Raw genomic sequence first — 72,089 nt, 5'->3', positions numbered from 1 at the left:
CTAGTTGTCTTTTGTTTCTCTTTTAGTTGTTAATTGTTCTTGCATAAGTGTTTAAGTAATTGCTTAAGTTTCTAGTCTTGCAAAACTAGAGAAAACCCCCTTTGTAATAATTGTTTTATTTAGATAATATTAGTAATATTTTAATTGTTTACCGTTCCCTGAGTTCGATACCTTACTTGCCTACACTAAACTGCTAATCGATAGGTACATTCCACACGTATCACTGGGTCCACTAAAAGCTTGCTACCCATCACCAAGAAGGTGCTAGCCAACTGTTGGGAGGTTTCCTGAACTCCCAACTCGCACATTCCTCGATCCAAACGACCACTTGGGCCGCATTCCTCCCCGACGGGGATGCGAAACTCATCCTAGTTTCACGTCTGCTTCAGATCCCGAATACCTAAACGGTTCCCCTCCCCCCACTTTGATTTGACTAAGCTCTTACAGCACACACAAGATTTGAAGGATTCCTAATCCCTCTTACCCTCCAATGATCGAATTGTTGACAATCTGTGCTTACCAATGCTAGTGATCCACCACTGGCTACACCCAAAAGACCGCACTACCCGTGGAGACTAGACGAACACTTCCTGGAATCCCAGAAAACTGATAACCCCCGACGGGGATGCGAAACTCATCCTAGTTTCACGTCTGCTTCAGATCCCGAATACCTAAACGGTTCCCCCCCCCCCACTTTGATTTGACTAAGCTCTTACATCACACACAAGATTTGAAGGATTCCTAATCCCTCTTACCCTCCAATGATCGAATTGTTGACAGTCTGTGCTTACCAATGTTAGTGATCCACCACTAGCTACACCCAAAACACCGCACTACCCGTGGAGACCAGACGAACACTTCCTGGAATCCTAGAAAACAGATAACCCCATAACTTTTAATGATATGAAACTTAAATCTTGAAGCCCAATGAACAAATGCTCATACCAAAACCTCAGCAATAGCCCACCTCCCTTGGCACCCCTAGGAGCCAACCAAGCACAATTACTACATCCATTGAATCCTGACCATAGACCTTCCACACAATACCCCTGAACCGATCTCGATCAAAAACCGAAATGAGGACTGAGCACTTAGGAATCCACTATACGAGATACAACCCCAGACTAACCCTCTAATGATTCACGTCATGCAAATGGCATATAACAATTCTTGAAGATATAACCCAAACATAAATAGAGAATTAAACCAGAGATAATGCCTACCCAAACCGATGTAAGATTCCAAACAACATAAATACTGATAAAAACCGAAAAGAAAGCAAAAGATAACATACCCGCAATGTCGTCTGCTGGAGTCCTGACCTCCCCTGTCTGACACTGCAATGCCCGACTCCTTTCTGATGGGGGTCCTGCCCTACTTTCTCGTCCATCGGTGATCCTCAAAGTAGCCGGAGCAGGCGCACTCACTGCTCCTCCCCTCAACACTGGACAATCGGCCTTCTTGTGGCCCACCTGGTTGCAATGAAAACATAACGGGCTTGCCCCCTGAGGACAATCCCTGCTGACGTGACCAACCCTGTCACACTTGTAGCAGCCCATACCCCTGGAACGACAAACTCCATCCTGCAGTTTCCCGCACGTGTTGTACTGACCCCGGCCCTGCTGGCCTCTTAAACGCTGATCAGAAGTCTTGGGTCTCTTCCTGGGACCCTCCACCACTTGCACCTGATCTGGCCCCCTTTTCCCCAGGTGCTCCAAATCGATATCCCACTCTCGAGTTCTAGAAATCATATCATTCAGGGTTTCGCACCCCGATATACTCACAAACTCCCTGATATCATCCCGCAGCATATCATGAGACCTTACTTTCTTCATCTCCTCATCCGCTGCATACTGCGGAACCAACAGGGCCCTCTCCCGGGACTTGGCAGTGATCTCTGTCACAGTCTCAGTAGTCTTGCGGAGATCCAGAAGCTCTCGCGCCAACTGTTGCACCTCAATCACTAGTGCAAACTCTGCTCGGAACCTGGTCGAAAAATCATCCCAAGACATCGCATCAACTGCATCATCACCGACCTCACGGCCTACCTCCTCCCACCAATCCCGTGCCTGATTATTCAAAAGGCAGGAAGCAAATCTAACATTCCATCCCTCGGGGCAGGAACTCGTCCTGAACGCGTTAGCCATATCCGCTAACCACCTCCTACCGACAATGGGGTCCCTCTCCCCACAGAACGCAGGAGCTCCACAAGCACGAAACTCCCAGAAAGAAAGAGTGCAAGCTCCAACGATAGCCATAACCTCAGCACGGAACACGCCCAAGCGCTTATCCAAAATCTCCGAAATACTGCGATAAATATCCGATGAGATGAACTTCCGCATCTGCTCGCTAATTGGCTCAGTACCTACACCTGAGCCGGAACCAGAACCAGAACATCCTCCCTAAGTGCTCACTGATCATATCCAAACTGAAATACAACATGCCAAAGATCATATCATACCCAAGAATCCTCCTCCCATAAGCTCCTTAGATTCTCCAAAACTCTCACTGATTCAAGTATGGATCTTGTGCTTTCAGTAGTACGGGCCCAATACTATCTTCCACACCTATCCATACTTTCCTCAAGGATCATCTTGAATCCTCTAAGTCACCTTCTCGAACTAATGCACCCAAAAACTCACTAAATCGCACCACTAAACCTACTGAAGTATATCCTAGGCTCTCATAGGTTACCGACCTCACCCAAACCTCAACAGTTGAAGGACTCTCACCAATGTCAACTAGCTTCCTCATAAATATAGTCACATGCAACAGAGATCAAATAATCCTTCGAGTAAAAGACTCAACCCTGGAACGGTTGGACTCAAACAAGAGTTGCGCAATAGGGTCAAATCCATCACTCTAAGATTATTTAACATGTGTCACATTTGACTTAGCATATTCACTTAGCAGTCAATTAACACCACTAAGAGTCCCACAAAGCACAAAGCATGCAACATTCAGGCAACGGAAAATCTAACCAACACACACTAATCAGACCATTCTATCCACTTATCATAAATTCATACTAGTATGCGATTCTAACGCTCATACTAGTATGAAATCCTGAGCAGATCTTTAGCCCTAATCTAGCATGCAATTCACATAATCATATCATATATCATAATAAACATGTATTAGTATTTTGGGAACCACTTACTTGAGCTCGACCGATTACACGCATCACACCCCTTTCTTTGATTAGAAATTTCTTTTTAATTAAATGTTTATTTTATAAAAAATTTCACCAACCCTCAGTTTGAGTTCAGGCACACCTGATAGTATGCCCCAATCCCTCAAACCAAGGCTCTGATACCAACTTGTAACATCCCTGATACCAACTTGTAACATCCCGAAAATCAAGGGTAAAAAATTCATTTTTATTATAATCAAAACACTAATGTAACTTCATCCAAACATTTAAAAGCATTTCAAAATAAAACAATTATCAGAGTTCATTCCCAAAATCATGTATTGCAGAAAACACGGGTGTATGCGCTGCGATCAAGTCGGGCTCTTCCCTTTCGAACCGGAAGTACCTGAAACAATAAACCACAAAATGTAAGCACAAAGCTTGGTGAGTTCCCAAAATACCACATACCATACATATCGTACGATCCATACATGTCATACATATTCAATCAATCAATAAAAGTGTTATGTGCCAACCATAGTCTTGCCATTATGCCACGAGCCGCCTCGTGGTCTTCATTGCTAGGCCGGGGCCAAGACCATGTGTCTTACAAATAAGTGCCAGGAGCTACCTCCTGGTATTCCATGCAAACATCACAAAGACAACTATCATACAATCTCCAACTACTTAATTAATTAACTGTCAGAGTTCAGACTCTGGTCTTGCATATAGTTTGCCAGGAGCCGCCTCCTAGCCTTTCATACAAAATGTCAGGGGCTACCCCCGGGTCTTCCTACAATACATAAACCAAATGGGCCGGCATTGGTGCCTTCGACCCATAGAACAGTGAAGAGACTCACCTCGAATGCAGAAGCTCACTGAAAGAAATCCCTAGCTGCTGCCCTGACGACTCTCCGAGCTATCATTACCAAAATAACACCCAATTAGCAATTGGTTTCCATTCTAAGGCCTACAATCCATACTTGGGGTAAAATGACCGTCATTTTACCCATGTCCCAACATGAACCAAAAATGAGGCCTAAGCCCAAGACTAAAAAAGGCCAAAAACCAAAAGATCCATAAAGGCCCACTAATGGCCCAATTTTCCAAATTGGACCCAACCCCATATGGGCCTTATCCTAAATCCCAATAATTTCCTTAGTCCAAAGTTCATCTCAGATGGCCCAAAGCAACAAGGTGGCCCAAAGATGCGAAGCCTAAAACACAACAAGCCCAAACCTAGTTGAACGTCGTACGTTGGGCGTACACGGAGAATCCAGATCGCGACCAAAACAAGGTACGTTGGGCATACTATCAGTTATGCGGGGCGTAACTTGACTCATTCCAAAACTGATTTTCTGACTTAACCACATAATCCCTTTGCACTCACACTTCAGAAAACCTTCAATATAAGCTCTTAATGCATAAAGTCGGCACCTTTATGCATTTGCATGACTCAAAGGGACCCAACAACCATCTTAATCCATTAAGACCCATTCTAATCCAACTAGAACATGCATGGACTATTCTTAAGCATCAAGCAAACATTTTTATGGACTAGCAACATCAGAAGAGGCAAGATCCATCACTCCAAGCTCCTGGAGTGGCTCAAACTCACAAGGAGAACTTAATACACCATAAAAACCCTTAATCTTGCCCTAAACTCAAACTAGCATAAGAAGAAGTCAAGATAAGAACTTTTTACCTCCTGAAGCTGTTGGATTAGTGTCTAATTCTATAACTATATTTGGTATGTACTTGACCAGATTGGCATGGTCCATTTGGGTTGCATGGCATCATGCATTTGGATAGACTAAAATGAGAGAAATAACACTTAAGGTTTACTAATATGTTATAAGTTCTAATATATTAATAAGATTATTTAATTAGTATTGATCAAGAATTAATTTGGAATTAATTAAGTGATCAAAAGGAGACTAAATAAATATATGGGTTGATTGTGTAAATCATCCATACTTGTATAGTGGGTTAATGCTCCATGGATTATCAAGTTGGGCTAAAACCCATAGGATGCTCCATGGTGTTTTTGTACCCATGGATCATGGAAATGAAATGCCATGACAATTAGGGTTTACATGGTGTAACCCTAATTGTGACAAACTATATAATCATCTTATTCTTGTCAAAATCGGCCACCATGAGATAACTATGTGTGTGTGGTGAGGGCTAGCCGATTTCATGAAGTGGTTCATTTCTCTCTAAGTTATTCCAAGTGTATTTTGATGTTGTGTGAACCATTTGAGGTGTCACACTTGGGGCACTCGGCTCTTAAGCATCAAGGAATCAAGCTACATAAAAAGGTATGTCTTCTAACTTGTTTTTATTACCCAAGTATCAAAGATTGTATGCTAGATAGGGTAATACCTTGGAATATTCATATTTGCATGTATAATAGAGAAAACATAGATCCAAGGTATTTAGGGTTGCATGTACACTTAGGAGTGTTAGAATGCTCAAAATCCAACAGTGGTATAAGAGCCTAGGCTTGTTTTCAATTATACTTGATGCAAAGTGCTGAAAAATGCTGAAAAAGTCGATTTTCGGGCTGTCTGGGCACTGGACTCGCCGAGTCCACTGATGGACTCGCCGAGTCCACTGATGGACTCGCCGAGACCATGAGGAAACTCATCCTACTCGTCGAGTAGGTTCATACACTCGACGAGTAGGACCCCCTGGCAGCATATTTTCGACTTTTAAGGCTGGAATTGGACTAGAATCATTACCCTAAGCTGTTTTTGAACCTATAAACCTGTTTTGATGTGGTAATGTTCATTCTAATCCAATTTCAAAGATAATTGTCAATAGATTCATGTTTTGTATTAGTTTAATGGTTAGTCTAATTACATGAAAAAGTTTGATTGAATTATCTTGTTCTTATAAGTTGCTTAGATTAATAGAAAAGTTATGTGAAATTGTTGTTTTCAATCCATTTTAATCTAAGAGTTGATTCTAAAATGTGTTTTTGTAACTTGTCCTCAAGCTACATGAAAAGTCACATTTAAGAATCATAAAACTCATAAATATTTCATAAGTTATGAATAAAGGAAAAGTTACATTCTTTTAATAGTTTAAAGTCTTCCATAACTTGTCCTCAAGTTATGGAACTTGAAGAGTTTTTTGTATTAAAACTACTTTAAACACATAAGTTATGGAATTGAATAGTTTTGAATAGTTTCAAAACTTGCCCTCAAGTTTTGGAATTTGAAAAGTTTTCCCTTATGAATACTTTAATTCCAAGTTAAACCCTTAGAATTTTAAAAGTTAAAATTCAACCCTTATACTTTATAATATTATAAGTTAATAATATATATATATATATATATATATATATATATATATATATATATATATATATATATATATATATATAAGAGCAAGTCAGTCTTATCGTTAGTAGGTCTCATTCACGAAGCCGGTCTATAAGGGGGATATAAGGTTACTGCCTATAAAATGGCAGTTTAATGGGTGTCCACTCTCACCCACCGCTTCCTTGACTGGTGGAGGGTCGTTAGCCGAACGGGTAGGACAAGGACTAGAATTCTCCCTTCATTAAAAGTATTAATGATAAATACTAAGTAACTAAACTTTTATAAATTCCCAATCTTAGTTACTTAGGAAAAATGTGAATTTGGTGCTAACCCATGAAATTACACTTTGCACTTTGCTTAAGTCGGTTAGTGGAGCGCGTGTGGTTAACCGGCACACTAGCTTGACTTAACAAGGTAGGCAAAGGGTAACTTAATGTTTATCATAGTATCGGTGGAGCGTGTGTGGTTAACCGGCACATCGATTAAGGGGTAAATATTAAGGGTACCAAGTATATTTGCATAGTTATTCACACCTTGTTTTGTGATCCTCGGCATCCCAGTCACAAAACTTGAGAGGGCACAATCGAGATTGAAACATGCCATTGAAAAGTTCAATGAATCTCAAAAGATCTAGGAGTTTCAAATCCAATTAAAACCTGATATTTCTATTTCGTTTTTCATGGTGGAAATTGGTGAATCGTCATTCGCCTACCTTCAAATATTCTATAGCTTGGATTACAGCATCCCTCTTCCAAGTTATAAAGTATTGTGTTGGGTCCTAGCCTTAATATTTCATATTGGGTGTTATATTAAGGACTTTAAATCAACTATCTTGAATATCTCCCAAAAGATGTTTAGTTCAGACATCTATGATCTTCCCAAATCTCTTGGAACTTCACTTCCTCCACATCCTCCAATTATTCTCCCTAACCCACAAGTTCAAGGTCACTCAAGCCCTATTGGCAAGCAAAGTCTATATGTGCTCACATTTTGGAGATGAAGTCACATATTGACAAGCCGAGAGAGTTGGGTTTCATAGTCTTAAGAAAGTTGGATGTTCAATCACTTTCTAAGTCACATGGTGAGTTCCTTTGGGACTACTATGAAACAGACTATGACATGACCCTTAAATGATCTTATCTATTTGCTTGGTGCTGCTGAATCAGCAATGATTTGGAGGACTAGTAAAGCAAGTTTGATTAAGAAGATCAACTTCCCAAACCTTAAATGGACATTGACAATGGTGACATTGGATATCCAGAAAAAGCTTTCTCTTTCCAATGGAAAGGGATCGGTCATAGTCAACTCGGTTGACCAAATGGTAAACAGAAAGTCTAAGTCTGTGATAGTCTCGTGTACCATTTCCATAGAGTCCATATGTTTATATTGCCAAAGGAAAGGGCATTGGTTACAAAACTGCCTATTTACCTGAAGGATCATAGGGTTGATCAAGTCAAGATGTTTGATTCTACTTCAGGTGAAGTCTACTATCTAACTCTGTTAAGTTTCTATTATGAGATTCTCATTACATGATGTGACTGTGTCACATGTTGTTGTTTTAAGAATCAAAGAAAAGTGAAGAAACTTAAAGGAAGTATATGTTGATTCTGATCGCGAAGATGGATTTCGATCGCATGGTTCGGTGATCAGAAATTTTGAGCTGTTGCTTAGGAGTTATGATATATTGCTTAGGAATAGATAACAACAAGTTTTTCATATGCATTTGCACTGTAAGGATAAGTTTTTTCCGCAAAGTTTTGAAATAAAATAAAAAGGTTTTAATTTTATATTTATTTTAAATATCCTTACAGTGGCATTTGTGAAAAATGGTTGTTTATATGATTCCATTGATAGCAATATTGGAAAAATAGACTTGATTCCTTCATTTGTGGTAGTGTCATAATTTACCAAATAAGGAAAGATTCTCATCACCCAAGGTTTCAGTTGGATAGAAACTTGGAAATCATGCAAGTTGTATAGTATGATGAATTAGAATTTTCATCTTTGGAAAATTAAGATTAATTCCTTGTTCACATGTATATGTGAGTCAAGTGAAGGACTAAGGGATCGAGTACACTTTCTGGTGCACTGGTCAAGTCCACCACAAAAGATCGATAAGACTATTCGTCATGATTTACTAAAGTTTAGTAAATATGATTATACTTACCAGTTTAAGTATAATTCTGAAACATTGGAAAAAATTTCGATGTATGGCAGAACGAATGAGAAGAATCAAATTAGGCAGAAAGATAAAAGTTTCTCAAATCTGAAAAGATGGGAGAGTACTTTCGTATCATGTTTTGTGATCATCTTAATGATTAAAGAACCATGTCACAATTGGTCTTCTAAGGACATCTTAGTGCATTCTTATGGCTAAGAAGAGGAGTCATGAATTGTTGAAATGGTTAAATCAAGAAGACGAGTCATACTTCGTTCCAAAACAAGTCTTAGAGTCATACTCCAAGATTGTAACTTGAGTGACATATCTTAAAGAAGGTTTATAACACATGTCAAATGTAAGAGTAAAATGTGTTCTACTCTTGTACATTTAAAATTGGTAAGTTGTGATGTTTTGGATAAAACAGAGACCAACTTAGGCCAATTGTGTGAAGTGTTTGTCTTGATAAAGAATCTGCACTATCTCTTGAATATTTGGCAAGTGAGTCTTATTTGTCAAGAGGATAGTGGGAGTCTAAAAGATCTTGAAAGAGTCTAATCAAGAATAAAAATCTGTAGTTTATCACTAGCACACGACTTGAGGTTTATAACCTATCGTGTTGACATATTCCTATTTCTGTGCCCATTCTAGTTAAAGTTGGCTTTGCATATGAGTTCTGAGAGTTCTCAATTGGTTGCATAACAACTTGGAAGCAATGGCAGACCCTGTGCTTCCAGGTGGCAAGAAGTTAAGATTGCACAAGTTCGATCCATATGAGTTTGGATTTGTCACTAACATAGTCCTGTGATTATGGTTTTGACAAATTCACGTGGATAAGAACACATACACCATAAAATCTAAGGGTCATAAGGTTTCTCTCCGATTCATGAAAATGATGGTGAGGAAACACTTTCACTAAGTAGATTTTAGGTAGATAGAAAGTGTGATATTTGCATTCTCAAAGTCGTTAGTGGAGCGTGTGTGGTTAACCGACACACTAACATGGACTTGTGAGGATTGGCAAAGGTCTGAACAATTGAGACTATGATTACGACATCCCTTTTCATAGTTCTAAAATTGTTTAGACACACATGTGTGCTATCTAAGGAAAGGTGTATGATCCTGATAAAGTTTTATCAAAGCATCTCGTATCAGAAATTTGAACTTTGGTAAGAAAGTCAATACAATATTGATTTCTACAAGTCCAGCTGATTTCTGAGTACATGTCAAAGCTAGTGGGAGCATAAGTGTTATGCTAATAATTCTCATGTTAGTGGGAGCATGATAATTATGATTAGTATTGCAAGACAGCAATGTTAATTATAGAAAACAAAAGTTTCAATTCATGAAGTTGCAGGGGTTGACAAGTTGTTTTGCTATAATTAAGGGAGAGGAAATTATACTTCATTTCAATTCTAAAAGCTTAGATTGAGGTTTTAATCATATTTAGTCAAGGATATATATGAATTTTGTGTTGGAATGGCTCAACATAAAGAAATTCTATATATGGGTCCATTATTTGCGTTCTAAAATTCGATTATAATTACGACATCCCTTTTCATAATCTGAATTATGAGAACTTGGCAAATAGATACATAAATATAATAGCAAAAAACTGGTCTAGTATCATGTTTTTATGTGAGACATCATGAATCGTATCCCATATGCTTCGGATATATGATCGATTGCATGTGCTATAATATTCATCCGTTCTAAATTTTCCAAATGCTCAAGGCATTAAGAAGGGAAAATTCTAGAATTGGAAATGACTAAAATGACTAAGCAATTGTCGAGGACAATCTAAGGTTTACCAAAGATTGGTTGTTCAGGGACAGTTGGAAGTATAATGTTAATTTTGGTAGGACCATATTGACATATTCTGAAAAGAGGCAACTCTTGTTCAGAAGTGATAGTCAAAATGGGAATATGGAAATGTTTCCACAGGTGGAAATTGTTCAATTTGTGTAAGATTAGAAAAACTTAATGCAAGAAGGATATTTCCATGGAGTTGATCTCCATTGGAATACTCTGTAATGTTTGTTGACAAGTCTTTGTGACTTTGTGCATAATCATTACAAGAGGATCAATGCATATAAGTTTATAATTTAACAGATTTTGGTAAATGACAGGATTTGGAATTCTTGCATTTGTGGTAATGAATTGGGATTGTGAAATGAGAATCATTGGAATTATGTTCAATCGATCTATTTCACAGAGTAAAGATCATAGACAAACTTAGTGTGCATACTTGATGTATGGCATAACTAATGTTTAGACAAACATAGTGTGCATACTTGGTGTATGGCATGACTAGTGTTTAGAAAACATAGTGTACATGCTTGGAGCATGGGACAACTATTGTTTTAATGCAAGTATAACGTTGATAGTTGAAACATTATACAATGAATAATGGGTAATCAATATGATGATAAATAAAAGGTGTTTTATTTATATTCATAAGTTCTGAGACCATATTGGATTCGATTATTCTTGTGTTTCACTTTGCATGTTTTGACTTCCAGAATAACTAGGTCGTTCTTCCTGAATGACTAAGTTATTCAAACCATCCACAGTCGGTCATATGTTGGAAGTAGATATGAATCAAGACTGTCATGGGTTGGCTTGTAGAGGTCTAAGATGTTGGACAAAGCGGTGCTACAACACTCATGAGTGCTCATAAGTTTTGAGTATTGGATTCAACCCACGCTCATTTGACTCACTTCATGGATTTTATCACGAGTGATCATGAGACGATAATATCTTATATTCTTCAAACCTAGATATATGAGTTGTTACTATGAGTTGGTTATATATTGATTGCACGAAAACGCATTGGTAACTCGATGTTATAAAACGTGCCTTTGTGTATGATTCAACAAGTAGTAGAACAAGCCATATGAGTCGAAGTTTATCCATTCCTTTTACCTTCGGGATAAAAGCGATATCTGTGGGCCCCTCGATGATTTAGTGATGACACATGTGAGTGCTTGGCCAAGCCAGGACTGATTTGATCTGTTCAATCAGTCAGTCGTCATGAATCGGGAACCGGGAAACAACAAAGGGACTGAGAGAATGATTGATAATCCATGTCTCAGTTCATATGATATCTAGAATGGAGGAATATATGATCCCTTATCTAATGGACAAGTCATTGACGAGATCAGAGTTCAGTTACAACGTCAGAGTTCGACAGCGGCTTAAAGAGCTACGATTGCCAGTCGGTTTTTGAAGTCATACTCAATAATAGTTTTAGACTTATCCAAGTGGGAGACTGTTGGATTAGTGTCTAAGTTCATAACTATATTTGGTATGTACTTGACCCGATTGGCATGGTCCATTGGGGTTACATAGCATCATGCATTTGGATAGACTAAAATGAGAGAAATAACACTTAAGGTTTACTAATATATTATAAGTTCTAATATATTAATAAGATTATTTAATTAGTATTGATCAAGAATTGATTTGGAATTAATTAAGTGATCAAAAGGAGACTAATTAAATATATGGGTTGATTGTGTAAATCATCAATACTTGTATAGTGGGTTAATGCTCCATGGATTATCAAGTTGGGCTAAAACCCATAGGATGCTCCATGGATGCTCCATGGTGTTTTTGTACCCATGGATCATGGAAATGAAAGGCCATGACAATTAGGGTTTACATGGTGTAACCCTAATTGTGATAAACTATATAAGCATCTTATTCTTATCAAAATCGGCCACCATGAGAGAACTATGTGTGTATGGTGAGGGCTAGCCGATTTCATGAAGTGGTTCATTTCTCTCTAAGTTATTCCAAGTGTATTTTGATGTTGTGTGAACCATTTGAGGTGTCACACTTGGGGCACTCGGCTCTTAAGCATCAAGGAATCAAGCTACATAAAAAGGTATGTCTTCTAACTTGTTTTTATTACCCAAGTATCAAAGATTGTATGCTAGATAGGGTAATACCTTGGAATATTCATATTTGCATGTATAATAGAGAAAACATAGATCCAAGGTATTTAGGGTTGCATGTACACTTAGGAGTGTTAGAATGCTCAAAACCCAACAGAAGCTTCCCAAGAGATTGAAGATTCTGGATATATAACCCCAAGGCTACACCAAGCTTGATCACTAAGATCCACTTCCTTGAAATAACACTAAGGACCCTTCAAAATCACCTCCAAGCTCAAGAATGCACCACCAAGGGGATGGGGGGTTCGAAATGAGGCTTTAAGACAATGGAGGCTGAGAAATGAAAGAGCCTTGAGCTCATAAAGATGTTTAAATAGTGCCCAAACCCTAAAAATTAGGGTTTGGTAGTATACTCATTACGTTGGGCGTACCCACCCAGGCACGTGCCTTCCTTACCATGCACACATGGGACTTAACTTGCAAGCCTTTTCCATTAAGGGCCAAATCTGCCAAATATTTCAAATTGCCATAACTTCCTCATCTTAGGTCCGTTTCCAATGAACCTTATATCCACGGAAAGGTGGCGAGAAGCCCTACGCTTCTAACAACACACCATAGCCTTAAAACTTCCCGAACAAAACCCAAAATCCATAAAAGATCGAGTAATCAAATTACAATTATACCTTTGGCCTCCTAAGACACCATCGAACACTTGGATCACTCAAACCATGCCAACCACATCCAAAAAGAGCAAAACCTTTCTTCCCCAAGGCCCTAAGCCTCATGACAACTGAAGATTGGGCCACAACCCCGAATAATGAAGCAAATCTGAAACCGAGTGTTACAACCATGGGTGACGACTGTGGAAAAATCGGAAGTGTTGTAAGATTGCGGGGGTGACCCATAGCATTCACTAGTGGTCAGTTAGTGTGGGAGTGTTGTAAGACAGTGGGGTGACATGTAGCATTCACTAGTGGTCAGTTAGTGTGGGAGTGTTGTAAGACTGGGGGTGGCCCGTAACAGTCACCGGTTCATGTGCAGCGGTGAGAGTGTAACAAATCTATGATTTGGTCACAGATTTCTTCAAATGGTTAGGACCAGGGTGGGTCAGCCCGTAAGACTGTGGGAGGGCCACAACATGTCGGAATTAGGAAATGGTAGGTCGTGGGAGACCGGGTATGATGTAATGCTACAGTTGGTATTGTAGCGTTCAGTTTAGCATTGGGTTTGGTGTCGAGATGGTTCGGGTAATTATTGTCAGTTAAGGCTTTCTTTCAGAAGTCGCGTGGGGAGGCTGTGTGGGTGTCTTTTGGCTCCGCAACTGGGTAGGAATCCGGTATTTCAGATAGTTGGAGAACAAGTTGGGACCAGGGAGCTCTCGGCTATTTTTGGAAAGCAGTTAAGAGGCAGCGTGATGTTATGGGCAATATTAGTGATTTGGGATTCGTGTGTGTGAAGTAGCTTGTTGTTTGGGAAATGCTAAGTCACTTGCAGTTTGGATTAAATAATCTCAGAGTAATTGATTTGACCCTGTTGCGCAGCTCTCGTTTGAGTCTAACCGTTGTAGGGATGAATTTTCTACTCGAAGGATTATCTGAGCCTTTTGTCAAGTATAAGTGTTCTGCAGTTGTTTATGGTCAGCGACTTTGCTTCCATTGGTATGATCAAGATAATCAGGTTTGAAAGTGTTTTGTTTGGTCTGTTATTCGATGAGGGATTGTCATGGTAATGATTCAGCGTGGGCGGTATGTCGAGGATTCAGACCAATGTAGATTTCAGGTTTCGGAAAGGCAGAAGTGGTTTTCTGCAGGGGCTAAGGATTTATTCTTTTTCGGGTTGGAAGTTTCTGTTTGGGTTCGGTTGTCTTGGGAAGGTCGTTTATGCTCAGAATTTCCGGTTACGTTCCTCGGGTTGTTTGTGTTAGATTAGGTGTCTAAGCCCATAACTATAATTGGTATGTACTTGATTTGATTGTAGCATGGTCCTTTTGGGTTGCCTTCACCAGAGCAACTGGACAGGATGAGTTTTGGAGAAAGAGGTTAATAAACCGTTTATTAATATATTATAAGAATAATATATTAATTGATAAATCATATTATTTAATTAGTATTAATTAGAAATTAATTTGGAATTAATTATGGGATTAAAGGAACTGATTAAAAGAACGAGGACTGATTATATAAATCAGTGATAGTTGCAGTTTTGGGCTGATGGACTCTATTGATAGGGAGTGGACGAAAATCTATGGCAAGCCCCATAGAGTTTTCGTCCAAGGCCTTTCATATGGGGGTCCATGGATTGCTTAGGGCCTAAGCAAAGAAATTAGGGTTTCCAGCTGAAAACCCTAGCAACCTCAACTATAAAAGGAACCCCCAGCCTCTAGAAATCGGCCTACCTGCTTCCTAAGAGAAGCCCTAGCCGATTTCTGCCTCCTTCTCCCTCATTCTTTGCTTGTGGTGTTTGTGACTCCATTAGAGGTGCAACGCTTGGGGCACTAGGCTTTCGAAGGTCAAGGAATTGAAGAAGGATCACTTGTTATTACAAGATAACAAGAAAGGTAACATCTAAACCTTATTAATTTCGATTTATATATATATACATATATATATATATATATATATATATATATATATATATATATATATATATATATACACACACACACACACTAGAATTAGGGTTCTTGCTTTGGAATTTCTATTTGCATGTATAACTTGAGAAAAACTTAGAAAGCAATTAGGGTTGCATGTGCACATAGGAATGTTGTAGTGCTCAAAACCTAACAGTTTGGTCCCATTAAGACATGCAAATTCATAAAGGTGCCAACTTTATGCATTAAGAGCTTTATTTTAAGGTTCTCTGAAGTTTGGGTGCAAAGTGCTTAAGTGGTTAAGCCATAAAATCAGTTTTGGAATAATTTAGTTTACGCCCCACGTAACTGACCATACGCCTAACGTACCGAGTTGTAGTCGCGATCTGGATTCGTCGAGTACGCCTAGCGTAACTGAGCGTACGCCCCGTGTACAACGCTCAATTAGGCTTTGGACTTGTTGTGTTTTTGGGCTTCGCATCTTGGACCACTTCTTTGGATTTGTTGCTTTGGGCCTTTTGAGCCATCTGAGATCAACTTTTTTAGGCTAAGGAAATTATTGGGCTTTATGATAAGGCCCATATGGGGGTTGGGCCTAATTTGGAAATTGGGCCATTAGTGGGCCTTTGTGGATATATTGGTTTTGGCCTTTTTGGTTTATGGATTTGGGCCTCAGTTTTGGTTCAAGTTGGGCCAGAGTAAAATGATCATTTTACCCCAAGTATGAATTACGGGCCATAGATTGGAACCCAATTGCTAATTGGGTGTTATTTTGTACTAATAGCTCGGGGAGTCGTCAGGGCAGCAACTAGGGATTTCTTTCAGCGAGCTTCAATATTCGAGGTGAGTCTCCTCGTTGTTCTATGGGTCGAAGGCACCAATGCCGACCCATGTGGTTTATGTTTTATATGAATACCCGGGGTGACCCTTGGTATTTGTATGAAAGACCGGGAGGTGGCTCCTGGCAATCTGTATGCAAGACCAGAGTCTGAACTCTGCAGTTAATTAGTTGTAGATTATATGCTAGTTGTCTTTGTGATGCTTGCATGGAAGACCAGGAGGTGGCTCCTAGCACTTGTCTGTAAGACCCAGGTTTTTGGCCCCCGACCTGACAAGGAAGACCATGATACGGTTCGTGACATAATGACAAGATTATGGATGACACATAACACTTTTATTGATTGTTGGATATGTATGTTATGTATGGTTCGTTTGATATGTATGGTATGTGGTATTTTGGGGAATTCACTAAGTTTTGTGCTTACAGTTTGTGGTTTATGGTTTCAGGTACTTCCGGTTCGAAAGGGAAGGGTCCGACTTGATCGTAGCGCAGACACTCGTGTTTTCCGCTATTCGTGATTTTGGGAATGAACTCTGATAATTATTTTATTTTGAAATACTTCTAAATATTTGAATAAAGGTTAAATGAATGTTTTGATTATAATAAAAATGAAAATATTACCCTATGATTTTCGGGATGTTACAACCATCATAAAAATAACTTATTCGTAATATTATGCTTATTAAAAAAAGTCCAAGCATCATTTCTCGTTATAAAGATTCCATAATGACAAACAATACCAAGAATTAACAAGTTATCTCTCATGAGTAAATTCTTCGTAAAATAATTTATTCATAATATTATGCTTATTAACAAAAAATAATAAAAGCATCATTTCTCATTATAAAGATTCCACAGTAACAAACAATATATATCATCAAACTTATTGTTTGTGTTCAACAAGGGTGAACAAGTTATTTCTCATGAGTAATGATTAATCGTGAGTAACCTAATGACCACATCATAACTAAGAACAAATAGTATTGACACCAAGACAAATAGAAGTTTTGATTTTGTTCATATTTTGGTCTTTTTCATTTTCTGTATGCAATATACCATTGAACTTGTTGTTTGTGTTCGTTATAATCCTTTTGACCGGCTATCACAAACGATCAAAATGTTATAATGAATACAAACAACAAGTTCGATAACGTAAAAAATAATAATAATAATAATAATAAAAATTAAAAAAAAACTTATTAGTCTCCTTAGTTATTTTGCCAGGGAGCGGTAACTAGTATCTAACAGACAGGTTACAGACTTACAGTTGTCACCAAAAAGGAGGGTAATTTTAGCAGCTGTGGAATCCATTAGGCTAAGAGGAGTGGGGGTCGCCACCAACCTCGCTAACCTTGCTATCAATGTTAAACACGGTCCCTAAAAGCTCGCCAAAGGATTCGTTATTTTCAATTCGTTATTGGCGGGTGGAGAGAGAAAGAAAAGTCTTCATCCCATTGGTTCTCAACATGTGTATGTCAGCAACCCATTTCCCATTTCAAAACTTCATTTCCAAATAAATGATTCCTACCCTCACTACAAATTTGTTTACAAATATAGTCCCATTTTCAAAACTTTGATTTCAATTAAATTGTTTTAACCCTCATTTGATAATTCCCTACAAATTTGGTCCCAAACATCAAACATTGATTTAAAAGAATCAAAAGGATCCCACACTTAAATATTATATTTATTTTCATGTAATTGATTTATATTATATTAAAATTAAATTTGATTAATATTTGTGCATAAAATATGTTTGTGTAGTAAAATAAAATAATTAAATTAAATTAGAGAAAAGAAAAAAAAATGGAGTGCTAGGAGTATTACCAATCCTTAACAAATGTATTAAGTGTTAAACGAAGAAAAATGACTTGACATAAAAAAAAAGCTGATGTATCGAGATGAGAGTGTTACACTCCCTTACCCTTACTTTCCTCGTTTCTTGACATCCTCCGAGCAAAACCCTAACACAGGTAAACACTTCATCATCTACTTCGTACGCCTACAATCGGCCTACAATCGACTATTGTTATCATCATTCCTACTTAATTTGTACCATAATCGATCCATTATGCCTCATTTTCATCATTTTTTTTTTCAATACGAGATAACAGTCAGTAGCTCGGTATTAATTGCATGTACCTTTTTCTACCTTTAGGTGTCAATGTATGTCCGGGAATTGCTTTGTATCGAAATTACATCGTTGTGATGGCAAGCGATATACCTGATCTCACTGCGTAGATGAATACCAAACCGTAAGATTGGGTTCGTCATTGTGCTATTTGCATCAATAGCTGACTGGAGAAAGGGATTGATAAAACTTTCTGACGAAAATTTCACTTAATTTGAAGCACAGTAGGACTGATCTGAGTAATGAGCTTGGTTCTTATAATGGTCTTAGCAGCAAGGAGTTAGCATTTTTTCATGATATCTTCTCTGTGTTCATTGATTTCAAATTTCACATAAATCCAGTCTTGTCTCTTCTCTGATTGCTTAGCTAATCATGTATAACTTAATGTCGGTATATTTGATTTTTGCTTATCCAACTTTGCTTATAGGAACATAACATTTAACAATGAAGCGAAAACGTGCATATTTAAGTGCCAAAAATAAAACGCCAGTGGTGAAGAAGACACTCCAAAATACTGCTGCTCTAGTAGCAGAAAGTCATGTGATGAATAATGAATCAGAAGAACCCGAATATGCTACACCACTGTGTATGGTAACTGTAAATCCAAGTACTAGTACTACCATCAAGAGGGGAAGACAAGAAGATTCAGAGATAGAAAAAACTGGTAATGGGGAGATGCTAAGTCATCCAAATGCATTGAGTCAAATCATTGCAGGTGTTATTAAAGAGATTACCAAAGATGCTGGTGGCCTAGCTAACCTTTCAAGGAGCTTGGTTGGTAACTCAATCAGCAATGGACAGATGAAGCAACCTCATGCTGACATGGATCATGAGGAAAACCAAAGCCAACATCATCAAAATCCAGGGTACAAACAGGAAGAATTGAATGCTGCCTTAAAAGTATGGTTTGTTATATCATATAGTTTACGTTAATCGTATTTGTACAAATTATGGATCCTCACTTTACTCATATAGATGTTATTTTTTCTATACTAGGTGATCAAAAGGACCATGAAATTGAATGCAGCTGAACCATTTGACAAACCTGTAGATCCCATTGCACTTGGAATTCCTGTAAGCATAAATTCTTTCTGTAAATACATGCTTTTGTTACAGTGTCTAGTGATATTTTCTTCTTTTGTATTTATAGAGTCATTGTTTTTGTTGTGCATTCTTTTATCATATAATGATTTGGGTGGATGTTGAATCAGGAGTACTTTGATATTATCAAGACACCTATGGATTTTGGTACAATATGCAACAACCTTGAGAATGGCGTAAAGTACATGAATTCAGGAGATGTGTTTAAGGATGTAGAATATATTTGGTCTAATTGTGTCAAGTATAATAAGAAGGGTGATGTTATATTGGAGCTCATGAAGAGGGTGAAGACATACTTTATGAAGTACTGGAAAGCAGCCAAATTACAAATTGAACAAACAGCGCCTGTTGTTGGTAAGGCCCAGGCCCAATTTGTTATCCTTTTTATTCCATATAATTATACTACTTTGCTAGATTTAGCCTATTCTTTCATGAGTAAAATAAGTTTTTTATATTCCTAAGAAAGGATCTTTAAGCCTCGTTTTGTAATACTTTCATATTATGTTTCCGATCGACATTTTCTTAGATTTTGTTTCACAACACAACTGATCATGTTTGACAAGACTTTCATTTTCCAAAGATAAATTGAAAAATAGATTCAAACTTAAAACTTGTGTTTTATTGGCCTCAATAGATTTTGTTTCATTAACTGTAAGTTGTTGCCACATACCACATGTTTATTCTTTTTCTTTATTACTTTTGGAAAACTAGTTGTTTAGGCCATGAGAAGTTCAAAACCATGTTTACCTTATATAACCAATTACAAATTTGTAAACTTTTTGGTTTTTTGAGATCATATAAACATTTGCAAGACACCATTTTTCATCAAAGATTAGATTTTATGATGAACAGAGTCTTGGGTCTTGAGGCACAAAGAAGAAGAAAAAGACAACCCACAAACTTCAGTTGCCAATAATTCTGTTCATTTGCAGCAAAAGGAGGCTGGTCAACCTGGTCAACCCCAGCAGAGCTCGAACCTCCCACAATCTTCATCTTCTACAGAACAAGATGAACCTAACCCTGGTACCAACTCCTTGTTACCTATCTACAAACTTCATCATTATTTTTAATAAATAAAGCATATTTGTAACTTGGTTAGTTATAATTGGCTGAAAATCAGATTCTGTAATTACTCCAAAGAAGCATCGTGGGCCTACCCGTTGCCTTGCACTATTCAACACAATGGAACGGATAAAAATTACCACAAATGAACTCGGGCAGCCCGTGGGTCCCGGGGCAGCCCAATTAACCACCTTTGTGGGTGTGATAGCACGTGATGTGAACTTCGCTCCCCTTACTTATAACTGGAAGAAAATCCCACCAGAGAACAAAGAGAACATGTGGCAGAAAGTTCTGGTAGGGTATAATTTTAAAGAAAAGAAACCTTTTCACATTTTTCTTAATTCTTTTGGTAATTTCAAATAATAATAATAATAATAATAATAATAATAATAATAATAATAATAATAATATTATCATTATATGTTATAGAGCAAGTTTGATATTGACCCCGGTTGTCGGAGATGGGTGCTGTTGTCCATTAGAAATAAATGGAGGACATTCAAGTCTCGCCTTAAGGCTAATCATTATGATGTTCATGAGACCGATGAAGATCGCCTTGCAGATCGTGATCAGCGGGTCCCACCTGATCAGTGGTCAGCCCTTGTTTCCCAGTGGAGCTCTGAGAAATCGCAGGTTTGTGTCATATTCCATGACTTTAAAGATCGGGTTAATTGCAAGAAATAACAAGGTACTTTCATTGTTTTGTTTCTTATAGCATCCCACTTTCATTTATTCCTATTACAACATTGTACTCTGAGAAATCAACCTACTTACTTATAGCAATGTTATCCAGATACAAAGCAACATGTAGATTTTTCAAAGTATGATGTCCTCATAAGAAAAAAGTACAATGCTATAATTTGGTAGTTTTCTTTTTTGTGAGAGAAAAATGTTGTAATAGAAAGAAATGAAAGTCGAGTGTGCTACAATAAACAAATAAATGAAAGTAAAAGTATGTGAGTGATGTATATTTTATCTCCAATTTTCCAGAGTATTTCTGCCAAATTGAAAGCCACTTGTGCAAGGATAAAATTCAGGCACACTGCAGGACCAAAAAGCTATGCCAGAATACGTGAGGAGGAGGTAGCATTAATACATTATGCTTGTTTTTTACTTTTTAAGGTTATTTCTTGTAGAAAATACCATCATAATGACCGATATGCCCTTTTCAACCATGACAGAGGGCAAAAAGGCCTGATGGGCAGGAACCCTCACAAGCAGAACTATTTATATTGACTCGTACACGCAAAAATGGGAAACCTGTGAATGAAGCCACAGCTGCTGTAATTGTATGAATTCATCTATTGTGTTGACTGTTGACTATTATTATTATTTTGGGTTAACACTTAACACCAAATTTGGCCAACAAACTATTTCAGATGTCTCTAAATACCAATTTACACACTTTCTAGAGCAAGAGGTAACCAAACATGAAAGTTTGTCCCAAATTGGTCCCTGTAACTTTGTTTTTTACAGTCTTGACCCAAGTTTTAATTTTTCTTACAATTTTGGTCCAAACACTTTTTTACAAATTTACCCCCAATTTTTTCTTTATAAAATAATTTTTTGACAACTTTTTGCCTCGACCATTTTCACAATTTTCTTTACAAAGTTTCTTTTTTACAAATTTGTAAACACATATATGTTAAAAAAATTTAGAGAAAGAATGTGTGAAAAAACACTAATATGTAAAAACATAAAAAAAATCCTTAAAAAACTGCATATGTAAGAGGACATTGGCAAAAAGTTGTAAAAAAAAATTCAGACGAGTTTGCGTATAGGTTTTGGGCCAAATTTGTAAGAAAAATGAAAACTTGGGTCAAAATTGTAAAAAATAAAGTTGGTAACATGGGGACCAATTCGGGACAAACTTTCATGGTTGTTTACTTGTTGATATAATAAAGTGTTTAAATTGGTTTTTAGAGTGAAATAGTTGGTGTTTTAAATTTGAAATTTCAAAGCAGAATGCGTTAATAAGAAAGAAAGAAAGAAAGTGTTTTTATTTTATGATCTTTAATGCAATGCAGTCTCAACTTTGTGAAGAGACATCTTGCAACAAGGATATAGCTGAAGATGATGCGTATAATCGGGTAATGAAACTGTATAAAAACGGTGGGTTGTCTCTATACGGATTAGGCGGGACCCCCTCCTCTCGTTCCTGCACTGCGGGTCCCACTCCCACTCCCACTCCCACTCCCACTCCCACTCCCACTCCCACTCCCACTCCCACACGTGGTGAGGCTTTAAAGTTGGTTGAAGAGAAGGATGCAGAGATTGTTGATTTGAAGAAAAGGCTTTCATCAGTCGAACAAACATGCTCACAGATGGCTGCTCAGGTTGCTGAATTGGTGTCAATGATTAATCACAACAACCCTCCTCCCCGTGAATATGTAAGCTCTTTTTTTTTTTAATAAGAAAAGAAAAAGAAATCAAAGTACAATGCTAATATAGTTTCGTCATTCATTCCATTCTGTTAGGTTGATGGCGATTCGGTTCCAGTGGATGATGATGATGATGATGAACTACCACCACATCAGTTGGAACCTACCCATGAAGTTCCTAAAAAACAGGTGGATTTTTTTTTTTTTTTTTTTTTTTTTAGTTTTCACACAAGTAAAGTAGATGATTTTTGCAGACTCGTGGAAGGAAAAAGAGGTCAGAACTTAATTCTCAAGTTCCTGCAAAAAAGGTGGATTTATTTATTGTTATATTTTGTAATTTAGATCTAATGCTTTATTTAATAAAAAAAGAAATAGGAATGAAAGTACAATGCTAATATAGTTTCGTCATGTGTGTGTGTGTGTGTCCATTCCATTAGGTTGATGGCGATTCGGTTCCATTGGATTATGATGATGATGAAAAACAGGTGGATTTATAAAAAAAAAATAGTAATTTAATTTTGAAAGGTTTTCATACAAGTAAAGTAGATGATTAATGAGAAATGAATTTGTGTTTGCAGACTCAGACTTGTGGAAGGAGAAAGAGGTCAGAACTTAATCAAGTATCTGCAAAACAGTCTGAACCGCCTACCTCTACGTCTAATTCTCAACTTCCTGCAAAAAAGGTGGATTTTTGTTTTTATTTTTATTATATTTTTGTAATTTGTTAGATGTGGTTAAAAGCTTAAAATGGTTTGGTTTGGTTTTTATGATTTATAAATTTATTATGTTGCAGACTCGTGGAAGGCCAAAGGAAAGGTAGAGAAATCAAATCAGCAAAAAGCCAAGGGTTCTTCTCTCACGATAGTTGAGTAGCTAACTTGTTAAAAAACCTGAAACTATATTATATTATTTATTAAACCTGTTCAATTATGAATTTCCTTTTCTTTTTTGTGTCATTGTAATCAGTTGGTTATATTTTGAGTTTGATGGGCAGATCTCATCTCAAGCTTTCTGAAAAGCCAATCTCCCTCTTTGTTTATATCTTATTATGTAATCATCAACCAGACAACAAATTTTGGATAGGGCAACAAAATATCTTCTTTTAACTTTTTTTCTTTGTGTATCCTTCTGTATAAATAATTGACAAAACTAACTAAGAAGAAATATAAAAGGCAAGTTAATAACAACAGTTAAAAAAAAACATTACAATTTAACACAAAATTAGTTAACAACCAAACCAATAAAATCATGGAACATATTGCATTTTTCTATATTTTATTACATCAATTAATATGTAATTATCCATTAATAAAAGGTGCTGTTATTTGTTTTTCTTTTTGGAACAAACGAGATTTATAAAAGACATTAGCAAGAAAATAAACGAAGACAACTACATCAAAATGTTTAAGGTTGGGTTTTGAAGTCATAAATTTCAATTTATGCTTGAAACAAAACAATGTCATCATTTCTAGATCTAATACTATCAAAGACACATTTGTTTTTGAAGTCTGTACTCTTAATTTCTTGTTGCATCTCCTGTAAATCAATTAATTTTTTTATTATCTTATAATCAATCAAATCAAAATTTTTTATTTTTTATTTATTATTATTTACAAAATGCACCCCTCTACTTATCAATCACTCGATACAATACAAGTATGCAACCTTACATAGTGTTAAAGGTATATCATTTTTTTATTCAAAATATCAATCAATTTTGAATATTTTTATAAATGATCCCGTTACAAAAATCATTTTTGAACACGTAGTCAAATATCATAAACTAGTTTATATCCCGTGGAAATCGTGGTTATAAAATTAATTCATTTTGATAGCAAAAATTCATAATTATTAATCAATTATTTTAAATAAATAATTTTAAATAAATTATTAATTAAAAGATATACCAAAATTTTTAAGTTTGTCATAACTTCAAATTTAATATATAATAAAAAAAGTAAATGTTTCTATAAAAAGTTTAAAATCTATTATTTAAAACCTTACCTCATTAATTATGATAGTGATTTGCCTAATATATCTCATTGACACATGTCATAATATTAATGTGAAGTTGTATTAAAATGACACATGACAAAAGGAAATTAAAACTATTCTTTTATTAGTATGAGGATAAGCTCTGCAATTCTTTTATTTAAATAAAATCATCAACAACGAAAGGGCTTCTAACCCAACGGTATCCAATGTTGCCCTCCTTCTTTGAGGTCGTGGGTTCAAGTCCCACTGTGAAAATAGGTGAAATGATTTAGGAGTAGTTTAGTATATTTGTCGTTTTAAAAAGCAAGAAGACATTTGGTCTAAGAGTATTAACAGTGTTGGAAAAGTGTTCATCTTCAAGAGATTGAGATGCAGAGTTAACCGTGGTGGACAAAAAATAGAATGTGGTTAGATAGGTGTTTAAGTTAACCGTTAAGAAAAATAATAGTCATCAATAAAAATACATTCAAACAAAAACATAACCCCTGGAAAAAGAGATGTAGAGTTAACCGTGGTGTACAAAAAATAGTATGTGGTTAGATAGGTGTTTAAGTTAACCGTTAAGAAAAATAATAATCATCAATAAAAATACGTTCGAACAAAAACATAACTCCGATATTTGTAACACTTTTCTATTATTCAAGTATAAAGATCTATGACAAAAATTCAATTTAAAGGACTAAGATTATATAATGTCTCTTTGATGATTACACTTGGATAGACTAAAATTTTATATATATTACTCGACTCATTCTTAGACCAGGAACAAATGACTCATAACTCATACTTCAACAAGATGAAATTTCATAGCTCATATTTCAACAAAGAACATCCAATGTATAATTCAAATTCACTTATAAACGAAATTTCAAATGAATTTCATTCATACATCACACAAATAGAAAATGTCATTAGAGATGAAAATTGTGGATTTCGGGTAATATTCTCTACTATAACCGATAAAAAAAATTATTAACTAGGTTCGCCGACGTGCTACCCACTAAGGCTTGGTCCACAATACGTTCCAAATCATGTAGTTATTGCTACCGTCGTGTTCAAGATGCCCAATATGTAAATGTTGATTTACAAGGAGCACATCAAATGCCTATTGTTTAGCCATTACGGCGCAATCACATATCACAACATTCTACTGGGTGGGTAACCATATATAGTGCTCGAAAAAATGTCTACATTCCATCAAATGCACCACACAATAATTGTAATATTCAAAGAGTTGTTGTACATAATGGTTAATAAAAATAAATTTATACTTTAGTATTATTATCTATTTTAATAATAATAATAATAATAATAATAATAATAATAATAATAAGTTAATAACAATAGACAACTGAAAGACAAATAACAAATAAAAAACAAGAATAAAAATTATTGACCATTAAATAGAAATGCATAATTCATATAAATTAACCCATGGTTCTTAAGTTCTCAATCTTGATTTTAAGATCTTAAGATCATAATAACAAAAAAAAATGTCAATCACACTAAGATCTAGTGGTGGATACAGACAGAGGTTAGAAATTTTTTTTCTAGGATTGCACCTTAAAAAAACTTTATTTTTCGACGATAGTTCTCGTCATAAAATCCGTCGCAACAAGGATTACACCGACATATTTACGTTTAATTTACACTTAGTTGGACTTTGTGACGGATTTTCAACGGATTCATGACAGATTTGTGATGAATTTCTCACAGATTTTGACGAATTTACACTAAATTATGCACTTGATGATACAATTTGAGAAGTTGTCTGTGACACCCTGGAACATCAAGTAGGTCAACCCCTACTAAGATCTATCTGAAACAAGATGTCTTTATTATCCGATTGTATTTTAAAATTTCGCTCATTTAACTTAAATTTAAATATCCCGGGTTGCAAGAAGTCTTATACAATATCATCCTTTCTCCCATTCATCTCGAATTAGATGACAACAACATTATCTCGATCACATACAAATAGGATAAGACGGAGGTAGGATGGTCGGCAACCCCAAAATATAGTCAAGAGACTGCTTCCATAAAAGACCTCCAACAAAAAAGAAAAATTGTTCATCTCGAATTATGGAGAGTGTAACGACTTTCATATTATTTCTTTTGCAACATGTCTTTTATAAATGTATAAGGTGATAATAATCTTGTTTCTTTTTTACTTAAAATGTTTTTTTTCCAAGGTTTTAAATGTTTTTTTTTTAACAAGTATTAAATTGATTAACCCCTTCGAAAGGCTTGCAAATAATATATGGGACGGAGGTAAACAGCATGAACAGGTGTCACCAAAAGGGCTAATTTTATCAGCTGTGAATCCGTACTTACTTTTTCCATTTCTTGTCATCCTCCCAAGTCGCCGAGAAAACCCTAGTACAGGTAAATACTTCATCTACTCTTTATGCTTATATTCAACTAGGGTTTATCACTATCCCTACTCAATTCATACCCTTATCGATTGTTTAAGTCGCTGTTCCATCAATTTGTTAAGTTTCCAACGCAAGATAAAAATCAGTTGATTTTGCACTAGATATTAACTTCATGTACTTTTTTTTTTTTTTTTTTTACCTTTATGGTCTGGTCGTGAATCACCTCGAGGAAATTAAGTGTGAATTTATGTTTGGAAATTGCTTTGTATTGAAGTTTCATGGTTGTGACGGTTAGCGATATAGCTATCTTTCTGCTTAGAGATTTACCCCAAACCCTAAGTGTGGGTTAGTCGTTTTGTTGTTTGCATCAGTATGTGAATAGAAAAATGGATTGATAAAACTGCATGACAAAAATGTCACTCATTTTAGTAATGAGCTTGTTTCTTTTAATGTTCTTGGCAACAAAGATTGTGAATTTCTTCTATCATTTCTCTGCTAATGTAATACTCGTTAAATTTCCTGTGAAAAGTTATCATGTGAAGAGGATAAAATGAACTAATGCAAAACCCAGATCTTGTTTATGTCATGAAAGTTTTCATTTATTTAACATTGCTTCTAGGTACATTACAATGAAGCGGAAACGTGCACCTAAGAAGGACAAACTTGAAATGCCATTAGCAAAGAAGAGACTTCAAAATATTGATGCTCAAATGGCAGAAAAACATGTGATGAATGATGAACCTGAAAAGATTACCTCAGTGCACATGGAAACTGAAAATCCAAGAACTAGTACTAGCACCACCATTAGGGGTAGACAAACAGATTTAGAGATAGGAAAAAATGGTTATGGGGGGATGACAGGTTATCCAAAAGCATTGGGTGACATAATTGTAACTGTTTTAAAAGAGATTTCCAAGGAAGCTGGTGGCTTAGCTAACCTTACAAAGAGCTTAGTTGATAACTCAATCAGCAATGGACAGATGGAGCAACCTCATGCTGACATGGATCTTGAGGAAAAAGAAAGCCAACATCATCAAAATCCAGAATACAACCAGGAAGAATTAAATGCTGCTTTAACAGTATGGTTTATTATATATTTTTATAATTAACATTATTCATCTTTGCTTTAGTGCCTTACTCATATGCTATAGATGTCAATTTTTCTACTGTAGGTGATCAAAAAGACCATGAAGTTGGATGCAGCTGATCCGTTTAACAGACCCGTGGATCCTGTTGAACTTGGAATTCCTGTAAGCATTCCTTTTTATTTCTTTCTACAAATATGTGCTTCTGTTGTGCATTGTTGCATCTTATATTCTTATAGTGATTTGGGTTGATTTTGAACCAGGATTACTTAGATGTGATCGATACACCAATGGATTTTGGTACAATATGCAACAATCTTGAAAATGGCCTAAAGTACATGAATTCAGCAGATGTGTTTAAAGATGTACAATATATTTGGTATAATTGTGTCAAATATAATAAAAAAGGTAATTATATTTTAGAGCTCATGAAGCGCGTGAAGGCTCCCTTCATGAAGTACTGGAAAGCAGCCGGATTACAAACCGCACAATCACCCCCTATTATTGGTAAGGGCCCCACATTGTTATCATAAACTTTTTGCTTTTCTGAAATCATGACACCATTTTCAATTCAAGATTTCACTTTTCTGATAAACAGAGTCATCTATCTTGAAAGAAAAAGACAACCCATTGTCCCCACCTGCCAATAATGTCACCCTCCCACCTCAAAACAAGGCTGGCCCTATCCAAGTAGCAGAAATTGATCCCATTCCGATCAACATACAAACCGGTCAAAGTCAAAGTCAAAGTCAAAGTCAAAGTCAAAGTCAAAGTCAAGGTCAAGGTCAAGGTCAAATCCAAAATCAAACCCCACAGAGCTCTATTCCACAATCTTTATCAGAACAGGATGATGATCCCCAATATTGTATTCCTGGTTAGCTATCTACAAAATTCATTATCTTTTATAAGAAGTAAAGCATATATGATAATATATGTGACTTGTTTAGCTATAATTGGCTGAAAACAGATTCTAGAAGTATTCAAAAGAAGCGCCAATTTCATAATGAATTATCAAATACAGCAAAAAGGATAAAAATCATGACCAATGAACTGGGCCAGCCTGTGGGGCCCGAGGCATGCAAATTAACAAGCTTTCTTGGTTTCATAGCACGTGATGGAAATTTGGCCCCTTTAACTTATGCCACTTGGATTAAAATGCCAGAAGACTACAAAGAGAACATGTGGCAGAAAGTTCTGGTATTTACCTGGATAAACATTTTTTTTTTTTTTTTTTGTAATTCTTTTGGTGATGTGAATTAATTTGTATATATTTTTATAGACAAGGTATGATATGGAGCCCAGTTGTCGAGGATGGGTGCTGATGTCACTTAGAACTAAATGGAGAAACTTTAAGTCTCGCCTTAAGGCTACTCATTATGATGTTCATGAGACTGATGAAGAGAGAATTGCAGATTGCGATGAGAGGGTCCTTCCTGACCAATGGTCAGCCCTTGTTTCACTCTGGAGCTCTGAAAAATGGCAGGTTTGTGTTTGTATAATTGTATCACACTCACACTCCATGAAATAGCAATCTACTTTCCGTTATTTGTTTATCATAGCATCCTACTTTCATTTCTTTCTATTAAGAGTTAAATTTCTTTGTAATTGAATGACATTGCTAAATGAGAGTCTGTTGCTATTTTTTGCATTTCACCCTTTAAAAGTACACTTCAAATGATATATATATATATATATATATATATATATATATATATATATATATATATATATATATATATATATATATATATATATTTATGTCCAAATTTTCAGAATATTTGTGCCACAAATAAGGCCAATCGTGCAAAGCTAAAATTCAGCCACACCACAGGCAAAAAAAGCTTTGCCAGATTACGTGAAGAGGAGGTAAACATTATACTCATTTTCAAATTTCACTTCTCTTCCTTCTGTAAATATTAAATATCCACCATAATGACTGATTTACCCTTTTCTACCATAACAGAAGGCAAAAAGGCCCGATGGCCAGGAACCCTCACAAGCAGAACTATTTATATTAACTCGTACACGTAAAAATGGGAAACCTGTCAATGAAGCAACAGCTGCTGTAATTGTATGATCTTTTTTTTTTTAATTAATTTTGTCGAGTTTTCATTTATGGTGTCTTAATGAGAAACTCTTTATCATCTTGATTGCAGACACAACTTTGTGAATCTACAACACAAAATGAAGAGAATAAAGTTGAAGATGATGTATATAATCGAATAATGGGAGTGGATACAAAAAGTGGTGGGTCCCTTATTGGATTATATGGGACCCCTCCTCCTCTTCCCTCACATGTTGAGGCTTTGAAAATGGTTGAAGAGAAGAATGCAGAGGTTGTTGAAATGAAGGAGAGACTGTCATCAGTGGAACAAACATGCTCACAGATGGCTGCTCAAATGTCTCAAATGGTCTCAATGATGGCTTCCATGCAGAAAGCTTCTCTAGGAGGAAATGTTCCTAATGCTGTAAGTTTCTCAGTGTTTTATGCAAGAAATAGCAATGTATACTTTTGTTGATTTGTTTGTTATAGCATCATACTTTCATTACTTATTACAACAGTTGTAGTTTGAAAAACCTCTCTCTCTCTCTCTCTCTCTCTCTCTATATATATATATATATATATATATATATATATATATATATATATATATAATGTGATATTAGGAAACAAATGAAAGTAATGAAGTCGATGATGAACTTTTTTTTTAATGGTGTAAGTTTTGTGTGTGTTGATTAGGTTGATGTCAATTTGGTTCCAGTGGATAATAATACTCCATGTGAGTTGGAATCTCCAAACACTACATCTAATCATGAAGTTCCTGTAAAAAAGGTGGATTTTTTTTTTTTTTTTGTAATTTAGATGTTAAAAGGTTAAAATTGGTTTTTACATAACCACATGATTTATGTTGCAGAGTCGTGGAAGGCCAAAGAAAAGGTAGAGAAATCAAATCAGCAAGGTATGTCTCTCGTATGAATCTATAAGGACTTAATGGGGACATGATTTAGAGGCTATTTCTTTATATGTAAAGTCTGTTTCTTTTTTGAACTGAATCTATAAGGACTTAATGGGGACATGAGATACTAAATGACCATTTTACCCTTACATTCCAAAATGAAATTTCACAATATTCATCAATTTTAAAATGGGAGCAAAAAAAGGGCAAACAGACAAATAGTTAGAGGGTTAGTGTCTTGATACATTAAGCCATGTTTTTTTTTGGCTCAACACATTAAGTCATTTTGTCCATATGAAGTGAAAGAACACAACCATGTATAGTAAAGTTGTCCAAATTAAGTGCTTAAAATTTGGTATGCTATAACATTTTAGCAGAGAAAATTGCAGTGTATTTTGGATGGCATTTTTATACTTGGTAGATTTATCATTTATGTTATGGTAACAGAAAGAAATGAAAGTAGAATAACAAATCAATGCTGTTTCTTGCATTAAACCCTTGTTTGAATTTTCTTTTGTATATTTTGATGGGCAGATGATTCAAGGTTGGTGGAGAGGCGAGATCAATCCCAATCACATTGTGTCATAATCATGAGTTAATGGTACTATGATTTGATATCTTGTTACAAGATATCCTAGATTAACTAACTAACTTGTTAAGGAACATGAATTTGTGTTGATCATTGTATGTAGTAGGATTTTTTAAGATAAAACTGTTGCTTTTAAGAGGCGAGGAGGCAATAGGCTGTTTTTTTTCAGCAATTTTGTTATAAAAGAGTTTGGATATATAACTTATGAAAATAAATCTAACAAACATCGGTTACCCTAAATGTAGATTAATAAAACTAATAAAAGAAGGGAGAAGGGGTACAATTTCAATAGATATGAGAGAAGAATTTACTAGGGTTAAACTAAACCTTATATTTATAAGCTAATAAATATAAGGTTTAGTTTAATCATTCTAACCCTCACAAATTCTTCTCTCATATCTATTGAAATTGTACCCCTTCTCCCTTCTTTTATTTATAATACCACTTATTGTAATAATGCCTTGTGGTTTAGTTTATAAATACCACTTATTAGGTGGAAACCCTTAATGTAATAATGAAGACACCACTTATTGTAATCTTGGCTCTAATACCACTTATTGATGAAACAAGAAGCAAGCATAACAAACCAAGAACACAAATTAGGTGGAAACCCTTGTAGGAAAAAACCACAAGGCATTTAACTTATTTTGTTATGAAATGGATAAAAGGAAGAAGTAAAATAGGTACAATTTCAATGGAGACGAGATCAGAATGATTAAACTAAAGCTAGACTTATACGCCAAAAATCTAGAATCCTAACAAGATGATTAATTCTCTAACAACCAAACATATGGAACTATTGCTTAATCCTAATAACTTGGAAATGAAGTAACAAAATCACTCCCAAAGAGGGTGAATTCCACCAATCCAAGAACAAAAAAGAATAATCTATCAACTCTCCTTCCCTAAACTCATTTAAATAAAACACCAAAACAACATTCTTTTTGGTATGCTACACTTGGCTATACCATTACAAATTATTAATAATGTCAAAACATCACACCCCCTTTCTAACATTACTTATGGTGTACGAATTTGATGTTAGATTGAGAGGGAGTCCTTGTTGTCCTATTGACAGAGTATATCAGTCTCAGTCCAATGCAGACCAAAGACAATAATTGTCATGTGTAACAAACAAGACCTTTTGCCACCTGTCATAAACAGATCATGGGAGATCGTATTTGACATGAGCAAGGTAAAGACCACAAGCAGGAGCCATAGGACCATTGGCCGTTACTGTCTTTGCTTCCAAGATTCTTTCAACTAAAAAAAACACATCAAATTGGATAAATAATTAATAAATTAATCTCCTAATAACATATAATATTACTAAATTTTACCATCAGACACCGTGAAATCTCCAGTACCCACAGATTTTATAGCACCAACAAGAAGCCTAACCTGTATCAGGTAACTTATAAAATCAAATAAAATAATTGATCAATAGTCAAATGTCTAAAATACCCTTTAATAATTAATACCAACCTGATGGTAAAGAAAAGAACGCGCTCGTGCAGTAACCACAAAGCATCGGTGCCTTCTCCTCATTCCAAACCCTAGACTCGCCTCACCAACAGACCATTCAACTTTATTTTTATTAAAATTACAAGATTGCCCTTCTGACTCAGAACATGCAGAATTTTGTATTTCCCTTTCCTTTGCTGATGGGAAATATGGAGATGGGAAAACCTCGATAACATTAAGTTCATCTAAGTTTCTGATTGGTGATTTTGCCTGTGAATTGTGAAGAATCATTGAAGAAAATGAAGCGAGGGAATTACATAAAATTATGGGTCTGTTTGGTTGGATGGAATGGAATGACAATGGTAATGGAATGAGTAATTACGTTCCATGATCATGTTTAGTTGGTTTGTAGGAATGGAATGAATATTCATATGAAATTTTATATTATATTTAATTAATTATAGCTGTTGAGTTTAATTTTTACAAAACTAAAAATAAAATTGAACACAAACAAAAAGTTCATTAAAACCCAAATAAGACTACGATTAAAAAATATTTTCTAGTTATCATAAGAAAAAATATATATATAATTTAAATAAAATCATGAAACTCTTAAATATATATATTCATCACCAAAAATTTTATGAATAGAAATGGGTTATGTTACAATTTTTCATTCCATTTCCATGATTGAATGTAAAAACACCCCTGCCAAAGAAATGAAAACTAACAAAAAAGTAAACTACAAGAATGGTCATTCTACTTTCTGATTTTTACCATGTTCAGTCCAAAATTGAAACCTTTTTCAATTTTGGTCCATATTTCAAGGTTCGAGGGACCAAAATCGATATGAAACCTTGAAATAAGGACAAATTTTGAAAAAAGTTCAATTCAAGTAAACATTATAAAAAAAAACACAGGGACTGTTTTGTAATTTACTCTTAACAAAATGAAAGGAATCAGATTCTTTCAGAACTGATCCATTCCATCAAGCAAAACAAAATTTTCTTTTTCATTCAAATGGAATGGCCCATTTCATTTAATCAAGACCAAATATGATCACCATAATCACTAGCTAACATACTACCTTATAACTATCATACAACAAAAAAAGAAAACTACAATGAAATTAATGTATTTCATTTAGGACAAGATGAGAACCTGGCAACCAGAAGCTCGAAAAGAAGTGAAATCATGAAGTCCCACAAGAACTTTGCAAGCTTTCTTTATCAACAAATTATAGATTGAATTAATAATCACTAAAACTAATGTAAACATAAATTTATACTTCATGGACACAATATTAATCAAACCTGCATTGCAGGCAGATCTAGTTCCTCAGCCACATGCCATGCCCGACCTTTCTCAAAAGTCGATAAATGTTCCGGACCTGATAGAATCCGGTAGAAGTAACTGCAGGAACATGTACACATTATGATTAAAAGACTTAAATACCCCCACATCCTCATCATCGAAAGAATACAACTTTATTGATGTTAAGATGATAAATCTTGATAGTGTAATTATTGATACCTACGTTCGCTCTTGAGCTTTATATCTAGCATGAAAATCAGCAGCAACACATCGAACATCAATAATCGTTATATCACCTTCATGCTTCTGTAAGAAATGGTTGACAGCTTTCTTGACCACAGAAGGTTCATAAGGTGGCAACTGCAAATTTTGATAAATTCAAGCTTAATTGAACGCCAACTGGAGAGAAAAACATAGAAAAAAAATCTAATTTTATATGGAAGTTACCACTTCACTTGGTTTTCTTTTGCTTATTCGTTCTACATCTACATGACAAACATTTGATAAAGCATGTACTCCTGCATCCTGCACATGTAAAGTATATAGATTTGAAACAGCATATGAAAATGTAAGAGGGGATGAGGAAAAAAAGAAATTTAGCTAAGTTTTTTGATAGAGAGAATCAATACAGTTGCCAATGTAAAACAATAGAAATTAAATCCCCATTGTTAGCTTACTGTACGACTCGAGCAGAAAATGGAAACTGGTTGACCGATGAACTTGTGAAATGCGTTCTACATGAAACAACGAAAACGTAAATTTTGTTGACATTATCAATCAATGAATCGTTTAAAGCTTGACGTAATGATAAAAAAAAAAAAGGAACTACCTGGAGAACACCGACAACGGTCCTGCAATTAGGTGCTTGTTGTTGAGCACCAGAAAAGCGAGTTCCAATGTATTCGATTGCAACCAAGTATCTCTGAATCGTATTAGGGTTTTGCCCCATTGTTCTATTTTCCCCTGCTTCTGATTCTGCTTCGGCGTCTTCTTCGGAGATTTTTGCGATTTTCAATGGCCGATGGGGAGATTCAGAGCGTTTATGCGGCGAGTGATTAGTTCCCAACGGCTGCGATTGATCGTCGTCTGTCATTGTTTACTTTCCCCCGCTTTCTTCAAAGGGTTTCCATGGGTTTATGTCTCAACGAGAATAAGAGTACGTTTGGGATTGCTAACAACTTTTCCCTTTTAACCTTTCAAAAAGTTAAAAAATAGCTAAAAAGATATTTGGATAATCCAAAATACCTTTTAAAATATATAAGGAAAAATTAGTATTTTAAAAGTCACAAAATCTTTTTTTTTTTTTTTTTTGACTTTTGGGACTTTTTAACATGAAAAGATGACTTTTACCTTAAAAGCAAATACAAATACATTTTAAAGACTAACTTTTGAAAAAAGTTACTAGCAAAAAGTCTTTTTACAAAAAGGACTTTTAACATCAAAAAGTAATCTCAGACACCCCTTAAGGATTAGTGTTTCAAAAATCACAAAATCCTATTATTTTTTTTGTGACTTTTGGGATTTTTTAACATGAAAATATGACTTTTACCTTAAATACAAATACAAACACATTTTAAAGATTATCTTTTGAAAAAAGTTACTAGCCAAAAAGTCATTTTACAAAAAAGACTTTTAACATCAAAAAGTAATCCCAAACACCCCTTAAGGATTCTCGTTCGCCTATTAATTCTCATTACTTACTATTACCCTACAAGCAAACTATTACTTTTTACCTAGTGTGTTTAGTGTATAATGAGTTCAGATGGTAACTAATTAGCTAATAATAGTCTTTTCAGGGGTATAACATGACAAAAATATGCGATACAAAATGAAATTGTAACGAAATTAAAATTTGAATTTGTGTTCATGTCGAGTGTAAAAAACACATCAAGACTGTTCAAAATTCAACACAATTTAGCATTTGTTTTTCGTGTTTGTCGCGTTATATATAATTAAATATGAATTAAATAAACTAATATTTGTATTGTCTTTATATTTATCGTGTCGTGTTTTAATCGACTCGTTTTCATGTTAATGAAAATAAACATAACATCGAATCGCGTTTGTGTTACATAAACCTTATCGTGTCAAACAAAAACACAACATGATTGCCCAATTTGACACCCGTAGTTTTTTCGTATATATTTGACTTGAATTTATTTCACCTGTTCAAAAAATGCAATTTTACCGGTATTTATAGGTAGTATTACCTTTTTTTAAAGAAGTGCTAAATCGTGTTAAAACCTAAGTTTTACTCCACTAAACAAACAAATTACAAGTTCTAAGTAAAATAAATCAACAAAAAAACACATCGAAATCATTAAAATGCTACCATCTACACAAGCATAACTACACCGGAGGCTTGTTTTTTGGGATGTTTGTATTGAGAGACAGGTTTCTTGTAAGATTGGTGAGAGATGAAGTCGGATCCAAGGACCCATTTATGCTCAATAATACGTCTCCTGGTTTTGAATTCTTCTGCAAACACAAAGTCACCATTAGTAACATCACATTACATCACATGACATGGCAGATTGTACTGTTTTGCATGGCATGCCAAATTGTATTATGTTTGGCATGCATCCAACTGAAACTGAGATCAAGACTATCTCAAGACTGATGTGAATTTTTTGTCCCACCCAGAAAGGTAGGACGACTTATTCTCCATCTCTCATATGTGCAAAAGATGTGGATACCCTTTTCACCCTTATCAATAGAAATAGCTCTAAAAATGTGTGCAAGTGAACAACAAGACAAGAATTAAGCAGTTCTGGAATGTGCACCTCTGGTTGGAAGGCAACTTTACAAATCCTTCTGGCTTTAAGCGACTTCTCACGATTCTAGTAGAAGCTCAAGTCATCTAGCAAAGATGTTATTGATAGGTAGCTTTTGAAAATATCAAGCATCTCTAAACCTTGTTGTAATCCAACCCGATACATGACTTAATATGGTAAGCTATATTTAAATTTTTCCTTATTTACTTAATGGACTTAATAGGGACATGGCTAAAAGATACCTCCTGAGTGTCCCTAGTGTAAGTAACACGCCGATTATCATTGTTTTCAAGAATAATGTGTCTTAATTGTGTGTTGGGATGTCTTTAATAATATGGCATTTTAATGGGAAGAAGCCACTCCATTTATCAAGTTGCCAAAAATCCAATATCTTTTTCAAAAACAACTCGCCCTGTCATTTCAGCAACACCCACAAACTGTCCGCTCCCATCTACCTGCATAATCACAAGACATATAACTGTACTGTATGAGATTGGACAGGACAAACTTTGTAGGATTGTTTTTAATGTTGAGAATGAAAAGATCATTCACGTCATTTGCACATATAAGATATCCATGTGAGTTCATGTCTCACCTTCTTTCCGTTTGTTGGATAAGACAAAAAAAAAGAACTTTTATCATGTTGACATCAATCACATCAGTCTCAATCCTTGTCCCACCTTACTTCACCTTTTTTGAATAGGACAAAAAAGTTGACATCACATCCGTACCCGTCTCTCTCCCATCTTTTTGTACGAGACAAAAAATTGCAATTTTCGTCCCGCTCACATCACATCAGTCTCATTCCCACTTGGATGGGTCAAAAATAGTTGCAATTTTTGTCTTATTGACATAGTAACAAACTATCATGTCATGTCTTGTCATGCATAACTCAAGTAACATATAAATTCACTTACTGAAAAAAAATAAGAAAATCGGACACATTGAACCTGTTTCTCTTCTTTTTCCTTCGGCCTCAAGGAAAGCAATATCCAACTTCTTGTTGCCATTTGGTGTACTTGACCAAACATCATATTTAACACACTTATGAACATCATCTTCACTGTATGACTTGATGATGTAGAATTTAGCTTGTTCATATTTAGTCTGAAACCCATCAAGATTATATTGATCACTTTTAAAGGAATTCCCAGATTCTTAATGCTCGAGTATGCTGCTTTGAGCCCTATGCCCATGATGCGACCTTGAGCTGGCTCGATCGGTATCGTTCCCTTGGATTCTCGATTGCCTCTGCAAAATCACAAAGGAAGAGGGCCGTCAGCCGCTTTCCGGGAGGAGTTCCCGGAAGAACGCTCCGACGGTCAAGTTAGAGAGTGTTTAGGATCTTTGGGTGTGCGCTCTTAGAGAGTCCAGAGAGCTTCCCTCGTAGGTCTGAGAGCGTATCCTTTTATACCTAGCTCCCTTGCCTGATCCGTACCAGACAAGATCGCTTTTTTGGGGAGACAGGATCAGGGGTGCTGATTGGAGAGTCATACGCCTTTAACCTTTAGGGCGCTCTTATTGGCTCTGACGGTAATGGTCTGATCCTTTTGCTTGTCTCCTGAACGTTTCTTTTGTCTTGGAGCTGGGAGCGTCTCTAGGCGGGCGTGAGCCTTTCGCCTGTGCGTTCCGCTCCCGAGGGCGCCAGCGGGCGCTAAGCCTGCTGGGCTGGGCCCAGTTAGCGTGCGCGAGCCTTTCGCCTGTGCCTTCCCATCCCGGGGGTGCCAGCGGATGCTAAGCCTGCTGGACCGGGCCCGGCTGGCGTGTCCGGCTCGTGCTTCTGCCGTGCTGCCCCAGGCACGTCATCAGCCCACAAGTTAATTCTTCAGATTCTCCATTTTTGTATGATTTATCTCTCACTTTGGAAGCATGGATCATGGAATAGTTTGCAAAAAGACCTTGGTTTTGATAGAGAAAAGATGAGAAATTTGAGCATGGTTGATACCCTTTGCAACACCTCCAGACTGCAGTTATTATAATAATCATAAAAAAGAAAACAACAGTTTAATGGTTAAATAGAGAAATGGTGAAAATACATTGTGCTTTTGTATATATTGCTCTTTTCAATGTTGGGTATTGGGATAAACTGATCTTTTTAAATGGTAAAAAGGTATAATTATTTGATTCCAACTCACATTTACATGTTTTACCCATTAGCAATCATTAAAAGAATTTTGTTACATTGATTTTGGTTCTCTTTGTAATATCAAGGGTCATTTTAGGTAATATAAGTACTCTTATTAAACTATGTGTCATGTCAATCATTGTTATTATGGGACAAAAGAAGTGGATTTTGAAAAAAGGATTACACACCTTGTTCACTGAGCAGAGTTGTGGAGTCTGGAGAAACGACCGAGAGATATTAGATGTTGACTGTATATCAAGAGGGTAATTTGGGAATCTTTGGTAACTAAAACCATTTGACTTCATTAAACCATTAGAAACCATGGCAGATTTCGAGCCCCAAGACGTGGAATTTTGGTATCTTGCATCACTGTATGTAGAATTCCACAAGTAGCGTGGCATGCCTTCTGATTATGGAAAATGACGATTTTGCCCATCAACACCCAAGAAATTCTGACCTGCATATGGGTTGTAGCCAGGCATAAAGTAGAGAAGTGAACCATTATTACCCATGAATGAGGCCCCACTGGAATTTTGATGGCAACAACCATCCAAATGATTATATGTTTCATTATTTCCTGTAAAAGAGAAAATATAAGCTAATCCAATCTCAAATAAATCATAGAAATCCACAATAAAGATGACATGACAAGACAATACATGTTGTCATGCATTTGACTGAGACTGATGTCAATGAAACAAAAATTATAATTTTTGCTCCACCTAAAAAGGTAGGACAGGGACTCGCCCTCTACCTTTTGTCTATGAAAAAGACATGAATGCCCTTATCATTTTCTTCATCGAAAAATAGCCCAAAAAGGCAAATTTGAGTGAATTCTAAACCTGGATGATGATGATCATAACCAATTGTGGGAGGATAATATTCACTTTGATCTGCAACGCCCTTACCAATGACTGAAGAAACTGCATTATCATCCTACTCGACGAGTCCACATTGGGACTCGACGAGTTTGTCAGGCAGATGGCCAAAAACTCAACTTTGCAATCAAGAATGAAACACTAAGCATCAATACAATAGAAACCAATCAAGGCTCTGATACCACTGATGAGTTTTATACACAAGAACATCATATGTGCTCATACAAACCCTAATGCTTGGATCTAGGTTTCTCTATTGTACATGCAATTCATCCAAGACTCAAGAACCATAATTGAAACATCCCAAAAATACAACCCAAAAATTTTCGTTTGAAAACTCTACTAAACCATAATATCAAATATTACAAGATAAATCCATGGATCATGCGTCTCAAAATGTCATAATAAATTTATCAAATCAACTGATGTCAAAACATATCAAAATATCCGAATAAAACTCCCAGGACAAACTGAAGCTGTGGTGTGTGCCATGTCATCATCCCGAGCTCTTCCCCTTACTAGCGGAAGTACCTGAAACCAAAAACTGAAACTGTAAGCACAAAGCTTAGTGAGCTCCCCCAAACTACCACATACCATACAATAACATATAAAGCAACTACTGGGCCTTTCCCACTGCATCAGACCGAAGTCCGAAAACTGCATCGGACCGAAGTCCGGAACTAACCAGGGCCTTGCCCTCTGCATTGGACCGAAGTCCGGAAACTGCATCGGACTGAAGTCCGGAACCAACCAGGGCCTTGCCCTCTGCATCGGACCAAAGTCCGGAAACTGCATCGGACCGAAGTCCGGAACTAACCAGGGCCTTGCCCTCTGCATCGGACCAAGGTCCGGAACTGACTGAACATATCATAACATAATCATAACTACTAGCATAAACACATATACTGCATACTGCATCGGACCGAAGTCCGGAACACATAACACAAAGACATACTTGAATCACAAAGACATCAAGCACACCGAACTACTGCATCAGACCGAAGTCCGGAACTGCTGCTAACTAAACGGGCCGGCATTGTGGCCGTAGACCCGTTCCTACTGGAAGAAAACTCACCTCGTAACGTTGGCTGCTGAGGTGCTAAATCTGAGACTATCTGACTGCTGCTCCGGAACTCCCCGGCTCAAAGGGGACTGAAATGCAACCAGAAGTATGGATCTACTTGCTCCCCTTGAATACTTCTCTTCTCTCTTCTTTCCCAAATCCCCAAGATGCACTAAAACCAGAAATGGGGCGTTACAACTCTCCCCCACTTATTTTAGACTTCGTCCTCGAAGTATGTTGCTGCTGAATCTATAAATATCTCTGGGTAATGCTCCCTCCTTTCCTCCTCGGCCTCCCACGTCCATTCTGAACCCTTCTGGTGCTGCCACTGCACCTTCACTAGTTGGACTACCTTGTTCCTCAAGGTCTTCGTTTTCCGATCCAAGATCGCAACGGGCCTCTCAATATAATTCAGGCTGCTATCAACCTGAATATCCTCCAAGGGTACAACTGCTGACTCGTCCGCCAAACACTTCCTCAACTGAGAAACATGGAAAGTGTTGTGGATGTGGCTAAGCTCTGCTGGAAGATTCAACCGATAAGCAACCCGACCCACCCGGGCCAAAACCCTAAACGGACCAATGAACCTGGGGCCCAACTTGCCCCTCCTCCGGAACCTGATAACACCCTTCCAGGGTGATACCTTCAGGAGGACCATATCGCCCACCTGAAACTCCAAATCCGAACGCCTCCTGTCGGCGTAACTCTTCTGCCGACTATGCGCAGTCTGCAGTCTGCTACGGACCTGCTGGATCAACTCTGTGGTCTTGAGTACCACCTCTGTACTCCCCATGACTCGCTGACCGACCTCACGCCAACAGATTGGGGTCCTGCACTTCCTCCCGTAGAGCATCTCGAAGGGAGGTCGGTCTATACTGGAGTGATAGCTGTTGTTATACGAAAATTCCGCCAATGGAAGATACGTATCCTAACTGCCACCGAAATCTAGTACACATGCCCGAAGCATGTCCTCAAGAGTCTGAATCATCCTCTCGCCCTGTCCATCCGTCTGAGGGTGGAAAGCGGTGCTGAAATGGAGACGAGTACCCATCTCGTCATGGAACCGCTTCCAAAATCTGGAAGTAAACCGGACATCTCGGTCTGACACCACCGAGACAGGCACTCCATGCCGTGCCACTACCTCACGCACATAAATATCAGCTAGCTTCTCGGCCGATATACTCTCCTGAATCGGTATGAAATGCGCGCTCTTGGTCAGCCGATCCACTATGACCCAAATCGAATCAACTCCACGTGTGGTCCTGGGAAGCTTAGTGATCAAAATCCATGGTGATATCCTCCTATTTCCACACGAGAATGTCTAACGGCTGCATCTTGCCGTGGGGTCTCTGATGCTCCGCCTTGACCTTCCTGCAGGTCAGGCATCTCTCCACGTATCAAGCTACGTCCCGCTTCATGCAGGGCCACCAATAATCAGGTCGAAGATCTCTATACATCTTCGTCGCCCCTGGATGGATGGAGAATCGAGACTTGTGGGCCTCATCCATCAACACCTGTCGTACTCCTCCCCAGTACGGCACCCAAACCCTCCCATGAAGGGTCAACAATCTCAAGGTAAAATGACTATTTTACCCCTGGTCAAAGTCAACTTCCTGGTCAAAGTCAACTTCCTGGTCAAAGTCAACTTTCAGTTGACCGGACTCGCCGAGTTGGGCCGCCAACTCGCCGAGTCCCTATCATCCTTTCTAATCCTCTACCTGCTTCTACTCGTCGAGTTTGGCAAAGGCTCGACGAGTTCTTCTTCGATACTAACATCTAGTTCATCTTCATCTGACTCGCCGAGTCCTCCTTCATCCTATGAATGAGATCAGTCCTTGACTCGTCGAGTTGTATGAACAACTCGTCGAGTCCTTCCACTACTAGATCTGAGCCTTAACTCACCGAGTCCATTACCTACTCACTGATTCCACCTTAAACTCTCAAATGGGGAAAATCGGGGACTCGCGACTCGACTCGTCGAGCCTGAAGAACGACTCGCCAAGTCCCATGCATGTCATTACTAAACAGTCGATTCTGCTCGAATCCAGTGCATTCCATTCATAGATCTGGGCTCCTAGGGCTGGTTTTTCACGTAAAGTTTCTAACTTTACGTGCATGCATGCTAATATGAAGCTCAAATACCCAAAATAAGCTAAAGGAAGAGATCTAAGCTTGGAATGGAAACTTGGCTCAATAAAGGTGGCAACCTTGAGCTTAAGAGGCTCTGGAAAGCTTAGATCTGAAGTCCATTCATCATATTAACTCTTAATTCGACCTTAAGGTCTAGAAAGGGCTCAAAATCAACAAGAGCAAACTTCTCAAGAGATCTAATTGATAATAAGCAAAGATTCGAGCTTGATACCTCAAAGGGGACTGAAATGCAACCAGAAGTCTGGATCTACTTGCTCCCCTTGAATACTTCTCTTCTCTCTTCTTTCCCAAATCCCCAAGATGCACTAAAACCTTCACAAGTGAGAAAATGCTCCAAAAATGCTTAAGAACGGCTAGGGTTTCGTATGGGACTCTTTGCGGGTGAGGGAGGCTCGTCTTGGGGCACATAAGATGTTTAAATAGGGTGAAAACCCTCGAAATTAGGGTTTCATCCAGACTGGCAGACTCGCCGAGTCCGGGGATATGGACTCGTCGAGTCGCCAACTTAAATCGCGTGCAAATCCCGCTTCTACTCGACGAGTCGGGCTACTGACTCGTCGAGTACCCCTTAAGAAATGAAAATTACTTTATTTAAATCACATACCAGAAAATGGGGCGTTACAATAATCTAGCATATAAATTTCGAAATTAACATATAAGAATAGATCTAGATGATTACCTCTTCAAGAATGGATTGAATCTTCTTGTCTTGGAGCTTAGAGTCACAAGTGTCACTCCTCTAATGGCTTAGAAACACCACAAGCAAGAGGATGAACAAAGAAAAGGGAGGAGGCACCAAAAAAAAACGTTCTAGGGTTCTTCCAAAAGAGTTCACCGCGTTTTTGGGGCCATAGGGGTCTTTATATAGTGAGGCTATTAGGGTTATCAAACAAGGAAACCCTAATTTGACTGCTTAGGCTCCAAGCAGCCCATAGACTCCCTTTAGAACACCCCTTGGACGAATTCCTTATGGGCTTCCCATAGAATTCGTCCAACCTATGTTCCAAGGTGATCCATAGCCCAATTGCAATTATCTTATAATTACAATTCTAGTCCCCTAAGTTTAATTAATCTCTTTTAGCCACAAAACTAATTCTTAATTAATTTTTGACTAATATTAATTAAACAATATGATTTCTCCTTTAATATATTATTCATATAATATATTAATAAATCATAATTAATCATCTCTCCTCATAAATCATCTTATCAAGTTACTTTGGTGAAGGCAACCCAAAAGGACCATGCACAACCTGGTCAAATACTTACCAAATATAGTTATGGGCTTAGACACTAATCCAACAAGTTTATCTCAGATTATTGGTAAGAAATAGAGAAATTTCAAATAGAAAATGAAGTTTAACTTTTAAATAAGTCGATTTTTTTTGTGGATGAAAACACAAGATTCTTTCAGCAGGGAAAAATGAAAAAGGAAAAGAGTTTTTCAAATTTGCATAACCATAAGCATATTAAAGAGATGAGCTTTTTCAAAAGTTTAGTTGTTTCGTGTGAGAATTTTCATAAAATTGCATAAACGTAAGCATATCAAAGAGATTAAAAACACCCAATGTATTACTTTGGCTGGAAATTTATTCTGAAACATAAATTTAATGGGGAAAATATCCTTTTTTTTTCTAATTGTCACCATAAGAAAAAGCCCCCTTGTAAGCGATTAGCAGCAGGGGTGGCGTCAGAAACGATAAGAATGGCCAATGAAAGTGAGTCCGAAGGGGCTAAGACTACATCCTATTTTACTAAGAAAATATAGGATTTTCTGGAGGAACTTACGAACATTTTCAAGGAACAAAGAACTTATTTTCTAAAACAAAATACTTATGAATTCACCAACTTAAATGTTGATACACTTTCAAAATTACTTGTATTCTTAGGAAACCAGTAGGCAGGTACACGCGCAGGTTTTCAAGAAGACGGAGCATAATAGCTTTTAGTCTTAGTTTTTACTATATACATTTGGAAGTCATTCAAGCTATGTTTCAAATACAATGTAAACACTATGATATCAATACAATGGTTGTTGTTGTTTTGATTACTATTATTCAATTGTGATGATATTGTACATGACATCCTCCGCCCCCGAACGTTTCCACCGTCTCGGTTTGGGGGTGTGACATGTGTGGTAAGATTACGACATTGTTATGCTCAGTTGGCATTGTGAGGGATGTTGGTTAGGTCCCTACAAGGCGATGGAATGAGGTGAGTATCTTTAGGCCCAGAGTATTAGGCGAATAATGTAACGTCGACAACATCAGTGTGATATCGGGAGCATTCCAAACATGTGCCGAGGGCCGGGTAGGGCATTCCAGACTCATGCCGTGGGCTCGAAGGCAATCCAAACCTATGTTGAGGACCTTGTAGGGGTATTCCAGTCATAGGCTGTGGGCCCAATGATCATGATTGTTCATTTCTTCTACTTGTGGTACTTTTTGTGTTGACGCGTTGATGGAAGTCGGGAGCCTCACAAATCAGCTGGTTTGGATAAAGGGAACGGTTAAGGGTTGTTAGGAGTATCATTCGTGCATCGGAAAGTCTCTGTGAAATTTTTTCGTTATAAATCTCGTTTGTTTGTAAGCTGTTATTAGGGGTTCGATTATCAAGATTGGGTATCGGTTATGGAGTCTCGAATCATAAAGTTCTTGGTGAATGTATCGAGTGATTTGCCAGGTGGGGGTACACTTGAGTTGATAAGAATTGGAGGCAAATGTGAAAATTCTTGCATTTCTCATCTTTGCTCGTAGGAGCAGTGGTTGGAAATGGAGTGTCAAGGAGTCAAGGGTTCATTAAAGGCTTTTGGTTAATATGATGGATTTGGAACTAGTGGAAAATTCACGATTGGTATGTTTGAGTCCTTTTCTGCGTGTTTGGTAGTGATCATACTCAAAGGCAAGGGGGTGGATTTAATGAATGGTTGAATTTCAGTTCTGGAATATCGGTTTGAGGTTTAGATCTAATGGGTTCCCGGTCTCGAGAGGCAGATTGTTTGATCCGGGTCGGTGATTGTAGTTGAGAGTCCCTAGCCATGTGGTTCTCGCTAGAAGTTCGGTTTTATATCTAGGAAGTTGTAGATCATGTTGGCGTTGTGTGTGCTTCTTTACAACGGTTAATGGACGAGGCTCACATTAGGAGTCATCATGGTATTGATGTATCATATGTTTCATCGACAAGTCATGGTTTATGTGATGGTATATTGGGTTGAGGAGATCCAGTCATGCTGAAGGCTCTGTATTTGGGTCAACCTGCGTGGAGATCACGTAACTTTAGGCTTCAGATTCAGCAACAACGTTGGTTCGTTAGTAAAAGGATCAGTGTTGTTAACAGTTATGGTGTGGGCCGTAGTGTTTGGTTCCCAGGTGGGTGATAAGGAGTGATTTCGAGGACGAAATCCAATTTAAGTGGGGGAGAGTTATAAAGCCCTGTACCGAATCGTTTGCTATGTGGGGATGGTGACCCAAAAACCGAGTATCCAATTAGGCTTAGGGCCTTTGAGGAAAAGAGATTTAGACCCATTTGGGTGTGGGTAATGTAATTTAGCCCTGTGGTTCTCGCTATCTCCTTCGACATTTTGGGTGGCAAAAATGGAAGCTTTGTAAGTGTAAATTAGGAGAAATTGGGGATTACGGAGATGGGGAAGTGATACAGGGAAAAAAGGGGTGGAGCGGCTGTTTGACTGAAAGAAAGGAGGGTTTTATTTAGGTCTAGGCTTTAAGAGAGAGAGAGAGAGAGAGAGAGAGAGAGAGAGAGATTAAATTTTATTTTTTCTTTTAAAAATAATAATAATAGAAAACCTCATAAATGGTCCCTAAGTAGTGAAATGACGAAAATGTCATTTACTTAACGGACAAATACTGACGGAGTTAGTCATAAGGACTAAACATTAAAAGTTTTGAAGCCACAGGGACCATCCGTAAGGTTTTTTAAAGTTAGGGACAAAACTTCAGATTTTGTTAGACCACAGGGACCATTTATAAAGTTTTGTCTTATTTAAATGAAAAAGTTTCGGTTTTGGTCATGCAATCCGGTCACACTCCTCTTCGCCAATTAGCTTCCACCAAATCTTTCTCTCTCATCTCACCAAGCTCCAAACGAGACCCTCGTAGCGAGCGATAGGGGTGATATTTCGATTCCATTAGCAACTATAGCGACTCCATTTAGCGAGCCCACTCCAAACAACCTTACAACCATAAATAAGATAAAAATGCATTTTAACCCAACAAACTTTTTCGAATCAATATTCTATGATTTTTTTTTGGCTTCCTGGGCATGCCAGGTTTTTTCTGATTTAAGAAGTCCGGGGGTGTTTGGCTTAGCTTTTTAGAGGCCAAAAGTCCTTTTAGGTGAAGATAAAAGGTAAAAGATGTTTGACAAATGCATTTTAAAAGCTACTCTTGGATTTGGATACAAGTAAAAACGAACTTTTTAGAACAATCAGAAAAACTTCACTTTTTGTAACTTTTTAAAAAAACACTTATGCCCCCGAAAAGCTAACACCCCCTCCATTTCAAAATTTTGAAGGGGTACATAAGATAAAAGGGAAGAATCGGTGGATGAGTAGATCCGTTGACTTTATAGACTACCTAGTCCAACTTTAGATCTAAGTCGAAGAAGAAACTATCCTCTTATCCCACGTCACCCAATTCTCCGGCAGAGCTCCCTTCTCCGGTGACGCATATTGCTCAGGCGATATCTCCAGTTCCGGCTGTCAGATTTCTATGGTGGCGATTTGGGGATTTGTCTCTTCCTCCAGGTATAGTAATCCATTGCTTGGTTACTAAATCGCAAACATAGTAAACCAGGATCCAAATAAAAAACATAGAATCAAACCATTATTGAAACCTAAGATTTTGAATTGATCAGACTGTTGTTGTTCTTCGAAAGTAGAGAGAAAGAAGACAGAATTTTGAGAAATTGTAAGCTTCGAGACGAAATACTCAAGAACATCTTTGAGATGACGGTGCGGTCTCGGTGAGCAGACGTGAGAAGTAGAAACGGGAAAATGTAGGTTGGGAAATTAGGGCTCGCCATTGATTGCAAACACATTTGAACTAAAAGCTGATTTCAGGGGCAATCTTGAGAGGATTTCGAGAAGGAGAATCATGGAGGTTATGAAGACTGTATGTAAACGCATGAGCAAGGAGAATAAGCCCTAGAATTGATCATTTGAAAAGAGGGTTTACTTGTGTTGAATTGGTTGGTGTGATTACCTGAGATTGGTAGTGTTTTCTCTTTCTTGAATAGGTGATTTGATCACCCTCGTCGAGTTGATTGCTTGAATAGGTGATCTGATGACAAAGGGTGCTACAATACCCCTTACTAAACGTTCAGGTTCAACTCATCAGCATATATCCTACGTGGCATGCCGCTAATATAAGGTTAAAGAAATTTTTGAACGGGTGATAGTCGAGTTAGTTCCCCTAAAATAAAATTTTAAAACAAATAAAAAAGTTATAGGGTTAAAATGACATTTTTCCAGTTATATATATATATATATATATATATATATATATATATATATATATATATATATATTATGTGATTAGGATATCTCACCTAACCCACTGAATTTCATGGATGCCTTCTGTGGGGCCTATTGCTTCCAACATTTCGATTAGAATTTTGCTTCCACACATTTTCATGGAAGCCGCCTCCTCCTCATCATCCTAGCCATGATCCACCCTACCCAAAAAAATGTAAAAGGCTAGCTAGCACCCCACCCAAATTTCATAATTTCAGTAGATTTACATGAATCTCCTTCCAAGTGCTACCATTTCGATTTGATCAACAAATAAATGGTATAATGGAGGCCTTTCTGGAAGAGACCCAACATCTTAAAATCCAACTGGAAGAGGTAAAATCAGCTACCAACAACTTTGATGACAACAAAGTGATTGGAAAAGGTGGATTTGGGAAGGTGTACAAAGGAGTACTCTCTCACTCTAAGGTTGCTTTTAAACGTTTAGATCGTAAGCATGGACAAGGAAACCCCGAGTTCTTGAAAGAGATCCTGACTCTTTCCCGTTACACACATGAAAATCTCATCTCTCTCCTGGGATTCTGTGATGAAGATGATGAGAAGATCCTTGTGTATGAGCATGCATTTCACGGAAGTCTGGATCGCCACTTAAGTTCCACCAGTCTCACCTGGTGGAAACGCCTCAAAATATGCCTCACGGCCGCAAAAGGGCTGTGCTACCTTCATGAGCCCAATGGGGAAGAACCTCAAAGAGTCATTCATCGAGATATAAAAAGCTCCAATATTCTACTGGATGAGAGTTGGAATGCTAAAATTTCTGACATGGGATTGTCGAGAATAGCACCTACTAATCAGAAGCACAGCTTTCTTGCCACCAATGTTGTAGGCACGTATGGGTATATAGATCCACTTTATATGGAGACGTATTTCCTAACAAAAGAATCAGATGTATACTCTTTTGGAATGGTCTTATTCGAAGTGTTGTGTGGGAGACTATGCTTTGAATATAACAATGGTCATTTTTTGAGCTTGTGGCCAATGTGGAAAAAAAGCTATGAAGAGAAGAAACTAGATCAGATTATCTTTGAAGATATGAAGGTACAGATGAATCTGAGTTCCTTGGAAAAATTTTCAGACATTGCTTATCGGTGTCTGCAGAAATCTCGTGAAGAACGACCAAAGATGTCTACTGTTGTGGAAGAACTTGAGACCGCACTTAATATTCAGAAGACAGAAGGACCAGTGGACTTTGAAGAGATGATTAAAACTTCAGTAGCTCCTCAGGTCTATGAATCCAAAGAGGAACTCCGGATGCTTCTCTACAGAGGAATGTTGGTTAACGACGGAAAAACGGTAATTAGCTATGCTGTTTTTTATTTCTTATTTTCATTTATTTTATAAACGGTAAATTGTAATTCGTGATTTGTAAAATGTTAATTTATGGAATGTCATATGATTAGAAACACATTTTGACTAGATTTATGCATTGGGTCACAAACAACTCTCTACTAGATCTCATAAATGTTTGATCAGTGTATTCATGTCCTAACTTGAGGTTTTTTAATGGACAGTGGTTTTCGTTAAACAAGAATGGTGAACATTGCGAAATGATATCTGCAGCAGAATGTTTGATTCCTATTCTCCCTCCATCTCCCAGCTATTCATCTTCCCGCATATTTCCAGCAAACTACAGTGCACCATCTGTTTGGAGATTCAAAATGCACGTCAAACCACGACTTTTGTCACCACATGTCACATACGCAGTAAACCTTGTGTTCGATATTATTGACCACAAAAGTACGGACCTACTTTTATTCCTCAATTATAAATTGGCCGAGGAGATATACTATTCGACTTCATACATAGCATATAAGAGAGAAGGTGGAAGGCTCATGACTACATTGTATCAGTTTACTAGCGTCAAGAGAAGTGCTGATCTTAATATCACGTTTGATTGCCAGCAACATCAATTGAGAGTAGAAGGCATCGAGTTTCAGCCCATTGAGAGAGTAGTAAGCCCACAAATAATTTTTTTTTTCAAACATTCTTAGCATGAGTTAGATTGATGGTATCTTAGTTATTTGAAGAATAAGAGTTTTTGTAGTATATCAAAATGTAATGTGTATTTTATATTATAGGTAGAGAAACAAGAGGATGAGGAGGTGGATATGCCAGACACATATTGGGAACAAAAATTGCCAAGTGATTATAAAGACATAATCAGGCTGTCAAAAGATAGTATGCAATGCACAACAAAGAAGGAACTCTACTCCATTCTTTGCAAAGGATTCCTAATCAATAATGGTGACGAGGTACATTTCCTATCTTTTCTCATATACGTAGTTGTTTGTAAGATATATGTGATGTCCACGATTGTTTCTCAAAAAAAGCACTTATTGGACAGTATCGCACTGATGTGAGATACACTAACAGTCTAACACTGTTGTGGAACCTATGAACATGGTTCTACCGCTTCAAAGGGATGAACTCCAGTATAGTATATCAATCTAAATACTCACACAATTATGGTTCACAGTGGTTCTCCCTTGCAAAAAATGGGAAGAAATGTCATATGTTACCAGCAATAATGGTTTTGCGAAAATCAGAGTGGAGTTGGAGGTCTTTACCTGAATCAAGGTTCTTTCTCTATCTTCCACCTAGTTTTCTTGTAGCTACTAGCCATGTGTAACATATATAGGCGTCTTGTAGCTCAAATTTGATTGTTAACAAGGTTATCTTTCCTAAACACAATATTTTTTTTGCAGATTTAAAGAAGTGGCTTTTTGTACTCAAAAAACCTTTTCGATAACCTGCACTTCCAAAATATTGTCACCCTATACAAGATATGCATGTTATCTTGTTTACAAGATACAAACAAAAAACTCTAATGTTGGGCAAGTTGTGGAAGTGAGTGATCATGGTTGGATCAGAAAGAGTGCAAAGTATGATCCACAGCATATCCTTTTGTTTTTGCCTGAAACCCCAATTATTAGACGAAAGATTAATGACAATAACACCCAAAACCTATTAAAGAGAACTAAAATGAAAGGTGTTCCACAACGAAGGAACGATGGTTGGATGGAAGTACAAGTAGGGGAATATCAAACCCCTTATACTACTAGTCACAAAATGGATCTTTATCTCAACCTTAAGTCTTTCTCGAGGATTAGAGGGCTTATGGTGCAAGGAATTGAGTTTAAAGTCATTTAGGTTCTCTAACTTATGATTGGAAATGAACTGATTGTAATAATGAAGTTTGCGTTGCCTATTGTTGAATTGATACCTATGGTGATGATTGGTCCATACTCCATAGTTTCTTCTTTTTCATATCTTGGCAATTGTGTATTTCCTATATCGTTACATTTATGTAAGAATAATGACCTAATCATGGTCATGTTGTTCTAGCCACAAATTGAACTCAACCTCTTCTGGAAGGAGCTTCACACAAGCAGTAAGTAATTCATGATGATATTAACTAAAATTTCACGTTACGCCTTTTAGAGTTGGTAACTATATGATTGTTTTCAGCAAAACTCGTAAGTTAATTTTTTTTTCTTGAACTCTTTAATTTCATTGAACTGTGAATTTTGTATGAACACCTGCATGTTTGGATGGGTATTGATAGTAAAATATTCTCCATAATGATCCTGTATGTTTGGATGGTATTGATAGTAGAATATTTTCAATACTGGTCCTCTCTCGTTAAATGGAATTATATAAACATAATAAAAATATAAGATGGGCCAAGCTATGCAATGTGGTCCGAACACATTAGAGTTGAAAGTAGATCTTAGAGGTCGTTTGATAGTTGCTGACTGGGTTAGAAGCTGACTGGGTTAGAAATGCTGACTGAGTCCATATCTGACTGAGTTTATGTTGTTTGATTATTTATCTGAATGGTTGTGCTGAATGAAAAAAATGACCATATTACCCTTGTGTTGTCTCTTGTGCTGGATAAAAGAATTATAAAAACACAAATTATCATATAAAATCCAAATTAAACATACATCAATTAAAATCCAAATACAAAGTGTAGTACAAAATCCAAATACAAATTGTCATACATAATAAAAAAAGTACACCATTTAACGTGAACCATTTGAAAGTAACTGATTAGCAATCTGGTCACGCAAAGTAGTCATATAGTCAACGACTTCTGAACCCCATTCTATGTCTTCTATGTTTTGGCCCTCACTTCCTCCACCACCCACATTAGGAGTAACCATAGTGTTTTGTTCAAAGTTCGTAAATAATTCATCTTCAATATCGTATTTCCTTATAAAATATGGACCGCAACACAAGCAATGACTATGTCTCTTTGCACTGGAAAATGATAAGGAGTCATTTGTTTTAAAATTGGAAATCCCGCCTTCAATACACCATAAGCACGTTCAATGATATTTCTAAGTTGTGCATGAGCATGATTGAACCTTTCTTCCTTAGTTAAAGCTCTGTTTCTTCGAAAATCGGCTAACCAATACCTAGTATTGCGGTAGGGAGCCATAAATCCACGGGTGTTGGTGTATCTTAACAACATATTTTTAATTGATAAAAAATTACTATTTAAATGCATACCCTAATTTATCTTAACAAAATTCACAGGATCAAATATGATTATAAGTTTTTAGTCCAAGATTTGGGTGTAACCTATTAGTATTAAATTTCTCTTGGGCATTTTGTCAAACACATTGTGTGCACAACTTATCTCCTCCCTTTTCTAGCAGATTTTAGAGTGCCATTGCTTCAAAAATAGATTTACAAACAGATGTAGATTCAAGACCATTTGAAACAAGACAATGGAATCAAATCAAGCTTCGAAATCTTCAAAACGAGTAGATTGAGAGCACTTGGGTAAATTCATAAAAAAAAAAGCAAAAAAAAAAAAAAACACTGCAGAAAACGTTACCTGCAGTAGAGATGTGTGGTCGCCGCCGGTGCAGAGGAGTCGTCGGCGCTGTGTAATCGTCGTCGGAGAAGATGGCGCAGGAGGTGAACTCGTGGTAGAAGCTGTTGGCGATGGAGGCGATCAGCAGCAGCAGGTGTTGGGGATCGACTTTTGTCTAGGGTAATGGCGAAGGAGGCTGGAGGCGAGCAAGGGCAAAAAAACGCGTACGCTTCTTATTTTCAGCCAGGAGGTTTTTTTTTGCTTACCGGGTAAGTGGAATGGCTGACCGAGGGTAATTGGAATGGCTGACCGAATCAGCTATATTTTGTAATTATCAAACAGTTGACTACTGACTGGACCCAGTAAGTTGAAATCAAACAGGCCCTTAGTTTGTTTATGAGATGTGATCGGGATAGTATTTGATGTTTGTGGTTGACCAATTCTAGAAAAATTATATTATGAACTTTCTCTTTTTGTCTGTAAGGCTGGTAAATATATATCCACCGTGCTCTTTCAATATATATATATATATATATATATATATATATATATATATATATATATATATATATATATATATATATATCCACTGCACATCACGGTGATGTAAGGTGTCATCGTGATGGTGCGGTGAACATCATATGTTGTGCGATGCTTTTTAGCTATTTTAAAAAAATAATCTTTAAATTATTTTTAAGTTTATTTGATATTTTGATTTAGGTTTTGAATTGAACATCATATTTAAATTAACAAAATAATATATTATATTGAAATTCAAAATGTTTGCAATTAATATGATAATATTTTATATTTAATAACATATATAAACTAATAAATTAAATATATTATATTGAAGGTTGAAAGAGTATGAGGTTTCAAATGCACGAGATGAAAAGGAAAATGTTTGTTTTATAGTATAGTATTGTTAGCACAATAAAAATATGTTGGATCTTTTGTTTAGTCCTTTAGATAGGTTAACCCTAAATAGATTTCTTATTTATAGTTTTATTTACATTATTTGTAATACACAGTTCTCTTTCAATAATGAAACTCTAACCTTTTTTCTCTTTAAATTGTTATTAGTTTACATGATATTAACGCTATTTCGATCACTCGTTTATGATTATTTGGGGCGACTTGTGTGTGAGGTTGTGGCATTCTGCAGATAGATTTTCGGTATGATTTTCTGATTTGATTATGTATTCCCTTTGCTTTGATTTTGTCGATTTTGAGGTTTTGATTGTTCCTGTTATTTTTCGTTCATCCGATTCTGATTTGATCGATTCTCAGAGTTGCATATCATTAAAAACTGAGGTGTGATTGGTTTAATCGCGTCGAGATTTATGACTGAAAGTGTTTAATCGCATCAAGATTTGTGACGGAAAGGGTTCTTCGTGGTGTGACTAGTGAAATCACAACAAGATTTACGATTGAAAAGGTTCTTCGCGATGTGACCGGTGAAATTGCGACATGTTTTTTTGTTTGTTGTTTCACTGTTCATCAGCTCGACATTGTTCATCGCTTGGTATTGTTCATCGTTCATCCGTTTTGGTTATTGTTCGAAGTTTTGTTTGTTTGGTTGTTGCCGGTATTTGTCTGTATTCGTTATTGTTAGTACCAGGTCCCTTTCAACATGTCAGGTAGGTTAAACTAAGGTTTATTCTACAACTAGGTGTGAGACCCGTGTATTACACGAGTTAATTTTTTTTAAAAAAAAATTAAAAATTAAATTGTAAACACTAAATATTTTTTAACGTAAAACATTAAAATAAGAAAGGAAGAAACATATTCATTGCAATTTAATATCATATATATTATATTTAATACTTTACACATATAAGTATACGACTTTAATTTTAAAAATCGAAATTAACCAGAAATTGATAAGTGGATAATATTTATTTCAAAAATACCACAAAATGACATGTGTCAAAACTCATGAAAGATTGACAAGTGGCAAAATTATTTTCATTTATTAGGGATGATTTATTTATTTAAAAAATCAACTTTATAGAAATTACTAGATTATCACCCGCGTTAAACGCGGGGGAACTCATAAAAAAAACACATAGAATTGTATATAGATATTGCACAATAATTATAAAAAAATTTATGGTTATTGGTGTTATTGAAATATGTATAAAATACACTGAAATTGATAAATATTTATAATCATTGAAGGACATCTTTTCAGACAATATTTTTGTTTTATTATTTGAACGACTTTCTTCGTCACAAATGAAATCTTAGTTGCTAATTCATGTCAATGCATGTCATTTCAACATTGTAATTTAAGTTCTTTTCATTATAAGACAATGTAGTTTAGAGAATCTACCCAAATTAAAGCATACTTTCGTTTTTTTTATACCTAGATAGCAATTGCTTTGTATATGAATGACATTGCTATAAATTGATAGATTTTTCATAATACAATATTATAATTAGGAAAAAAATGTTAGTAAGAAGCTTAGTAAACAAACCAGTGAAAGTTAATTGTTATTTCTTGCAAAAAAAAAAAAAAAAACAGATATAGAAGAAATAATGATATAATAAAATATTGGTATGCTTTATACAACTTATAAATTGTACATCCAATTTCTTTTTTTTAATTTTTTATCAGTTTAACCTTTTTGCAATACAATATTATACCCAAAGCGACTCATTTTTTAGAATCGTATTAATTAATATATATATATATATATATATATATATATATATATATATATATATATATATATGAGTACAAGAAATAACAACATAAACTTAATTATTTTTGTAATATAGAATCCTACTTTAAGTTCTTTCTATTTCAACAATGTACTTTCGGTTTTATTATTAAGACATTGCGAATTATAGCATTTTACGTTTACATCTTTCTACAAATAAATCACTACTATTTATTTCGATTGCTTGTGTACATAAATGAGTTGTCTGGTAGTGATAATAATTATGATCTGCCAAAACAATCTTTCATGAATCAAGGGAAACCCAAAATCGTTACAAACCTATGACATGGACTGATACTAATAAAGTTATGATTTTTAGTAAATATGAGAAAAAGCCAAAAAAAAACTTTTAAAACTTTCTCTGAAGTATAACATGGACCTTGTTGAATCAAAGTTAAGTTATTCTAAAGTCTTCGATAAAAATCATAAATATAAATATAAATATAAATATAAATATAAAATAATATAATAATTAGCTAAAAAAATAATGTATAATAAGTAAAATAATTATCCTAATTAAAACAAATCAAAAATATCTTGTAAGATTTATAGTTTTTCTAGTTTGATAGTTGTAGAATTAAAATACTTATGCAACCAAGAAAAGAGACGAACATAGGCATAGCTGAAAAATATGTCCTTTGACATTTGAGCATTTTTAACATGGAAAATATGGTTGTAGTGGTTTCTTCTTCTTGATTCAAGATATTTATCCGTGAACTGAAACTATAACAAAATAAGTATATGAGGAATACTTTTGAAAAAACTCAATAATCCAAGGGGTAGGTTTACAGAGAAGAGGAGATGTACTGGTTTTATGGGATCAAATCAAGAAGGCAAAACTGAAATTGAAATAAGTTTTTGGTGAAGGGGGTTGTATATACCTAGGGCTCATAAGGAAAAATCTTATGTAATTTCATGATGCTTGAAAATCCGAAATGAACAAATCTACAATATTTTTTTTTATTAGATTTCGGTTTGATTCATGGTCAGAAAGATAGATAAAACCAAATCAATAAGCAACGAAACCCATGATAACTTTTTTTTTGTGTGAACTAAATAGTAAAAAACAGTTTATACAAAACTCACCCATTGTTTATAAGAATCAATATTTTGATTTAAGCACAAGATGAAAATAACAATAAAAGATGCTTCGTTGGATAACTTTGAGATTCCTGCCAAAAAGAAATATTAAGAAAATTTACAGTTTGATATGATGGAATTGGGGAAAGGAATGGAATGACTTATTCTTAGCAATCCTTCTCAAAATCCCGCAAATGAGTACACCCCCAAATCCAAATTCAAATATGCAGTAAGAAGTAAAAATTAAAAAACAAAAAAGGTCACAACCATGCCATAAATAATAACAATGTAGGATTGTTACAAAATAAAGACCAACGTAGAAACAATTTTTTGTTTCAACATTTGTTCACTCTCTGATATCCCAATGGTAGTAGAATTCCGATGTTGATGAGTGCTAAGTTCTGAAACTTCAGTGTTTCATCTTCAATTCAGAAAATCAAAAGTGCGTCAAAGTTACATAACCAATTTTCAAATCGATTAAAACATACATAACCAATTTTCTCATTATTATTATTACCGACGATTTTGAACAAACCATAAGTTAAATTATAGTGACATATTGACGAACAACAAATTTTATGTCAAATCCTTGAATTCAGGAGAAAGAGGAAGACCGGTTACATAGCAAGAGAAATAGATAGGCCGAAAACATTACCTGAAGAAGTCGTCGGAGGTGCAATATGTGACAACCGTCAATTTCCGGTCAAGTCAAAGTCAAATAAAGTCAACAAGTCAAACTGGTCAACTCCGTTAACCCTTGTATATTAGGGTTTCCGTTATGTTTCCTATTGTACAACTCGCGATCTTAATACAAAGTATCACTTAGATTTTTCACGTGTTCGGAAATTCAAAAACCTAATCAGGGTAAGTGATGAAACTACACGACAAAACATTATTCCATACCCCTCGAGGGCGTATAACATTCATAACGAGGCTTAACGGGATTTACGAACCTTGCGTTACGAAGCCAAACACTCAAAAAGGTCGCAAACGAAATCTCTCTCAATCTCTTTCACTCTATTTCTCTCTATCAAAAATCTCTCCCAAATCTCTCTCAAAACTTCTTTCAACTTTTTATAATCATTCGAGTCATCCCGACACTTAACTTGGTGAAAAACCGCTCGAAACGGGAAGATACCTTGAAAAATAACCATATAGGGCTGAAGCCTCTCTAGAACCGAAACTCTCTATTAGGGCCGAAGCCTCTCTATAGGGGTCGAACCCGAAGCTGCTGAACCGAACCTGCCATGTACCGAACCCGAACCTTGGAGGATCGAACCCGAAGCTGTTGAACCTCCTTTCGCTTCCTTTCACCTTTGGTCCATGACAGCAGGGACCGAACCTCCGGCCCACATCCGAGAAGCTTCGCTGTAAGCCCCATTTCACCCGGTTTTCGACGACGACTTCGTTTTAGGCCCGTTTTTCATGATTTTAACGTGGGATCTTCACCCAAAATTATATTTCAACATATAAGACCCCATATTTCATAATTTAATCACGTTTTGAGTGCAATCTTTATCCAAAATTAGTAGGTGAGATATTTAGGTGGAGTGTTGACTTATCCTTTGGGCAAGGACACAAGTTACCTCCCATACCCACTCCATGACCAGCCTTAGTTACTATTCCACCTTACCTGGTCATTCCATCGTCCTTTTCCCACTCTTTTCCAGCCATAATCTTGATCAAAGGCTGGAGAAATCCTTATCTCTCCTCCCATTTCACTCACTCTCCACCAAGAAGCAAAACTCCATTCTCTCTCACTTTCCCTCTCTAATCTCGAAAATTCAAAGGCTGATCACAAGTTCTTCATCTACCTTTCGTAAGTAATACTATCCCACACGTGATTATTCCACTTCTTTCTACTCAAATCATAGGTTTCTTACACAAACATCCTCATATTTGTGTTAGATCTTCGAATCTTCAAGCATCTTCTAAGTGTTCTTGAGTTGAACACTTCTTTTCTTCATCATCCATCTACTGAAATCACTCAAGGTGAGTTCATACCCCCACATTTTTATGTTTTCTTCAAGTTTTAGGGGAGGGGGGGGGATACCAGTTAAAATACCAAAACTTAACTAATCTCAAACATCAGCTTCCAACAGGAAAGTTTAGTTCCATTCACGGACTGTTTTGACCATCTTAAACTTAATATCTTTCAAAACTGTTTAATATGCAAATAGTTCAGGTTCATACCTTTAAAATTACTACTTGCACATCTGCATACGATTTTTCTACGATTTATGGTGATTTTTACAAAACTGCCTATCATTTCAGAAACGAATTCGGACCAGTCTGTGACTATGAACATTTTCACACAAGTTAAAGACTTCTAAAAATTATAATAAAAATTATGAATAAACTAGACACATTTTATGAACTCTTAGAGTTTACGGATTCAGTTTTCAACTTCGTATGATTTTTCTAAAATAGTGCAGAAAGGTTAAAAACTAGTTAACAACTTACAACTTTTATAACACTTTGTAACATGTTGAGCAAAGTGCATAACAATAATTTTCTAAATGATTGAATGTATTTCTTGTTAGTTTATTGTGACATCCCCATTTTCACGGCCAGAAAAGACCGATTTTTGTTTATGCTTGTTTGAAAATCAGAGTAACAATTTTAAATAAAAGTGTTGCGGAATTTGTCCCAAAACAAAATATGATAAAGATTTATCAAAAGCATTTCCAAGGAAATGTATTTCATTAAAAGACTCGGGATGTCATGTTCGATACAGATCAAAAGCATAAACAGTACAATATAAGCCTTACTACATTATTTCATATCTACAGGCCTATATCCGTAATCCCTCATCCAAAACATCACATCTATGCTCGAGCACCACTACCTGTAATACATGAAACTGAGTGGGTCAGGCTTGGGAGCCTGGTGAGCACATAGGGTTTTCAACCCACAATAAATAAGTTTATTAATTTCATCAATCAATAATAACCCGATTACCCGTTCCCGTTATCCTCACTTTACGTCCCTAAACACCTATCTTAAGGGACCTAGCCTAAGGATCATCATCGGGATGGACATTACTGCTAAGGGGGTTCCTCAGCAATAAATGTCCTAAAGGCAACCATGAGGGGGATGGAGTACACCGGTGAACACATCGTTCACAAACACCTACAGGTTGCGAGCCTGCTAGCGTTCCACTGGACTGTCTAGAAGAGTCTGTGGTCGTCATCTATACTCCGCTAGATGACTGGATCACCAACAACATCGAGGCCTCTCATCATTTTATCACACATCGTCTTATTACATCTACCCATGTTTTACCCCAACATTTTTGTAGATATAAAATAAATATACAGTTTAACTCATGAAAAACGTGTATAAAATCATTCATCCAACATAGACAGCAAGTATTCAGATAATATGCACACATAGCACGTAATTTATATAAAATACTTCATATCTATGTGTAAGATGAAAGTAACTATGCACTCACCTGTTAAAGTGATGACTCCAAACTCGGGCAGTGCTTCGCTTTTAACGATTCTATTTTCCTTCGACGAAACCTAGTATTATTACCACTAGATTTTAGTCTAATATTTACCGCGACTAATTAATAGTCTAACTATTATTACTATTATATAATCGTAAAAAAAATACTTATATAACCCATAATAATAGCCCATGTACTTATTATAAGTTCCTAATAACGTTACTTTAAATAAACGATATATTAAAAATAGCGTAGGCGTAGCTCACTTACAGCGGGTTTTATAAAAAAAAAACCGGGATTTGCTTGGAGCAGCATTCCCGAGCCGAAAAGCTCTTCTTTTCGGAGCCGTCGAGCACTCCGGGGCTTCCACCTCGTGCTAGGGAGGTTCCCTAGGCTTTTCGGGGGGTTTGAGGGGTTAGAGAGAGAAACTAGTGAGAGAAAGAAAGAATGGGAAAGGTGTGAAGAAAATAAGGGTGGGAGAGGCTCTATTTATAGGGTGAAATATGGCTGAAACTTGGTGCCACATGTCACCATCTTGTGGCAAGACTTGGGGAGAAAGCAATGGCCAAGATTGTGCCACGTCACCCATTTTCGCACAACACACTTCCGACTTCTAAAATCCGTAACTTTCACATACGAGCTCCATTTTTGACGTTTTTCATATCCACGCGTAGGTAAAAATAAGATCTACAACTTTCATTTTGACTCTGTCGGCTAATTCTCGACCGATCTTAAATTTAACAGTACGAGGAGATTATACTGTTAAATGTCCGCGTAAAATTCATAACTTCTACATACAGACTCCGTTTTCGTCTGTCTTTTTACCGTTGAGTTCCTATTAATGAGATCTTCAATTCTCATTTAGGTCGCGTAGGCCAAAAACAGCTCGATCTAAAATTCGAGTTTCGGGTTGTGCACTGCTAAGCCAAATCTTAGAAAATTCATAACTTCCTCATACGAAGTCAGATTTGGGCGTTCTTTTTATGCACGCTATCGGTTTAACGTATACTACAAATTTGGTTTAGATTACTAAGGCCAAAAAGTCATATATCGTAAATTCACTATTTACGTCACACAGCGTCGTGCCGGTTTTGTCATGAAACTTCGACATGTCATAACTTCTTCGTTATAACTCGAATTTCGGCGTTCTCTATATCTCCGAAATCCTTGTTTCGACCACTATAACTTTATATAAAGATATCGGGTTTAGCTCACACTTTAATTTTGACGCTTATTTTTATTCGTTATTTATTATACATTTATAAATAAATAATAAGCATATAAATTCACATAATACTCAAATATTTCATCTTTATTACATCAAAAAGAGTTACAATAGTTGACCTAAACTATTACATCGTCTAAAAATGCTTAGCCCCGAAACCCGGGCGTTACATTTATCATCATAAATAGAAATTAGTCATTCATGATAAGGTTTTTCATTCATTTCGAACATATATAGTAAACTACGATAAGTATAGTTTATGGATTTTACGATAAAAGCACACTACATGAAAAAGGTCTTACTCTCAAAACAAATGGGTTTTTCATATACTACATGATAAACTATAATAGTAATAGTTTATGGATTTCATATCACTAATTTATTTCATAAAAGGTGATTTCACTTCCACCACGGAAGGGGTTTAATACTCAAAATATATGTAAACTAGTTAACGTAAATTGTGAGACACGTCTTCATTGTACACTTTGAGTACTGGTTAAAAATCCTGAATTAGTTATAACCAGAGTCTCTTGTAGGGAGAGCGTGATAATTGTGTATAGATCTATATTGGACCTGACAAACCCACACCTTAGCTGCATGCAACAGCTAGACCGGCAGGTCTGGGGTGACAAGTGTCATTAACATTCCGATGTCTGAAGAACGTCACAGCAGGTCATCCAGTTGTAGTATGGTTATAACGACTCACATAGGGAGTTAACAATCTTTCAAGTTTACAGGGAACATTCTACTTTAAAAGGGGTTTTATCTATTTAAAACTACAAACACGTTATAAGTATAAAACACACTCATACTCTCGGTCCTGGGATTTAGGACTACATGACTTTTATAAGGAAAATATTGGATTTTCTTTGGAATCACATTTCTATTAACACTACATTTCATCTAGAATTGTTAGACTTCAGCTATAATTGCTAAGTGTATATGCTAGAGTTATATAAGAATCTAGTCACAATCGACTTAGAATTGGTGGGTCCGCCTTACTTCCTGTTTCTTGTTTGGTTGTGGACCTAGGACAGACCCATTATATTCGAAGGTTTATTTAACTTAAATTTTATATAAATTATATACACTGGGTGATTATAGAAGGAATCTACGAGTCTTTCTAGGGTACATTATTGCATAACATAGAAGCTTTCATTTCACACTTAATAAAGAAAATATTGGATTTTCTTTGGAATCACATTTCTATTGACACTACATTTCATCTAGAATTGTTAGACTTCAGCTATAATTGCTAAGTGTATATGCCATAGTTATATAAGAATCTAGGCACAATCGACTTAGAATTGGTGGGCCCGCCTTACTTCCTGTTCCTTGTTTGGTTGTGGACCTAGGGCAGACCCATTATATTCGACGGTTTATTTAACTTGAATTTTATATAACTTATATACACTGGGTGATTATAGAAGGAATCTACGGGTCCTTCTAGGGTACATTATTGCATAACATAGGAGCTTTCATTTCACACTTAATAAAGAAAATATTGGATTTTATGGAATCATACTCTATCGCTTTTACAAGGAAAACGGATTCTTTCTCAAATAAAACTCTTATGAACTCACCAACTTAATTGTTGACACTTTTTCAAAACTACTTGTATTCTCAGGAAATCAGTGAAACAGGAAATCAACAACAACTTGAGGATGGGACGTTAAATCGTCAAACAGTTCATTTTGTCATCATAATGTAATTGACTTTGAAACATGTAAACATATACTATGGTGTAACCTTTTCAATTATATTTATGATGGTTGTATTTACTTTGAGTACTATTATACTCGTTGTTGTGATACTATACATGAAGTCCTCCACCCCCGGACGTTTCCGCCATCCTTGGTTTGGGGGTGTGACATAATAGTCGAACCCGACCGGAGGCGGAGACGCCGACGACGGCAATGGTAGGGAAGAAGGAAGCTTCAACATATCGGGATGGAGGATTTGTGTGTCTGTGCGTCGATAAGAAGAAAAAAACATAGACTGAATTAGAATTAGGGCACTTCCGTCTTATTCAATTTAATTTTGGTGAGTTTTAATAGTCTTTATTACATTTCCTAAATTTAAATATAAGTTACGGTTTATAAAATTGGTTGACAATATTAAAACCTTTATAACCGGAAATTCAAAATTTAAAATATGGAAACCTTTTATTGGAATTAAATACATTCCATTTGGGGAAGATGATTTCAGCAATTTGATCTAAGGGTGGAAAACATAGGATTAAAACACAATCAAGGGTCATGCTTGTTTAAGGTGATGTCATAAGGTTTCTCTTTTAATAATATTTAGAGATAGTTGATTTCTGAGAAAATGACGTAAAGGTAATTAAGTTTCAAATCCGTACAAAAAATACCAGTGAAGTTTACCCTGATCAAAAAATACCAATGAACTAACGCATCCGTTCAAAAAATACAATCTAACTTTCTATTTGTTCTTAATTTTCCATGTGGTAACCGCCTAACCGGGTATTCCAGGGTAAGGGTTAATTTGGCTTTTCTTTTTCTAAGGATGGTGATTTCGGATGAAATGTGTGGATAAGGAGATGGTAGTGGTGGTATTGAAGGTAGTGTATGGGTTGTTGGTGGTTGCTGGTTACGGTGGGTATAAGGGTAGTTCTTGATGTTGGTGTGACGAGGGTGCAATGGAATGGCGTGAGAGTTAACCGGTTCTTGGTGATGTAGGTGGTATAAGGATGACGGAGAGGGTGTGTAACATCCTAAAAAATTTCAACAAATTTAAACTTTTCAAAAATACCCATTTACTGATAAAAGTATTTACAAAACCATTATTTCCAAAACATGATTTAAAATCAGAGTCTCCCAAGATCCAATCAGTTGTAAAACCAAGGATGTGTACAGTCACGCCTTCACCTTGTGTAACACCTATTCCAAGTATTATTGGATTTATTTAATTTTAGGGTTTTGGCCGTGGACTCGGCGAGTTGGAGGATCAACTCGTCGAGTAGAAGTATTAATTTTGGACGCGGGATCGGGACCTACTCGACGATTCGGAAGGCCCCGACTCGGCGAGTAGGAGCTGTAGAGAGAAACCCTAACTTTTAAGGGTTTGTACCCTATATAAAGGACTTATGGCTCATTTGTGGCCTCCTTCAACAACTTACTACCCAGAGGAGAGCGTTTTCGGCCGTAAACCCTCTTTTGGTGAGAAAAAGAGCATTTGTGAGCATCTTTTGGAGGATTGTGGAGATTGAAGGAGAAGGAAACAGTAGAGGAGCTGTAGATCCAACATCTATATCATATTGGCCATCAGCCTAAGGTAAAAAGTTGTGGCCTTTACCTCTAATTGCTTAGATCTCCTTTCTTGGAAATGAATGACTATTTTTGGGAAAAACGGAGTCAAGCTTGAATCTAGACTTATGGTTCTAGATCTGGACCTCCTTAGGTCCCCAATGGCATAAAGTTGCTCCCTTTATGCGATTCAGCCCCTTTCCATGCAGTAAAACCTTGTATGAAGACTAGTTTTGGTGTAATGGCCATGAGAGGCCTTGCAGGCACGTAAAGTTTGCAACTTTACGTGACATCTTCATTAAGGAAGGCTAGATCTGAAGTTTGGGACTCTAGATCCCACTGGAAAAGGCCGAAAACGAGAAGGACTAAAGGAACTCGCCGAGTCCTTTAATCAACTCGACGAGTCTGCCAAGGAGTTTACGGCCAAGGGGTTTTCGACTGGATGGATTTTCGGTCAGGAGTTTGCGGTTGAGAAGTTTGCGGCCGCGAACATTAGGGAACTCGACGATTCACTCAAATGACTCGGCGAATTGACGAGTTAAGCAAGAACTCGACGGGTGGCTGGCTATACTCGACGAGTTGAGGTCAACATGGACTGTTGACCTTGGCGGTGGACCTTGACCTTATCCAGGGTTGCCCTGAGGGTATTTATGGGTTTGTATCAAGTTAATCACCTGATGATTATGGACAGTTGAGAAGGAGCAGCGTGTGGGATATATGTGACTTCATCGTATCAGTTCAGCATTCGAGAGGTGAGTCTTCTCACCATACCAATGGGTCTAAGGCACCAAGGCCGGCCCATATTATGATAGTTGGTATACTTGTTGTGTAGTGTTGAGTGGCATATTTATGCAGTGATACGTGGTAGAGATAGCCTTTGTGGCTAGCGGTAGAGATAGCCTTTGGGGCTAATGGTAGAGATAGCCTTTGCGGCTAACGGTAGAGATAGCCCTTGTGGCTAATGGTAGAGATAGCTTGATATCTAATTGATATGTGATATGTGGTAGAGGTAGCTTTTATAGCTAATTGATATGTATTATGTGGTAGAGGTAGCTTTTATAGCTAATTGATATGTGGTATGCGGTAGAGATAGCCTTTATAGCTAATATGATTTGTGTTATGTGGATTGTGTGTGTGGGGTATGCTATGGGGGGACTCACTAAGCTTTGTGCTTACGGTTTACAGCTTTTGTTTCAGGTATCATCGTTTTGGAAAAGAAGAGCACAGATTGATCACAGTGCACACACCTATGATTTCCGCAATGAATGATTTTGGGATAAACTTTGATAAATGATTTACTTAACGATAATTTGGAATGTTTGAAATAAATGGTACCAATGTTTTAGTTATATTATAAATGAAATTTTTACCCTTGATTTTTGGATCGTTACAAGTTGGTATCAAAGCCTTGGTTTGAGGGATTCGGGGATACCTTCGGGTGTGTCTGAACTCAAACTGAGAATATGTAAAGCTTTCAAAAAAAATTCAAAATAAAATGTTTTCAAGGAAAAGGTTTTCTAAGACAAGAAAGGGTGTGGTGCATGCAATCAACCGAGCTCAAGTAAGTTTCCCCAGAATACCCACATTTGTTATCTGTTATGATTTGACTATGAATCTGTGAATCGCATGCTAGTTAGGGCTAGGGGAGATGCCTGTATATGTTGTATGAACTGGCAGACTTGCATGCTAGTGCTGAGTAGTCAGCAATAGGTTGTCCTGATATGTGGTGCTTGTAGCCGTGAGAATATTGGATGTCATGCTGGAATGAGAATGATAATTGGTATTTGTAACTGCTATGTGTACGCTTTCAAAATTGTATACGGTTTGGATCTTATAGCCTTAGAAAAATTGATTTGGCCTTATTTCGTGTTCCTTGTCTGGTTGTGGTCCTAGGGTAGAGTCTATTATTCGACAGTCTATTAGATCCTGTTCTGTGTATAATTTGCATGCATAAGGCAGCCGACAGCGAGGGTGGATGTGGACAACATGGGTTGTGGTATGTGGGTCGAATGTTCTATGATAGTTTGTGGGTCGGAGATTTCCCTAGGGTGAGCCTAGGATGAGATTAGTGACGGGAGTCACTTGATTGTGAATTGTATGTATAGATAGAATTGTTTGATTGGAATATATTGGTTAGTTTTCCGTTGTCCGAATGTTGCTTGCTTTGTGCTTTGTGGGACTTCTAGCAATGTGAGCTAGCTACTAAGTGAATATGCTAGGTCACATGTGGCACAGGCTGGATTATCCCTATTGCGCAACTCTTGTTTGAGTCTAACCGTTCTAGGATTGAGTCTGTTACTCGAAGGATTATCTGATCTCTGTTGCATGTGGCTATATTCATAAGGTAGCTAGTTGACATTACTGAGAATCTTTCAGTGGCTGAGGACTAGGCGAGGTTGGGAACCTATGAGAGCCTAGGATATGCTCAAGTGAGTTAGTGGGGCGATTCAGTGAGGTTAGGAACCTAGGGGAGCCTAGGAGGTGCTACAGTAGAGGTCGGCTCGTTGTTTAGCAAACATTTAGTATACCTATGGTGTAAGTGACTTAGAGGGTTCGGGAGGATTACTGAGGAAAGTATGGGTAGGTGTGGAAGGTAGTATTGGGCCCGTACTACTGAAAGCACATGACCCATACTCAAATTGGTGAGAGTCTTGGAGAATCTGAGAAGCTTACGGGAAGGATAACTCTTGGTTATGCCGTGATCGTGGGAATAACTGTTTTGCAGAATGAGGATGAGCGCGCATGGGTAGGACCAGGGTTTGGTCCCAGCTCCAGTAGTGAGCCAGTTAATGGAAGGACTGTCATGATTTCGAGTTCGCCTTGGATCTTTTCTATTAGGCGGCAAGGATTGATTGTGCGATTTATTGCGCTTTGGGATTAGAAACTATGTCTTGGGAACAATTTATAGCCAGCTTAGATCAGAGGTTGCTCCAGCTACTGTAGTCCAGCCATTGGCGATTGAACTGGTGAGGGTGTCAGGGTGCGAGACCCTGAATGGTATGGATCTCAGAACCGAGGATGGAAGATTGATTAGGGGTACCTCAATGAGAGAGGTTCAGGTCAGGTGGATTTAGTGGAGGGCCTTGGGTGGAGACCCAAGAGTTTGGATCAACATTTGAGAGGCCAGCAGGGTCAGGTCCAGTGCAACGTTTGTAGAAACTAAGCAATGAAGTTTCGTTCCAAGGGTTTAGATTGTCATTGGGATCGGATTGATGTGTTTCATCATGTTCTTAGGGTGGTCGAGGTATCACAGTAGGAGGTGCTCAGGATCCCCTCGGATGTTGTGGATATGCTATCTTCGGCCATTTCCGGTGGATATCGAGTATTTGTATCGCTTGGGCATTGTGATAAGTTGGATCTCGGGTCGGTTTTCTGCTATTGTCTGGGTTAGCAAGGATTGTCAGATGCCATTCAGCATGTCGAGGAATCTTTGAGAGATCTTCAGACAGATGTACCTCGCAGAGTGGAATCCGCGTGTACAGTGATTGCTCCGAGTCGTTGTCGGAATCTGTTCGGTGATCTGGGTTGCTACGGGTGTAGCAGGTTTGGTCACGTTTTCAGGGATTGCCCACAGGGGGCAAGCCCGTTATATTTGTTGCGATCAGAAGGGTGACAAGGAGGTCGACCGTTTGATAATCAGATAGGAGCGGTGAGTGCATCCGCTCTAGCTATTTTGAGGATCACCATTGGACGAGAGGGTAGAGCCGGAGCCCAGCAAGGAGGGGCCCCGCTTTGCAGGATCAGATTGGGGAGATCGGAACTCCTGCAGGCAAGGGTGCGAGGTATGTGCCCTTTTTCCTCCCCACCAGCGTTGACTGCATTTAGTAGCGGTTATTTTTCATCAACATGGGAAGGCGTATCGTTGGTTGTTATCTCTGGTGGTGGTTGGGTTACACGCACCTTCAAGAAGAGTTATATGCCATCTGTGTACCGTGAATTTGGGTGGAGTAGTACGGGGTCATCTCCTGATATATTGCGGATTTTTCCAGCATTCGAGTGTCATTTTGAGTATGGTCGGGGTTGGTTCAAGGGTTCGTACGAGGGATTTTGGCTAGGTTTCAGTAACGTTGGCAATTATGTTAGGAAAGCCTCTCAGAGTTGTCGAGGGAGAGAGAGAGAAGTTGACGCTGAAGTATTGCAGAAGCATCCAACCTTTAGACTCCGGGATCTGAATGTGATATCAGTGTGAACAGCTAGAGTCATTGGCAGTGTTGGGACACAAGATGTGTTAGTTGGTCTTCGGGAATCGTGTTGTTTTGGAAGGGTTATTCATGGTGTTATAGCTTTGGTAAGCACCGGTTTTCAGCAATGTGAGCATAGAACGTAATGAGGATTGGGAAATCTTCAATCTTCGTGTGCCGAGCGGACTTAGTTGAAGCTAAGTGGGGGAGAACCGTCCATGTATCCAGGACAGAAGCAAGGGTGAAAGTGTTGTAAGACTACGGGGGAGCCATAGCACTCACTAATGGTCAGTTAGGGTATAGTGTTGTAAGACTGCGGGGGAGCCGTAGCATTCACTAGCGGCAGAGAGTGTTGTAAGACTGTGGGGGTGTCGTAGCTTTTGCGAATTCTTTCAGGTGATTTGGACTAGGGCAGGCTAGTTCGCAGGGTTGTGGGAGAGCCACAGCTAAGTTAGGATCAGGACCCGAGGTGATTGATTGATCAGTTATCCGGGGGCGAGCCCGGACGTGTATGGGAGTTCAGGTTGGAACCGATAGAGACTGTTGAGCTAAGGGTTGGACCTTGTGATACAGGATCTTGTGGTCGAGTAGTGCATGTTTCTATAGGGTTACGGCTGGGTTGCCCTGTTATGGGATCTCATAGGAACCTGGTGGTTGGACCGGGTGCAAGACTGGAAGTCTCAGGGAATCGGCTAAGGGTATTTATTAATTGGTCGCGTAAAGGATGACGGGAAGTCATGGGACATTATGCAAATGCCGATTCGAGGATCTCTGGATAGGATCGGAGTAACAATTTGGATTTGGATAAGAACCCGAATCAGAATTCGTGCAGGATTTTGTTTCAGTGAAATGGGATGTCGGGCATCTATATGCCAAGGGCATCGAAGGCAGAATTCCAGGGTGGTGAACGGGTTGGTTTGATGTCAGTTTAAGCTATTGTGATGTGTCTTGGGTGGCTTCATCTGTAATAGAGCCACAACATGTCGGAATCAGGAAACGGTAGGTCGAAGGAGACCGGTATGATGTAAGACTACAACTATTCTGGTAGTATTCGCCGTTTTACGTCGGATTCAGTGGCAACAGGTTGTCAGCCTATCCCGATCGGATGGATCAATTGGCTGGGAGGAGATAGGTCAGTTATGGTTAGACGAGGTATCCTTCGGAGGTCGCAGGGGACTGTTGAGTGTGTTTTGGCTCAGCAATCGGGTAGGTGTCCAGTGTTCCAGACTGTTGGCAGACAGGTTGGGACCAAGGGGGTCCCCGAATGTTCTTCATGAAAGCAGCCATGTGGCAGCAAGAGGAATAGGAGCGACTTCAATGATTTGGGGCCGGGGTGTGGAAATTGCTTGTTATTCGTTAGCCGCAGTTGATCGGTGACTTTGTTCTTTAGGAAGCCTCAAGGTATTGCGAGTGGGAAGTATTCTATTTAGCCTGGTTTTCTTTTGGAACCAGTTCGATGATGATTCGATGTGGGCAGTCTGTCAGGGAGACAGACCATCTCGAGACTTCAGATTTCAGATAGAGCAGATGTGATCATGTTGCAAGGAATTCATTCATTTTCGAATTTCACATTGTTGAAGGTGTCGCCCTGGAAAAGGATTATCAGGTTTCGGAAAGAGGTGCAATGGCAGCATCGAAGGGGCTCCGAATGGACATGGGAGTCGGAAGAGGAGATGCGAGAGCACTACCCGGATTTGTTTGGGTCAGCAGACTTCGAGGACGAAGTCTAGTTCAAGTGGGGGAGACTTGTAACACCTATTCCAAGTATTATTGGATTTATTTAATTTTAGGGTTTTGGCCGTGGACTCACCGAGTTGGAGGATCAACTCGTCGAGTAGAAGTATTAATTTCGGACGCGGGATCGGGACCTACTCGACGAGTCGGAAGGCCCCGACTCGGCGAGCAGGAGCTGTAAAGAGAAACCCTAACTTTTAAGGGTTTGTACCCTATATAAAGGACTTATGGCTCATTTGTGGCCTCCTTCAGCAACTTACTACCCAGAGGAGAGCGTTTTTGGCCGTAAACCCTCTTTTGGTGAGAAAAGAGCCTTTATGAGCATCTTTTGGAGGATTGTGGAGATTGAAGGAGAATGAAACAGGAGAGGAGCTGTAGATCCAGCATCTATATCATATTGGCCATCAGCCCAAGGTAAAAAGTTGTGGCCTTTACCTCTAATTGCTTAGATCTCCTTTCTTGGAAGTGAATGACTATTTTTGGGAAAAATGGAGTCAAGATTGAATCTGGACTTATGGTTCCAGATATGGACCTCCTTAGGTCCCCAATGTCATAAAGTTGCTCCCTTTATGCGATTCAGCCCCTTTCCATGCAGTAAAACCTTGTATGAAGACTAATTTTGGTGTTATGGGCATGAGAGGGCTTGCAGGCACGT

General features: G+C 37.2%; 4 protein-coding genes and 1 pseudogene across 6 annotated transcripts; 3 read left to right on the top strand and 2 right to left on the bottom strand.

Moving 5' to 3' along the window:
• Nucleotides 1-17,835: 17,835 nt before the first annotated feature.
• LOC145136409 (uncharacterized) lies at nucleotides 17,836-23,731 on the top strand. 3 transcript variants are annotated; one of them, XM_079070526.1, is made up of 16 exons: nucleotides 17,836-17,923; nucleotides 18,109-18,205; nucleotides 18,509-18,981; nucleotides 19,078-19,155; nucleotides 19,293-19,536; nucleotides 20,035-20,205; nucleotides 20,303-20,538; nucleotides 20,674-20,877; nucleotides 21,235-21,327; nucleotides 21,426-21,533; nucleotides 22,272-22,634; nucleotides 22,722-22,814; nucleotides 22,880-22,933; nucleotides 23,063-23,110; nucleotides 23,204-23,308; nucleotides 23,419-23,731. In XM_079070526.1, the coding sequence occupies exons 3-16, from the start codon at nucleotides 18,526-18,528 to the stop codon at nucleotides 23,443-23,445; spliced, it is 2,280 nt and encodes a 759-aa protein (XP_078926652.1). In that variant the 5' UTR covers nucleotides 17,836-17,923; nucleotides 18,109-18,205; nucleotides 18,509-18,525; the 3' UTR covers nucleotides 23,446-23,731. The 3 variants fall into 3 exon arrangements, with proteins under 3 accessions (XP_078926652.1, XP_078926653.1, XP_078926651.1); XM_079070527.1 differs by having other exon boundaries at nucleotides 18,109-18,215; XM_079070525.1 differs by having other exon boundaries at nucleotides 18,109-18,360.
• A 3,162-nt stretch (nucleotides 23,732-26,893) lies between these two features.
• On the top strand, nucleotides 26,894-31,794 carry LOC145137716 (uncharacterized). The gene is made up of 13 exons (XM_079071857.1): nucleotides 26,894-27,005; nucleotides 27,615-28,074; nucleotides 28,168-28,245; nucleotides 28,344-28,587; nucleotides 28,679-28,954; nucleotides 29,048-29,277; nucleotides 29,360-29,563; nucleotides 29,854-29,946; nucleotides 30,044-30,151; nucleotides 30,237-30,548; nucleotides 30,821-30,913; nucleotides 30,996-31,040; nucleotides 31,572-31,794. The coding sequence occupies exons 2-12, from the start codon at nucleotides 27,625-27,627 to the stop codon at nucleotides 31,020-31,022; spliced, it is 2,115 nt and encodes a 704-aa protein (XP_078927983.1). The 5' UTR covers nucleotides 26,894-27,005; nucleotides 27,615-27,624; the 3' UTR covers nucleotides 31,023-31,040; nucleotides 31,572-31,794.
• A 716-nt stretch (nucleotides 31,795-32,510) lies between these two features.
• On the bottom strand, nucleotides 32,511-35,555 carry LOC145141430 (Pseudouridine synthase family protein). The gene is made up of 9 exons (XM_079074723.1): nucleotides 35,234-35,555; nucleotides 35,082-35,138; nucleotides 34,852-34,929; nucleotides 34,628-34,764; nucleotides 34,404-34,503; nucleotides 34,252-34,314; nucleotides 33,112-33,360; nucleotides 32,967-33,027; nucleotides 32,511-32,889 (listed from the first exon to the last, which is right to left on the bottom strand). Exons 1-9 carry the CDS (start codon nucleotides 35,495-35,497, stop codon nucleotides 32,792-32,794), a joined length of 1,107 nt encoding a protein of 368 aa, XP_078930849.1. The 5' UTR covers nucleotides 35,498-35,555; the 3' UTR covers nucleotides 32,511-32,791.
• A 1,198-nt stretch (nucleotides 35,556-36,753) lies between these two features.
• On the bottom strand, nucleotides 36,754-39,626 carry LOC145139854 (YTH domain-containing protein ECT3-like; annotated as a pseudogene).
• Nucleotides 39,627-48,975: 9,349 nt separating this feature from the next.
• Nucleotides 48,976-52,295, top strand: LOC145137428 (uncharacterized). The gene is made up of 5 exons (XM_079071557.1): nucleotides 48,976-50,236; nucleotides 50,455-50,895; nucleotides 51,022-51,195; nucleotides 51,420-51,520; nucleotides 51,649-52,295. The coding sequence occupies exons 1-5, from the start codon at nucleotides 49,208-49,210 to the stop codon at nucleotides 52,091-52,093; spliced, it is 2,190 nt and encodes a 729-aa protein (XP_078927683.1). The 5' UTR covers nucleotides 48,976-49,207; the 3' UTR covers nucleotides 52,094-52,295.
• Nucleotides 52,296-72,089: the final 19,794 nt, after the last annotated feature.

This window comes from Lactuca virosa, chromosome 9 (assembly GCF_052849685.1).
Source record: "Lactuca virosa cultivar CGN04683 chromosome 9, Lactuca_virosa_CGN04683_v6, whole genome shotgun sequence".
In the NCBI taxonomy this organism is placed as follows: Eukaryota; Viridiplantae; Streptophyta; class Magnoliopsida; order Asterales; family Asteraceae; genus Lactuca; species Lactuca virosa.
The sequence above is the reverse complement of the archived record's forward strand: the minus strand, read 5'-3'. Positions and strand labels throughout refer to the sequence as shown.

Excerpts from the sequence above, each read along its gene's own strand:
- LOC145136409 (XM_079070526.1), top strand. The coding sequence starts at position 18,526 with ATGAAGCGAAAACGTGCATATTTAAGTGCCAAAAATAAAACGCCAGTG. Across the intron at positions 19,537-20,034 it reads ACAAACAGCGCCTGTTGTTG|AGTCTTGGGTCTTGAGGCAC; the intron begins GTAAGGCCCAGG and ends TATGATGAACAG. Across the intron at positions 20,878-21,234 it reads GGAGCTCTGAGAAATCGCAG|AGTATTTCTGCCAAATTGAA; the intron begins GTTTGTGTCATA and ends CCAATTTTCCAG.
- LOC145141430 (XM_079074723.1), bottom strand. The coding sequence starts at position 35,497 with ATGACAGACGACGATCAATCGCAGCCGTTGGGAACTAATCACTCGCCG. Across the intron at positions 33,361-34,251 it reads TTCGAGCTTCTGGTTGCCAG|GCAAAATCACCAATCAGAAA; the intron begins GTTCTCATCTTG and ends CACAATTCACAG. Across the intron at positions 32,890-32,966 it reads AGATTTCACGGTGTCTGATG|TTGAAAGAATCTTGGAAGCA; the intron begins GTAAAATTTAGT and ends TGTTTTTTTTAG.
- LOC145137428 (XM_079071557.1), top strand. The coding sequence starts at position 49,208 with ATGGAGGCCTTTCTGGAAGAGACCCAACATCTTAAAATCCAACTGGAA. Across the intron at positions 51,196-51,419 it reads TAATCAATAATGGTGACGAG|TGGTTCTCCCTTGCAAAAAA; the intron begins GTACATTTCCTA and ends TATGGTTCACAG. Across the intron at positions 51,521-51,648 it reads AGGTCTTTACCTGAATCAAG|ATTTAAAGAAGTGGCTTTTT; the intron begins GTTCTTTCTCTA and ends TTTTTTTTGCAG.
- LOC145137716 (XM_079071857.1), top strand. The coding sequence starts at position 27,625 with ATGAAGCGGAAACGTGCACCTAAGAAGGACAAACTTGAAATGCCATTA. Across the intron at positions 29,278-29,359 it reads ACATGTGGCAGAAAGTTCTG|ACAAGGTATGATATGGAGCC; the intron begins GTATTTACCTGG and ends ATATTTTTATAG. Across the intron at positions 29,947-30,043 it reads CCAGATTACGTGAAGAGGAG|AAGGCAAAAAGGCCCGATGG; the intron begins GTAAACATTATA and ends CTACCATAACAG.